Source organism: Musca vetustissima, unplaced genomic scaffold (genome assembly GCF_032173495.1).
Source record: "Musca vetustissima isolate MV318-11 ecotype Yass unplaced genomic scaffold, APGP_CSIRO_Mvet_v1 utg9944, whole genome shotgun sequence".
Taxonomy (NCBI): Eukaryota; Metazoa; Arthropoda; class Insecta; order Diptera; family Muscidae; genus Musca; species Musca vetustissima.
In genome coordinates, this window is record NW_026883372.1 from 364,125 (window position 1) to 436,213 (window position 72,089).

A 72,089-nucleotide genomic window follows, 5' to 3' on the forward strand; every position below is an offset into this window, starting at 1 on the left:
TGATCCATTTTTTAGGGTACCCCGTAATTTGGGGATTTTGGCACATTTTCAACCGAAATAGTTTTAATTGGGTACTTGGAATTCCCATTTGGTTCGAAATCTCTCTACTAAAAACTATCAATATCGGCACACTTTTTGGGTGGCCTCCATATAATGGTGCGCCTAAATATCAGGATCTTTTTTGGGCACATTATTCAGTCGAATGGTCTGTAATTTGGTAAGTCGGGTTTTAATTAGGCACCAAATCTTCTCACCAAATATTATCAATATTGGTCCAATTTTTCGGCTAACCGCCCATAAAACGGTACCTCAAAATTTTCGATATCTTGGTGTTTTGGACACTGTTTGTAACAGAAATCGATGTAATTTGGTATTTTAGATTCCTATTTGTTAAGAAAGCTATCTATACACATTGATGCGGTGAAAATGTGACTCATCGAATTATTGGTTTTAGACCGCATGTTTCATTGGACCAAATTCGGAGTCGATTTACAAATGTACGTCCGCATGTTTGCTTAGCCGGCAGGTGCGCCCGATAACTCTCGATGGGAGTATCCGAAACTTTGCACATTGTAATATTTTTATCAAACATAGTTCAAGTTCGAAGACGGGGAATATTGGTCCACAACTTCTGGTACCTCCCTCAAAAAAATAATCGAAATTGTGGTAAAAATTTATGTTATAATATCATGCGAACGGACTATCCGATTTAGAGCAAACTTTGAACAACCTATTATATTTACGAAGAGTAGATCAAGTTCGAAGATGGGAACCATTGGTCCACTCCTTCTGGGTCCACTCGTGGGTCCACGCCACTACAGAGGGTAAAAATCTCAATATTGGTAAATTCAATATCAGGGAATGTCCGGGTTGAATCAAACTTTGTTCAATATATTATCTTTAACATGCCTAGACCAAGTAGGAACATGAGATCCATTGGTCCACTTCCACTTCCCGACAAAAATGGTCCAATTTTAATATCATGCGAACGGGCTATCCGATTTAAAGCAAACGTGACACAACATTTTACCTTTAGGGTGTATGAAGTCCGCATTTTTAATCTCTGAATATAATAATTATCCTTATATATTCTGCACCCTCATGTTAAACATACTAAATATCCTTCCGGAAAAAACAACAACAATAACAATAAGAAAAACATGGATACGTTAAAGCTAGCAGATAAAACGAAATTCCTTCCCTTAGCTTCATATAGGGAGAGAGAGTGTGTGGCAGACATTTGATTTAGTTTGATGGGGTCATGGTAGGATATTGCATTGGTATGGTCCTTTTTGTGCAAATTTCTTATACCGAGAATAGTAATAAAATACAATAAAATCGAAGAGGAAGTGGTAACGTAAAAAATGCTAACCATAGAAAGAGAGAAATTGAGATGTTCTAATATCTATGGTGAAGATTACCAGACAAGCTTGTATGGAATGAATACTGAAAAAATTCACAGAAAAATACCAATTCAGTAGCATCGAATACTACAACAAAAACGACGAATATCATCATCGTCTTCGTCATCATCCTCTTAATGCAAACCCGAAACAGAATTTATGATGAAAGTTTTTATTGCCAACGGAGAAAATGAAGTGATTTGTTTTGTGAAGTGTGGAGATTCTCTTCACTTCATTTTTCTCGTTGTCCCTTTCTCCAATCTACATATATTTTTAATACCCAGCAAAACGAAATGTCCGAGCAAAGGACAGCAAAGTTGAATTTTATTTAAACGTGTCCCATGCATTTATTTCACAGTTCGTATAGAATTCTATTCGGAAGTCATTGGAATCCCGTTAGTCATACAGAGAAGCTGGCGCTGTTTGAAATGTTTAGCAATTTTAAGATCGAATTAAAAAAAAGAACTGTGTGAGAAGTTTTATAGCGAAATTATAATTATCCCGCCACGTGGCTGTGAGAACTTTGAAATATCACAGGAGAGAATTACGAATGTAATAAACTTTTCCTCATCATAGTGGAATATCTGTCATTTGGTTTGCTGGGTATTGTCACCACACATTATTCGTTTATACGATGATGACTGGATTCGTATGACTCGTGCAATAGCCATTCAACCAACTAACCATGCAACACAGTCCTGTCATTCAGTCTGTATGTTCATTAGGCAACCAGCCACTTCGTCAGCCAGTGAGTTGTTCATAACAAAATATCCGTAAAAGAGAGACACAGAGAGAGTGAAGAATTTAATAAAGTGTGAGCAAAGCATAGAAGCCAAAGTGCTTATTCAACACAAATGCCATTGGCATTCTACATCCGATTTATGTTGGGTTTACTCATAAAGTTGTTAAACAGATTGTCGGTTATGATACCACCACCACACCACCTACCATTATTTGTTGTTGTTCCTTTTCGCTTATTTTTCTTTTAGTTAATTTTTCTAGCGGTTTATTTGCGATTAGTTATATTATGAAGTATTTAAACAATTAGGAAGCTATTTGGAGTTGGGATTCTTTGGGTTTAACATAGGATGACTAGGGATGGATACATACAAATGATTCCCAAAAATATATATGTAATATATATGTAACCCATAAACAAAAATTTACTTTAAAATCTGGAGAAACCATTGAAAAATATTCTTCAAAATCCATGCTTTTAGTTCGAAAGGTCTTTAAAACCATTCTTTATAAAATGTACGCTTATTAATTAATTAGGCTTTATAAAATGTATGCTTATTAATTAGGCGGTCCTTAAAATGTGTTTATTTTTTAAAATCAAAGTGTATAGTTCGTATTATTCTTAAAAAATTATTTTTTCTTTAAAAATTCACGTTTCAGATCATCAAGACTTTTAGAAAAAATTGTCTTGATGATCTGAATTAATAATAATAAAAAAACAGTGAGCGGAGCAGTATAGTCGGACGGGGCCGACCATATGAAACCCTACACAACTTCCACGAAAATATAACTTTCTGTAGTTCTATATTCTGAGCTTGGGCAATATTTCGCGATATTTGCACCGACCGACCACAAGTTAACAAATATAACTAATATTCAGTACAGCCCTCTAATTACTTGCCCAGATTCCCTTCACCATGGGTGGTGTTGTGATGCTCGGCTTTCAATTGTGGCCTAAAGATCGATAAAAAAAAAACAAAAAATTAAGTCTTCGGACCACTTCATCCCAATATTATTATCTGATCATCACCGAAAATTAAAGGCGTTGTCCGTGACCATACCAGGATCCTCATGGAAAATTTCAAAGCGATCAGCGCTATATTTCCGACTTCTAGTGTGGTAATGGGTTACTAAAAAAGATATGAATACGTAAACACCTGTAAATATTTAAGTGTAACTCGCGCATCCGAATACATACGACAACACAATTGTGGTCAATTTAAAGGTCAACCACTCCTCTTGGATATGCTATCAACATCTCGGGTCTTTGTTCTTCAGGAGTAAATCTGTATATACGGTATAGAATACAAATTTTGTAATTTTTCACACAAAAGTCAGAGTCCATTTGACCCGATAAATATTGACCGATCTTTATCAAAACAGGCAGGCTTATTCTTTGGCCGATACCCTTCTCCATGCAAAAAAAAAAAAAAAAATCGTGGTGTTTGGGCATTAATTGCGGCCTCTGAGCGACCAGAAAAGCCGACAAAAATAAAGTTGTTGGTCAATTTCATCTCCTAAATATTAACCGATCTTTTCTAAAAACAATAAGGGTCTTCATTGGCCAGAACCCATCCTGGCCTGTATCGTGTTTACAAATTATAATGGACAGACGGACGGACGGACACACATGTCTAGATCGACTCAGCTAGTCGAGATATGACGATCGGTATACTGAAAGGTGGGTCGAGGACCAATATTTCGCGGCGTTACAAACTTTTGAGGCTGTACAACATAGGTTGGGTATAAAAATATTTAAAAAATCGGCTTTGCTTCTTGAAAAAATAATCCTTAAAAAATCAATGCTTTTGGATCTTAGAATCCGACAAATTGTTATTCAGGTAATTAAAAAAAAAAATATTCTCTAAAAACCCACGCTTATTGACCGGCTGAAATTAAAAAAATCTATAAAAAATCCAATTAAAAAAGTCCATAAAGGTGTTATTAAAATTTTCTGGATTGGTCTTTAAAATCCACTCTTATTTATCGGATGATCTTTGAAAAAAAAACATTCTTAAAAAATCCAAGTTTAAGGCTCGGATGTTCCTTGAAAAAAAATCTTTGGAAATCGACGTTTAAGTTTACGAATACTTTTTAAAAATGCAAAATCTTTAAAAATAAGCGTCTTTTTTAGCTCGAACCGAATCATTTTTGGCTCGAACCGAATCGATCTCTTTGGCTCGGATAGTTCTTAAAACAATTCTTTAAAATCCATTTAAAATATGGATTTAGTTCTATAGCTGGGGTGTCCTTGAAAATGTGTTTTTTAAAAATCCAGATGGTCAATAATATTCCAGGGAGCTGAGCAGCGTAGTCGGACGGTGTAGATCATATGGCTCATTTGCTGCAAGAGAGGCATAACTCAAAAACATGGTTTTTGAGTTAATATTGCACGATTGTTTGCTATAACAGACCTTATGTTGTGTAAAAAAATCATATGATTATCTATTACACACTCTAATTGAGAAGCTCTGGTGTTCCTCTGTCCCATATGAAGTGTAAGTAAATTGAAAACTTAAAACTTCTGCAAAATCGTTTTTATTTTCAGTTATGTTTGTCTTCTAGAGCGATATGATCCCCACATAACTCTAACTTTTTTGGATATATATTTCAAGCCTGGACAATTTTTTTCCTTACAACTTTTTCCAATCACAATCGAAATCTAATTTTGCAATTTTTCACACATTTGAAAATTTCGGTTCATTTGGCCCAATATGTATTGTCCAATTATTAAGTCGGTCTTGTTTATTTGTCAGATCCCTTGCTCATTGTAAAATTTCGTGGTTTTAGGGTCATTATTGTGGCCTTTGGTTCTTTTGATCCCCTAAATAGTACCCGATCATTACAAAAACTATAGGGGACTTCATTACAAAATTTCATGACGATTGGTTGGTTCATAACTGTGGCCTGTACATTCTTTATAAATTGCAATGGGCGGACACACACATATTTGGTCGAGGACCAATATTTCACGGCGTTACAATCCCTTGCAACATAGCTGTGAAGGGTAGAAAAATCTATCTACGCTTATGGCTCGGATGATCATTAAAAAAAAATACCCCACATTGACCCAGTACCATCCAAATGTCAGTATTTTCGGGTCTTTTACACGGTTTGCAGTCAAATGGACTGTAATTCATGTTTTATTCTATTGGATAAAAAATCTCCCTTGATGTTTTTACTCAAGTTTCGGATTATACTCCATTAATCGGTGTCCGTCCGTCTGTCCATTACAATTTGTAAACACCATACAGGCCACAGTTATGGACCAATCTTCACGAAATTTTGCATGTAGGATGGGTTCTGTCCAATGAAGACCCCTATTGTTTTTAGTAAAGATCGGTTAATATTTAGAGGATGAAATGGACCAAATACTTAATTTTTGTCGGTTTTTCTGGTCGCACTAGAGGCCACAGTTATGGCCAAACATGGCGAAATTTTACATGGAGGAGGGGATCGGGCCAAAGAATAAGAATGCCTGTCTTTATAAAGTCAATATTTAGCGGGTCAAATGGACCCTGACTTTTGTGTGAAAAATGACAAAATTTGTATTCTAGAGCGTATATATTTACTCCTTAAGGACATAGACCCGAGAAGTTGACCTTTAAAGAGATACAAAGTTAATGGTTGTACGTACTCGGATGTGGGAGTTACACTTAAATATTTACAGGTGCTTACGTATTCATATATTATTTAGTGACACATTACCCCACTAGCGGGCGAAAATATAGCGCTGATCGATTTGAAATTTTCCATGAGGATTCAGGTATGGTCAAGGACAACACCTATAATTTTCGATGATGATCAGATAATAATATTGGGATGAAGTGGACTTAATTTTTTGTATTTTTTTCGAGTCGATCTATAGGCCATAGTTGAAAGCCGGACATCACAACACAACCTACGGTGAAAGGAATTTGGGCAAGTAATTAGAAGGACTGTACTGAATATTAATAATATACTGTCCGACTATACTGCCCCGCTCACTGTTTTTTTGCTGGAATTGCTATTAAGAAAATCCTCGAAGAAATTACACCGTTCTTCCATAATTTAATTTTTTTCTACAACCTTATACCGGCGGCATTTGATTGTCGCACCTGCATACATATCGTATATACATGTATTATCAACATTTAGTGTGTTTGTATAGCTGAGTTGGTTTTACGCTTGTCATCATGATGACATTTTTATTTGCACCTCATTTTACTCATTTGTCAAATGGTATTGCCGTCGTCGTGTGTATTTTTTAAAAAACCAGTCGACATTTTTTAAGCTCTCTACAACAACAACATGTTCGAGGTGTTTGCGAAACATCGAACTACCCGAACAACAGCAACAACGGCAATTCAATCAAATATTTTAACTAATTAATGCCATTATATCGCACATTAAACACGTTCAATCTGGGCTGATGAATTTTTAATATGTCATTAATTATAATTATTGTCGTCGGTGTTCGGGTTGTTGTTTTATTTCTGTTTTTAATTTCTTCTTCTTCTTTTCCTTAGTTCTTTTGTCTTTAGAATAAAAATTGCATATTTATTAAAATTGATTGTTATAATTGTGTGTTCTTCTTCCTTTTTTTTTTCTATTTCTAGGTACGTATTTTTTTCATTCGTAAAAAATAATTCGAACATATTTATTGGTGAGTAAATCGGACATTTTCGAAAAATATTTTTTTAAAGGTCCGCCATTTTGTTAATTTTGGAGCGAAGTCAATAATCCTAGTTCATACGAGAGCCAGACATGTACTCTTTCTAACACCGTTGGAATTTTCGGAAAATGAAGCAGTTTCAATTTTTTTCAGAGTTTTCTTAGATTTGTCAAAAATCTTTTGTTATTTAAGATATTAGTTAGGCATTTTTATACAAATTTACACCCAGAAAACGAGCTCCGAAAAAAATGTAATTCGCCACTAAATTAGCAATAGTAAACATTTTGAAAGCAATAGATCTACCTTTAAAAACTATTAATAACTTTTAATCTAACATTTTGTATTACTTTGGCATGTTTGACAGATTACTCCGTTCAGTTGTTTGCCATAAAAAAAAAACATTAATGAAGTGTTTTTGTAATGCCACAATCCGCTCAATGTAATAGAAAACATTTAGAGTGTATACACATATATACTTCGTATAACTTTTAAATGCATCAATTTCTGTAAGGCAACAGCTTATTTTGTTAAATCGTTCTCTCTACATCCTTTTCTCTAGAATCCACCCCAAAGAACGAATTCATTCTCAGCCAGGAATAGCTAACTAGAATTTTATTCCCTTTATCCTATTATTCTCGGTACAATTTTTTTATGCAAACAAAAAGGGGAGAATTTTTTTTCGTATACAAAACAAACACAGATGCTGCCAACTGAGATTTCTATTCGGTAATGAATTTTTATGTGCCGGCTAATATTTATATCCCTATTGGCAAACTGACTACATCTCTTTCTCTGTTTGTCCATCAAAGAAGAGAGAATCGATTTAGAGAGGAGTAAATTGTTACTTGTTTTCGGGGAAATTGCCAACATTTAAGTCGAATCTGTTCACATTTTACCCACAGGGATATTATCTCTATGTAAGCATTTTATTTGTATGTCAGACTCTGTGTGTGTGCGTATAATTGGATATTGTCTAATTGTTTGATGAGTTACTTAAATATTTATTTAACTGTCAATTAAATTTGTTTATGGGATTTCATTTCCTGTTTTTTGTTTGCCTTTTGCAATTCCCCTTCTGGTCTCTGTCTGTGATAGTGATGTTTATTAAAATGAAATATCTCAAATGTGTTGTTTTTAATGAATTTCACAACAAGGAGTATGTTTTGACACAACCATTGGGGTATTGAATTCAGAATTGTTGTTGGATACTTTCTTTCTAAAAAAAACAGTGAGCGGAGCAGTATAGTCGGACGGGGTCGACCATATAATACCCTACACAACTTCCACGAAAATCTAACTTTGCGTTATTTGCACCCTCTTGATACCCGACTAAAGGTCAACAAATATTAGCAATATTCAGTAGACGAGGGCTGTACTTATCCAGATTCTCTTTACCGTGGGTTATGTTGTGATATTGTTCAATTGTGGCCTATAGACTGAGTAAAAAAAATACGACCATATAATTGGTATCAATTTAAAGGTCAACCACTCCTCTTGAACACACTAAAAACTTCTCGGGTCTTGGTCTTTCAGGGGCACATATATACGCCATAAAATACAAATTTTGTCATTTTTCAAACAAAAGTCATGCTTCATTTGGCCCTCTAAATATTGACCGATCTTTATCAAAACGGGCATGCTTATTCTTTGGCCCGATCCTCTTCTCCATGCAAAAATTCGCCAAACACCGCCAAAAACCGAGCGACCAGAAAAACCGACAAAAATAAAGTTTTTGGTCCATTTCATGCGCTAAATATTAACCGATCTTTTCCAAAAACAATAGGGGTCTTGATAGGCCAGAACCCATTCTACATGCAAATTGGACCTGAAGTCTTTACAGTTCACCTTAACAAAATATAACATTCGGAGAACACATCAAGACACATTGCGTCAAAATTACTGTACAAATCCTCGTGGTTACATATTTTTCCGTGTTCTTTAGAAACGTATCATTAAACTCAAAAGAATTTTTGTATAGAATTTTCTTTGTACTATAATCCTTTCTTATTTCATTATATGGAAATCGAAAATATATATTTTCGATTTTCTTCAGAAAATTCTGATCAAACTCCAAAGAATTTCAGTGTGTGTTTTTTGTTGTAGTTAAAACGTGTTGCACGTTTTCGAACCGATTTTCTTTAGAAATAAAATTATTTTATTGTACACTCGAATTTCTTTAACAAATAAATATTGACCGATCTTTATCAAAACGGGCATGCTTATTCTTTGGCCCGATCCTCTTCTCCATGCAAAAATTCTCCATGCAAAAATTCGCCAAACACCGCCAAAAACCGAGCGACCAGAAAAACCGACAAATTAAAGTTTTTGGTACATTTCATCCGCTAAATATTAACCGATCTTTTCCAAAAACAATAGGGGTCTTGATTGGCCAGAACCCATTCTACATGCAAATTGGACCTGAAGTCTTTACAGTTCACCTTAACAAAATATAACATTCGGAGAACACATCAAGACACATTGCGTCAAAATTACTGTACAAATCCTCGTGGTTACATATTTTTCCGTGTTCTTTAGAAACGTATCATTAAACTCAAAAGAATTTTTGTATAGAATTTTCTTTGTACTATAATCCTTTCTTATTTCATATATATGGAAATCGAAAATATATATTTTCGATTTTCTTCAGAAAATTCTGATCAAACTCCAAAGAATTTCAGTGTGTGTTTTTTGTTGTAGTTAAAACGTGTTGCACGTTTTCGAACCGATTTTCTTTAGAAATAAAATTATTTTATTGTACACTCGAATTTCTTTAACAAATAAAATAAATTTATTATGCAAATTGTCGTCAACAAAATTAAATTATTACAGTAGATATCGCATATATGAAACTCAAAAAAAGCCGGAGATTTCTTTCTAATATGCGTTTTTTTCTTATATGGAATTATCGGATATAAGAAAGTATAAGCTCGGTGTTTTTGATAATCTTTCTTATATGCGATTTTTTCTTATATGAGGTGTGCTTATATCCGATATCTACTGTTTTAGAGTACGAATTCGAAACGAAATAGGCTCTGATGAGAGAATCTCAAAAATAATACTATTTTTTAGTGTTGCCAACATTTCCGATTTTCTTCCGAAACTTCTGATGAAACTCTGAAAACTTTAGAGCTGACGTTTGGTTTTTGCTAAAACGTAATATACTGTGTTTTGAACGATTATGCCATACTCTACTCATTTTCCGATTTTCTTCAGAAATGTCTGATCAAAATCTGAAGAATTTCGACTTTTGATGAATCTAAAAGTTTTGTTTCTAAGTATTATTCCTTATCGATTCCCTATTTTTCTATCGATCTGCTTTTATACTACTTTACACATTTTGTAAATAATCCACGTCTTTGACTCTAATAGTTCCTTCAAGTTTTTTTTTTCATAAAAACTACGAGTATGGCTCTGATAGTTCTTAAAATGATCCTTAAAATCCAAGTCTATGGCTCTGAAAGCCCCTCAATTTTTTTTCTTAGACACCACGCCTATGGCTCTGATAGTCCTTAAAATGATCCTTAAAATCCAAGTCTATGGCTCTGAAAGCCCTTCAATTTTTCTTCTTCTTAGAAACCACGCCTAGGTATCTGATAGTCCTTAAAATTATCCTTAAAATCTCTTGAAGATATAGCCGATTTATTGTGTCTGCATCAAGTGACAGCTAAAGGGCTTCTCAAACTTTAAACGCGTTTGTCTCTTTTGCGAATGGCGGGCACGATAACTCAAAAACTAATAACCCATTCGATTCCAAATTTTTACACGTTTCTCTGTGAGTGTATAGCTATCGTATGAAATCGTATGATAAAGCCAATAGGTGAAGATCTTCCTTATTTTTTAACTTGGTTTTTGGTCCAAAGAACGACGCCTATGGTTCTGAATAATTTCGATCTGACTTTTTTGTTTTTGTGCAGATCATTCGACTTTGTTCAGAAACGTCTGATAAAAATCTAAAAACTTTCGATTTTTTTTAAAAATATTAATTTTTTAAGTAAATATTCTAAAATTTCAATTTTTTTTCTTAAATAATCCACACCTATGGACTTTTGAGACCGGTAGTCTTTGATTTTTTAATAATCCACACCTATGGCTCTGATAGTCCTTCAGTTTTTTTCTTCAAAAACACGTCTATGGCTTAGATAGTTATTTTATTTTTTCTTAAATATTCCACGCTTATAATAAATCTCGCCTATGGTTCGGTTCTGATAGTCCTTCAATTTGATAATAATTTGTGCTTGTGGCTTTGAGAGATTTTAATTTTTTCCTCAAAACTCTGATAGTTCTAAATTTTTGTTCTTAAGTAATCCGCATATATGGCTCTGATTGTTCTTCCATTTTTTTAAATTATCTGCGACTTTAATTTTTTTTTTCATAAATAATCCGCGTTTATGGTTCTCTAAGTTTTTCAAAATATTTTACTTAAAATATATGGATACGTTTAACCAATATTTTGCACAAATTCGAACAAAATTCTTAAAAAAAATCATGACTGGTCAAACTCAAAAAATAAAGATGTGGCCGATGCCATACCGATCGATTATAATAATTTGATTTTTTCTATATCATACCAACATTTTGTAATAAAATAAATTTTAATTGAATTATTTGAATATATTTTTGCCACACATTTTGGGTTACACATTATTGATGTCGGAAACATAAACAATTCGTTTTTTTTTTGAACAACACCACCATATGTTCCGAACATGCCAACATATCATATGCACATTATTTGTCAGCACTTTTCATTAACATTCTCGAGTCATTAACTTGACCATTAATAATTTATTAATAATCATATTATTTGGGACATTAAAAGTGTCAGAAAATGGAACACAAAATAAACCATAAAACGAGCAGAACAAAAACGAACAGAACCGAAGAATTTTTGTGGGCAAGCACAAATTGTCATCGATTTGACAAAACATGGGTGTTGTTGGCAAATAGCCGAACATTTTTTTTTTTTTGTATCTCTTGACATGGGAATGTGTTTTATCACACATATTTGTTTCTATTAGCATATTTAAGCTGCTTCTGTCAAGTGTCTGTTTGTTTCTGATATTTTAGAGAACAAACTGTTCTTATTAAATATTTTTTTCGTATTAGGAATTCTACTTAGAAATCCAATCGGTCAATAATTTACAAAATCGATCCAAATTTTAATAATCATAAATTAACTGACTATTATATTTAGTCTTGCCATTGCTGAAATAATCTTCTACATTTAATTTCCATTTTAACTCCAAAAATTTGCAACCCGATTCTACCGCCCATTTTTTTTCTCTCATACATTCCAGCAAATAAACATTCCATTGCTGCTGACAGTTAATTAATATTCCGCAACACAGTTATTGGCTGTCAAATATAACACTATTTTATTATTTGTGGTTATTGATATCATAATACTCTATTTGTTGTCGTTGTCGCCCTCCCTCCTCACTGCCAGCCGACTCGTCGACTAACCAAGCAATTATTATGATCACATTACCATTGATGCCAAATCGGTGGTCGGTCGGTCGGTTGATTTGCTGTGGGGTATGGCAAACTTTTAATATTATTATTATAATTGTAATTGCTACGATAGATAATTATACTTCAATAAGCTTACAACTTTTTTTTTCGATATTGGACAATTATTGGGTTAATTGTGTAGTGCACAGTGTTCAACACATTAAATTCTTATACTTTTTTGAAAATATATAATTATCATAGTAAAAATAACTTTCGCATCGAAACACTGTGCCACTTTGTCTATACTCTCGCTCTCGCTTTCTCCTCTCCCCACCGTATTGCCTTTGTCTACCGTGCAAACGTTCAGGGTAATTGAATAATTAAATTTATATTTGTTGTTTTTGTTGGTATTTTGTGTTGAAAGCCTCACATTATTGGCGTTAATACTTATGAATAATAATAACAATAAACGAACGTACCACATGTATATTTATAAATATATGTATAAATATACTGCTGTGTATTAGAGTGTGCAGGGTATAATCTCTAAGTAAAAGTAAACAAGTGAAAAAGCGTTTTATACCCTCCACCATAGATATACTAAAAGGTAGTTGAAATGAAAATGTCGGGAAAATACCAAAAAGTGGACCTATACCGACATTTCTACAACGCGATTATGTAAACCATAATGTGAACCATGTTCCACAAAATAATGATTTCATATAACCTGTGCCTATCTTATTATTCTTCCAAACTTACAGCCTGTTTTTGTAAAATTCCAAACGAACGAATTAGAGTGACTTACGACCAAACCTTTATTTATGTTTATAAAGTTTTTCTGATTCAAAACAAAAATAAATGACATATTTTTCAAAACCAAGGAGTTCGGTCGTAAGTCGCTCGAATTCGTTCGTTTGGAATTTTACAAAAACAGGCTGTTAGTTCTGGTTCGAAAATGTGGGCTATCAGTCCACTCCCTCTGATACCTCCCATACAGGTGCTAGGCCTAAATGCGGGTTATAGTTCATGTATAGTTCATTATCGAACCTTACGTTCTAGCTTTATCTCGATATCCTCCGCAGGTTAAATGATTACGACAGACTCTTAGAACCAAACCCAAAACGCGGAACAAATTAGATAACTATATTAATATAAAAAAGGGGGTTATATGGGGACTACCCCAAAAGGGGGCGAATATAAATAATTTTTGGTAGGGAGATTTGTTACCATATACGACTACAAAATACCAAATTGCAGCGAATTCGGTTGAAAAACGCACTCAAGAACCCCAAAATACCGAATATTGGGTATATGGGGGGCTACCCGAAAAAAATGGACCTATATTCATAATTTTTTGTGGAGATATTTGGTACCTATTAAGAACTCAAATTTCTAAATTACAGCCAATTCGGTGGAAAAATACGACCAAAACCCCCAAAATACTGAAAATTAGGAGGTACCGTTATATGGGGTCTACCAGAAAAAGTGGACCTATATTTATAATTTTTTGTGGAGACATTTAGTACCCAATAAGAACACAATGTACCAAATTTCAGCGAATTCGGTTGAAAAACGCGCTCAACAACCCCAAAATACCGAAAATTTGGGGTTACCCTTATATGGGAGCTATGCCTAAACGTGGACCGATATATCCCATCTTCGAACTTGACCTGCCTGCAGACAAAAGACACCCAAAAGCAAAATTTCAGCACCCTATCTCAATTCCTTCGGAAGATAGCGTGATTACAACAGACGGACGGACATGGCTAGATCGTCTTAGAATTTTACCCTGATCAAGAATATATATACTTTATAGGGTCGGAAATGAATATTTCGATGTGTTACAAACGGAATGACAAAATTAATATACCCTCCATACTATGGTGGAGGGTATAAAAAGAAAATTAAAAACAAAAGAAAAATGAATAACATCTTCGAAAATGTTTGGTTGGGTAGAATATTGCACTCCCCTCAGAGAAAACGAAATACTAAAAAATTGGCTGCATTTTTGACAGACAGAAAATGACACGAAACACTTTTATGGGATCTATGTAGAAACATGGACTTAAATTGCAAAGGCCTCGGATATTTAAACCTTTTAGAAGGCAGATTTCCTAACCAGTGAGAACTCATAGTCTTATATTAGAGCCAACTTGGTTGGAAATCATGTCTGCAGTCTCACGATAGGGAATATTAGAAGGGGGTTCCATTAAAATGGGACTATATCTGACAATTTTTATTATCCGAAGTGAATTCAACATTTTAAGCCAGTTCTGAAAATATCACAATATTGAAAATATCACATTGGGACATAATGTATTATGGAAACTATACCAAAAACATGGACCGATATATTTTTCAATACCAAACATCCTAGGAGTAGTAGCATAGTATGTTCAAATTTTAAAAGCTCTACATTAAATATTGCAAACTATATCGTTGTTTCATCAGAGAGATATATAGAATTCCTCCTTAAAATAATCCACGACTAGCTCTTCCAGATATTAAAAAACTTCAATAATCCAATCTTCAATAATCTGATAACATTATCAGACTAATATAAATTTTCTTAAAAAATTCACGCCTATAACTTTGATCGACGTTAAAAAATGTCTTCAATTATCGAATCCTGTGACTTTCATTGTCCTTCATAAAATGTCATAGCTCATGATAATATTTCTGAAATGATCTGGTTTTTGTGATAGTCCATTGAAAATTGTTCTTAAATAATCCTGCTTTGTGGCTCGGGAAGTCTTACAAAACAAATTATTCATGCGTCTGGATCTGATAGTCCTTTTAAATTTGTTCTTATATAATCTACATCTATGGCTTTGATTGTTCTTCAAGAATTTTTCCTAAATAAATCACGAATATAGTTCGGATAGTCCTTCTGAAATTGTGTTGAAATGACACATGCGTATGGCTCTAATAGTCCTTTATCCTAAATAATTTATGCCTATGGCTCTGATAACCCTCCAATTTGTCCTAATCAGTCTAAACCTATGGCTTCTTTTAAAATTATCTACCCTTTTGCCTCTTCTAAATTAGCTTTTAAATAATCCAATTCTATGGTCGCACAGTCCGTTCGTCTATGATTATGGCAGCTCTACCAAAATTGTTTATAAATTGTTCTGATGCTCCTTACAAACCCACACATATAGACGTGATAGTTATTAAAATATTCCACACCTATAAATACGAATCCTTCAGAAAATCTTTTTAGGTCTTTTTTAACCTTTTGACCCCCAATTTTTTTTCCGTAATCATAGAACAGTTGCAGATTTAATGCAACTATCCTAGATAGGATATGGACAAAACATGATATCGCTACATCCTTGCATTCGGGAGATACAGTACATTCTGGAAAATAAAAGCCCGATATGAAGAAAACCAAATGCAAAATCGGCGAAAAAAATCAATTTAGATTATTCTCTATATTCTGTTTTACAAGAATCAAAAATAATTCTGATGGCAAATTTCATACATTTCGAATATGAAGAGATTTAAATAATTTAGACTGTATACACAAATTAGTACTGTATACAGTTTGCTCTCTTCTTTAGCTTAAAAGCTCATAACTTTACCACAAATTTGAATTTTTATACCCTACACAACTATGTTGTCAGGGTATTATAGCTTTGTGCAGCCCCAAGAGTTTGTAACGCCGCGAAATATTGGTCCTAGACCCACATTCAAGTATACCGATCGTCATATCTCGACTAGCTGAGTCGATCATGTGTGTCCGTCCGTCCGTCCGTCTGTCCATTATAATTTGTAAACACGATTCAGTTCACAGTTATGGACCAATCTTCACGAAATCTTGCATGTATGATGGGTTCGGCCCAATGAAGACCCCTATTGTTTTTGGAAAATATCGGTTAATATTTTGGGGATGAAATGGACCAAATACTTAATTTTTGTCGGTTTTTCTAGTCGGTCCGAACATCGTGAAATTTTACATGTAGAAGGGGATCGGGACAAAGAATAAGCATGCCTGTTTTGATAAAGATCGGTCAATATTTAGCGGGTCAAATAGACCCTGACTTTTGTGTGAAAAATTACAAAATTTTTATTCTGGGCGTATATACTTTCTCCTGAAGGACATATACGCGAGAAGTTGATAGTATATCCAAGAGGAGTTGTTAACCTTCATATTGATACCCATTATATGGCTGTATGTACTCTGATGTGGGAGTTATACGTAATTAGGTAAAGGTGACTATGTGCATTGTATTACTATTACTCTATTAGAGGACGGAAATGTCGCGCTGATCGCTTTGAAATTGTACATGAAGTTCCGATTATGGTCAAGGACGATGCCTATAGTTTTCTGTGAAGTCGAGATTTCATTCAGGGGGTGCAATGAACAGAAAAATTTAATTTTTCAGGTTTTCTAGTTGCTCTAGAGGCAATTATTATATGCACATATTTTACAAGGTGAAGGGGGTCTGACCAAATACTTAGAGTGGCTGTTTAGATGATGATCGGTTAATATTCCTAAGGATCAAATTAACCAAAACCTATGGCGTAAAAATTCACTTCAAGAAAAAAATGTTTGGAAAATAAAAGTGGAGTTGTTGATCGGTAAAAAGGGTGCAAGTATCACGAAATATTGCCCAGGCTCAGAATATAGAGCCGCAGAAAGTTTGCTTTTCGTGGTAGTTGTGTAGGGTATCATATGGTCAGCCCCGTCCGACTATACTGCTCCGCTCACTGGTTTAAATTTTTCTTGTGATATGTGTCGTCCATTATCAGGTCTTCACATAGGATATCCAAAGAATACATATCTACTAGCTGAAAAATAAATATAACGTCTAAAACATTTTGTTGCTTGTGGGCAACATTGGGGCATTTAGGGTTAATAATCACGGCAGATTGTCCTTCAAGTTATGTTCTTTCAAATTTTAAAGTTTATTTTCCTAATAGTTCTTCAAAATATTGCTAATGGTCTTTGAATAAGCAAGGACAACATGCCTGTAAATATTAAAGGAGACGTTGTTTCTAGGCAACGATAGATGGCAGCACCATCATCTAGGATAAGTTGTAACAGTCCCGATAGCGCCATGCAAACAAGCAAGGACCACAACCACCGTAAAATTAAAGGAGACGTTGTTTCTAGGCAACAATAGATGGGGCAGCATCATCACCTAGGAAACTAACACAAGGTCTAATCGAATACGATGGTTATAAATGTCAGAACATCAGGTCTTTTTTGGATCAAAACTGTGGAGATCTACCTTGGATAAAATACCTTATCTTTAGAAACTTGTCCGATTATAAATTTCTCAGTTGTTTCCCACTTTTTCCTTTTCGCCAAACCTAATAATTTAATTACATCCCACCCTAATAAATAACAACCAAGTCCATCATTTGTAAATATGTATGCTTATAAAATATATATACACTTGAGTATATTCATGTTGTGTGTAGTCACTTTGAATTAAGTGCTCGTTCGTTCGTTCATTCGCCCGCCCATAAAACAAATTTGTAAAACAAAACAAAATATTAAAAAAAAATAAGAAAATAAAACGAAAAAGCCGAAACAAAGCTGAAAATCCAACCATAAAATGTGTGAACACCCAACCACACAATATACATTTTTCGTCAGAAATATCGACATGCTAGCTAGCTTGTAGTGCTGTCGATGACTGACTCACTCACTCACTACTAGAGACAGATGTGGGGATACAACAATATGTGAGACGTGCGATTGACATAACTTGCCAACTAAACACATTTTACAGAGAGACCGACAGACGACAGCCATACACACTCACTCACTTGCCTACTATCGCGCATTATTGATGTACAAACATCGAAATATAAACAAGCAGAAAATCGATTTGGCTTTTGTGTGTTCAGATTTTATGTTTCTTTTTTTGTAGGATTTCATTCGTTACGCTTTGTAAAAGATTAACATTTTGTGTGAGTGAGGGAGCTAGCGGGCGGGGCATGGAGGGGGAGAGGTAATGGGGTCTCTTGTTTTGTTGGTCGATAGTCTGCTGTTTATGTTTCTTCATATCCATTACATTTTAATAATCGTAAAAATATTTTTATTAACATAAAATTAACACATGGCAAATAAACTCCCTGCGGTACACTATGCAACAAAAAATATGTTGTGATTATTGTATTAAATTTTTGCACAAGGTGAGACCAAATAACCTAAAGGGCCTGTTAGATTTCTTAAAGACTTTTTTGTTTCCCTTGACTACTACAATCCATATCACTTGATACTCTCTTCATATCATATTACAATTTTTTTATTTAAAATTTATGAATTAAGAATTGAATTCCCAGTTTGTTGATATGTTCAAAAATAAACTCTCATATATACAAGTGGATAATAGGATTATGTAAATTGATACATCATTACAATGTTAGGACTTGTTAACATCAATGCTGAATAGTTTTACAAGAACAAAAACAATTGAAACGAAAATAATTCCAAATCAGTTTATATATTTCTATCCACACACACACACACATCAAATTTCATCCTTTAATGAGTATACAAAAAAAAAGGATCAAATAATTTCTAGGAGTGCATTTTTCTAAAAATTTGTGTATACTTTGTAAAAAATGAATGTATGGTGAGTCATTAAGACCATACTTGAAAAAAGAAACCAGTAAGGAAAGTAGTAAAGTCGGACGGGGCCGACTATATATGACACTCTTCACCACTTAAGTATATTCAACAGATGAATCCTAAAAGACGTAAAGGACCAGAAAAATGAAATTGGATCCATAAACATGTCATTCTGCAACCGATACTCAATTTTTAATTTGGTCAGATATAGAAGCTATATCTAAATCTGAACCGATTTTCACAAAACTTAACACACATCATTCTAGGCCTAATTCATTACGCCGTGCCAAATTTCATGGAAATCTAATGATATATAGGGATTTTGGTGCACCATTTACATTAAATCGGACGAAAATATATCTAAATCTGAACCGATTTTTACGAAACTAAACTCACATCATTCTAGACCTAATTTATTACGCTGTGCCAAATTTCGCGCACATCGAATGATATTAAGGGACATTGGTGCACCATTTACATTAAATATATGGGAGCTATATCTAAATCTGAACCGATTTTCAGGAAATTCAACACACATCATTCTAGAACTAATTCAGTACGCTGTACCAAATTTCGTGCAAATCGAAAGATATATAGGGACTTTGGTACACCATTTACATTAAATCGGACGAAAATATATATGGGAGCTATATCTAAATCTGAACCGATTTTTCCCAATTCCAATAGGGTTCGTCCTTGGGTCAAATAAGTGACCTATGCCAAATTTCATCCAATTCGGATCATAAATGCGATCTGTACTTTGTTTACATTTTAAAATGGACAGACAGACGGACGGACATGCATAAATCGAGTTAAAAAGTGTTTCTATGCATATTCTCAAAAGGAACCATGTGTCTATCTCGTTTCCTTTTGCCTGTTACAAACATATGCACAAAGACATAATACCCTGTACCACAGTGTGGTGCAGGGTATCAAAACAGCCACAGGTCCCTAATCGGTGGCTAAAGCCCTTATAGCTCATCAAAATATATTTTGAAACGATACTACCTCGTAGCGCAATATATTTCATAAAAACATCGCTACACAATCCACGCTTGTAGCGCCGATAGTGCATGAAAAGTATTCTGCAATTCCTTCACAAAAAATATTCTTTGAGCAATCCACGCCTTAGTACTGATAATCTTTCCAAAGTCCCTTCCAAAATATCGTTAAAAATCCATATCTTTGTCCACTCATTTGGATCTAATAATTATTGGCAAAATATTGTTTAAAAATCCAGACCCGTGGCTCTGATAGTCCGACCAAAGTCTATGGCTCTAATAGTCCTTCAAAACTATTCTTATAAATTCACTCCCGCAACTCTAATAGTCCCTGAAATATAGTCTTATAAAATCCACGCTGCAGCTCTGATAAACCATCGCAAAATTTCATTTTGAAAAAAACCGCGCCTATAGCTCTGATAGCACTTTCAAAAATAATATTTTAAAATCCCACATTGTAGCTTCGATAGTCCTTTGACTAATCCATGACTGTAGCTGTGATAGTCATTTGAAAAATCCACGACTGTAGCTCTGATAATCCAGGACTGTAGCTCTGAAAGTCCTTTAGCTCTGAAAGTCCTTTAAAAATAGTTTTTAAAAATCCACGAGTATCAGGATCCACAATCCTGATATTCCTTAAAAATAGTTAAAAAGAAAATCATTTTTATAAAATCTACTCTTATAGCTCTAACATTCCCAAAAAATAGTTTAAAACCCCACGTCAATAGCTCTATTAGTCCTTAAAGTTTTATAAAAATCTCACGCCTGTAGGCCTGATAATCCCTTCAATAATTGTTTTTTAAAATCCAATCTAAACCCGAAACATTATTCAAAAAATCCACGACTCTGATAGTCCTTGAGAAAATTTCACTTAAAAAATCCACGCCTCTGATAGTCCTTGAGAAAATTTCACTTAAAAAATCCACGCCTCTGATAGTCCTTGAGAAAATTTCACTTAAAAAATCCACGCCTCTGATAGCCCTTGAGAAAATTTCACTTAAAAAATCCACGCCTCTGATAGTCCTTGAGAAAATTTCACTTAAAAAATCCACGCCTCTGATAGTCCTTGAGAAAATTTCACTTAAAAAATCCACGCCTCTGATAGTCCTTGAGAAAATTTCACTTAAGGGAACCCCACCCATTCTCGATTTTAATTTTTCAAGATTTTCAAGGGGCTGGTAAATCAATACCAATGCATGTTAAGGTTTGTAACTTTGCACATATATATTTGAAGATTTAAAAAGGAAGAAAAATAATTTACAAACAAATTTTATTGTTGTTTTGTTGTTGTTTTTTGAGATCAACGAAAAGTCCTTATTTTTGATGGCGGGCATGATAACTCCTCACTGGAACATCGGAATCCGAAAATTCCAACGGTGTTAGAAAGAGTACACATCTGGCTCTCGTATGAACTAGGATTATTGACTTCGATCTAAAATTAACAAAATGGCGGACCTTTGAAAAAATATTTTTGGAAAATCTCCGACTTTTGACCACAATCTATGTTAGAAAATAAGGAAGATATTCACCGATTGGCTTTATCCTAGTTCATACGATAGCAGTACACTCACAGAGAAACGTGTAAAAATTTGGAATCGATTGGGTTATTAGTTTTTGAGTTATCATGCCCGCCATTCGCAAAAGAGAAAAACGCGTTTAAAGTTTGAGAAGCCCTTTAGCCGTCACTTGATGCTGACACAATAAATCGGCTATATCTTCAAGAGTTCTTGAGATTTTCACTTGAAATTTTGTAGGGACATTCTTGAATCAGTGTAGATTCGAATTAAATCAAAAAATTTTTTGACCCCGAGAATGGGGGGGTCCCCTTAAAAAATCCACGCCTCTGATAGTCCTTGAAAAATTTACACTTAAAAAATCCACGCCTCTGATAGTCCTTGAGAAAATTTCACTTAAAAAATCCACGCCTCTGATAGTCCTTGAGAAAATTTCACTTAAAAAATCCACGACTCTGATAGTCCTTGAGAAAATTGCACTTAAAAAATCCACGCCTCTGATAGTCCTTGAGAAAATTTCACTTAAAAAATCCACGCCTCTGATAGTCCTTGAGAAAATTTCACTTAAAAAATCCAAGCCTCTGCTAGTCCTTGAGAAAATGTCACTTAAAAATCCACGCCTCTGATAGTTCTTGAGAAAATGTTACTTAAAAAATCCACGCCTCTGATAGTCCTTGAGAAAATTCCACTTAAAAAATCCTCGCCTCTGATAGTCCTTGAGAAAATTTCACGTAAAATATCCACGCGTCTGATAGTCCTTGAGAAAATTTCACTTAAAAAATCCACGCCTCTGATAGTTCTTGAGAAATTTTCACTTAAAAATCCACGCCTCTGATAGTCCTTGAGAAAATTTCACTTAAAAATCCACGCCTCTGATAGTCCTTGAGAAAATTTCACTTAAAAAATCTACGCCTCTGATAGTCCTTGAAAAAATTTCACTTAAAAAATCCACGCCTCTGATAGTCCTTGAGAAATTTTCATTTAAAAAATCCACGCAGCTCATGCAGTTCTCGAAAAATATCACGGCTGCAGCTTTTAAATCCAGGCGTGTGGATTGTTTTTTTTTTTAAATCCTCGCCACAAAAATAGTTTTTTTTTAATCCACGCCTGTAGCTCGCAGCTAGACATTGAAATACTAGTTTTTAAGTCCATCGAATACGCCTTCAACTTTTAAATTCTTAAAAAATCAACATTATTTTGATGAATGCTTCCATAAAGCCACACGTTTAGCTCATATACTAAACTTTCAGAAAATAATCATTACAAAATTCCAACTAAAAACCTGATAGATCTTAAAAAAATCTACCACATTGAAAATTCTTCAAGAAATCTTTAACGAAAACTTCCTGAAGCACTTCAAATTATTATTCCTCAAAAAATTCCCAACCCATAGCACTGTGTATACCGCAGCACAGACAAATTACCTTGAACAAAATATTTACATATTTGTTCGTTTTGTGTTCATGATGAATTCATTCCCTCGCACTAAACGACAAATCAATAAACAACATTTTAATCGTGTAAAACGAATGATTCTGACACTAAATGCTGCCAGTATTTTTTATTAATTAAAATGAAAACCGACAGACACACTGATCGAAATAAACCAGCAAGAGAGATGTAGACGACGAAACCACACGAATTTTTAAATAAAATTAAACTAGCACCCAAAGACTAACATGAGTCAGGGTTGGAAATGTTCAATGTATCAACAAGTTCAAAAATGTTATGAAAGGTAAATTTCTTCTAGATACCTTGAAGCCGGCCTACATTTCCAACTGGCAATTATTAAACATACCGCACAAAAGGACAACTGATGGTGAGTGAAAGCATCCCATCCCTGGCCCACAAATGAAAACGGCAACGAAAACAGACCCCAAAGAGGGTTGATGGTAAATTATGAATAAATTAATATAAATTAATTGTGCAAGCGAAGGAGCAAACGCTCACTTCTAAATTAACAGTAAAATGTGTGTTGTGTGTGTTTGTGGCGATAAAATACGAAAGGCAACAAAACGTGACGACAGCAGCAGAAGCAGCAACGTTGTTGGCAACAGAAGCAACGACAGCGGCAATGGCAACGGCACATGTCAAAAGGAAACATTTCCCCATTCGGTTGCTACTGCATGACATTTTAATGTTCCTTAATTTGTAGACTACTTTTTCTTACACTTTATTTATTCACTCGTACGTTTGGGCTTTGTTTGTTTCTTTGCTTCACGAAATTCTCTGAATAGGAGGAGGCAACATTCAGTTGCTTTTTTTATTTTTATTAAATGATGAATGGGTGCTGTATAGGTATGCAGGAAAGGAAGGGGGGTTTCATCGTTATGAAGTGAAACCTCAGGCTGATTTTTTTTTGTTTTCATTAAAATCAGTTGAAAACTGTGATTCAAAACACCTCAAAGTATTACGAATGAAATAAATTTGTTTTTGTTTTGGAAGTCCTCAAAAAGCGATAAGAAATAGTTTAGGTATATAATTGCTACCAAACAATTTGTTGGCTTGACTAAATGGTCAAAAAAAAAAAGTTTTCTATGAAACGCAGATCTTAAAATACGGACCGGCTAGGACCACACAATGCCGCATATTCCTTTATAAAAATAAAGCACGAGGCCAATGCTCTAATATACTTTGAAAACATAAATTTTTAAAAATTGTACCTATAACTTTATATTTTGAAACATATTCACGCCAAAGCTCTAATAATCCGGAAACATTTTATATAGCTTCGATACATCTTAAAACACATTCACAAAAATAACCATGCATTTATATCTGATAGGCTTTCAAATAAAATAAATATCTTAAAAATTCCACGCCTATACCTCATGTAGTTCTTAAAAGGTATTCTTAAAAAAATCCATGTCTATTGTTCTGATAATCCTTAAAAAAGTACACAAAAATCAAGACTTAAGCTCCATCAAAATCTAATCCATAAATATCCACGTCTATTATTTTAGTAGTCCTTGACAAAGTATTATTATAATTCCACCCCTATAGCTCCGATAGTCCGCGAAAAAAGTGTCTTAAGACATTCCCGTTTTTGGCTTCAAAATATTCTTAAACAATTTTCACTAACAGCACTGATAGTCCTTGAAAAAACATTCTTCAGAAAACAAACACATATAGCTCTAACAGTCCTTAAAACCTTAAGCTTTGATATTGTAAAAAAACACATATATAACCACATTTGGATGGTCCTCCAAAAATATTCTTAAAAATTCGGCGTCCAGAATTTTGATGATCCTTTAAAAATATTATCAAAAAGCTTTGAAAGTCATCTTAAAATCCACGCATATAAGTCTGAAGGTCTTTGAAAAAATATGCTTAAAATTCCACTCTTGTAACTCTGTTATTCCTTGAAACATATTCACAAATAATCAACGACTATAACTAAAATAGTCCTTGAAAATATATTCTCAAAAAATCCTCGCATATTTCTTTGATAGTCCTTTAAAATATTTTTACTTTAAATTACACGACTGTTATTCTGACAGTTCTTCCCTAAAAAACCCACACATGTAGCTCTTGCAGTCCTTGGAAACCCCGTTCTTAAAACCCAAGCTTGTAGCGCTCACAGTCTTTGGAGAAAAGTTATTTAAAAGCCCACACCGAAAGCTTCTTGAAGAAATGTTCTTTAAAAATCCAAATATGTTCCATGCCCTAATATTTCCTTCAAATATGTTCTTTAAAAATCCACTTCTGTAGCTCTGAAAGTCCTTGAAAAAATATAATTATAATATAATCCACGTATGTAGCTCTGACAGTCCTTGAAGAAAAAATGTTCTTTATAAACCCACCAATTTCAGACAGCCCTTGAAAAAAGTGTTCTTTATAAATGACAGTAGCTCTGACAGTCCTTCAAAAAATGTTCTTTAAAAATTCACGCCTCTAGCTTGGAAAGTCTATGAAAATAATCTTTAATACCCACGACTTATGCTCGGAAAGTCCTTTAAAATTGTTTTTTTTTTAACCCACGACTTATGCTCGGAAAGTCCTTTAAAATAGTTTTTTTTTAACCCACGCCCAATGCTCGGACAGTCCTTAAAAATTGTTCTTTAAAAATCCACGCCTGTAGCTCTGACAGTCTTTGAAAGAAAATGTTCTTCAAAAATACATAACTGTTGATCTGAAGGTCCTTAAATTTTTTTTTTCTATTAATCCGCGACTGTGCCTCTGATAGACCTTAAAAACATTTTCTTTAAAAATCCAGCCTTGCATCTCCGATGATCCTTGAAAATATGTTCCTTAAAAAAACACACATGTAGCGCTTGCAGTCCTTGAAAACCCCGTTCTTAAAACCCAAGCTTGTAGCTCTCATAGTCTTTGGAGAAAAGTTCTTTAAAAGCCCACGCTGAAAGCTTCTTGAAGAAATATTCTTTAAAAATCCAGACCCTTAAAAAAATGTTCCATGCCTTAATGTTTCCTTCAAATATGTTCTTTAAAAATCCACTTCTGTAGCTCTGAAAGTCCTTGAAAAAATATAATTAAAAATCCACGTATGTAGTTCTGACAGTCCTTGAAGAAAAAAATATTCTTTATAAACCCACCAATTTCAGACAGCCCTTGAAAAAAGTGTTCTTTATAAACGACAGTAGCTCTGACAGCCCTTCAAAAAAATGTTCTTTAAAAATCCACGCCTCTAGCTTGGAAAGTCTATGAAAAAAATCCTTAAACCCCACGACTAATGCTCGGAAAGTCCTTTAAAATTGTTTTTTTTTTTAACCCACGCCCAATGCTCGGACAGTCCTTAAAAATTGTTCTTTAAAAATCCACGCCTGTAGATCTGAAGGTCCTTAAAAAATGTTTTTTTTCTATTAATCCGCGACTGTGCCTCTGATAGACCTTAAAAACATTTTCTTTAAAAATCCAGCATTTCATCTCTGATGGTCCTTGAAAATATGTTCTTTAAAAATGCACGCATGTAGCTCTGGCAGTCCTTGAAAACCCCGTTATTAAAACCCAAGCTTGTAGCTCTCATAGTCTTTGGAGAAAAGTTCTTTAAAAGCCCACGCCGAAAGCTTCTTGAAGAATAGTTCTTTAAAAATCCAGACCCTTAAAAACATGTTCCATGCCCTAATGTTTCCTTCAAATATGTTCTTTAAAAATCCACTTCTGTAGCTCTGAAAGTCCTTGAAAAAATATAATTAAAAACCCACGTATGTAGCTCTGACAGTCCTTGAAGAAAAAATGTTCTTTATAAATCCACCAATTTCGGCCAGACCTTGAAAAAAGTGTTCTTTATAACCGACAGTAGCTTTGACAGTCCTTGAAAAAAATGTTCTTCAAAAATCCACGCATCTAGCTTGGAAAGTCTATAAAAATAATCTTTAAAACCCACGACTAATGCTCGGAAATTCCTTTAAAATTGTTTTTTTTAATCCACGCCCAATTCTCGGACAGTCCTTAAAAATTGTTCTTTAAAAATCCACGCCTGTAGCTTGGAAAGTCTATGAAAATAATCTTTAAAACCCACGATTAATGCTCGGAAAGTCCTTTAAAATTGTTGTTTTTTAACCCACGCCCAATGCTCGGACAGTCCTTACAAATTGTTCTTTAAAAATCCACGCCTGTAGCCCTGACAGTCTTTGAAAGAAAATGTTCTTCAAAAATACTCAACTGTAGATCTGAAGGTCCTTAAACAATGTTTTTTTTTCTATTAATCCGCGACTGTGCCTCTGATAGACTTAAAAATATTTTCTTTAAAAATCCAGCCTTGCATCTCCGATGGCCCTTGAAAATATGTTCTTTAAAAATGCACGCTTGTAGCTCTGGCAGTCCTTGAAAAGGTGTTATTGAAAAATCCAGGCATATACCTTTAATAGTCCTCGAAAATCAGGTTTCAAAAATTCCAAGTCTGTTGCACTGACTGTTGAAATTTGGTTAAATACACATGGCTGTAGTTCTGACAGTCCTTAAAAAATGTTCTTTGAAAATGCACGCCTATAGATTTAATAGTCCAGTTAAAAAAATCCTTCCCACAGAGCCTATAGTATTTCTCTTAGAATCCAAGGCTATAACTTTGAAAAAATATTTAAAAATATACACCTCTCCTATATATCAACTTCTAAAGCTCTATAATTTTAGATACTCTTTTAAAAAATATTCCCAAAAATATGGTCTATAGCTTCGACAGTCATTGAACAAAAATATTTTTAATAATCCACAGCTATATGTAGGTTAGGAAATTATTTTACTTATCCAGTACTCAAATTATAAGGGTCGATATAGAAATATTAAGTACTTCAGTACACCTTGCACTTAAGAACTTGAATTTGTTTTCTAGTTCTCAAGTATCACTTAAAAATCCACTTTTCATATAAACTTATCACTAGAGGATTAGTCATCGTGTCAGATGTAATTGTGAGTCATATATGGTTTAGTTAGACTTTCAGATGATTTGCTAAGATTAAAAACAAAATACTCTTTAATGAGCTGTTGTTTAGTTTCTTATGCAATCTTTTCCAAAATACTTATTTTTAGGAACCATTTATAATACTCAGATTCTATTTTTAGACTACTAAAACGATTTAATTAACAATCTGTGTTTATTTATGGTTTTTATAATCGACAACACAGCCGAACACATATTTTTTTTTGTAAATTGTTGTTTTATCATTTATTTGCCCAGCAATAATAATCAGTCAGCCGGTCATTTAGTTCGCCCAACCAGAGCCATTCAATACTTTGAATATTTGCCGCTCTATTTGCAATGCCCCGGAAAGTCATATTTCTTATCAGCAAAATTTGCGGCTAAAATGGGCAACAAAGTTTTTTCTTTGTCAGTGTGTGTGTGTGTAGTGGCCTCATTTATAACACCCAACAAGCACAAACGATTTCGTAGGCAATTGATGTGATAACCTTTATTATCCCGAACCTCATTCACATTATTAATAATTATTTTAAACAGTCAATCGTTGAGGTTTTGTGCGTGTGTGTGGCTTCTTTTTTTATTATTTTTACAGATTTAATCTCATCTGTGAAGTAGTTTTTCTAACACGGATTGACTAACAAATTAAAACACAATCATTTTATGTTTGTAATCTTATCACTAATTTATCGATTAAAAAATAAATATCTACCGTTTAATGTTTTCAATGTTTAACGGGGTTTCCAATGGAATTATTATTTCTTTTTTAATAAACAGTAAAGCCTGCTTCATTGTGACTTCTAGAACAAAAGCTATGTTTATTTTAATATTTTCCAATCGGAGAGATGTTTTGAAGAACTTTCCGAACCTATCAGAAATCATACATGGAAACAGGTTATTCCTAGTCAACATTCTAAATTTTGTCCAAACATGTTTTAGAAGGTTTGTGAGAATCCTATATGGGAATTTGTTTGTTGAAATATTTTTTAAAGGACTACTCGGACTGTTTTAATATTTTTAAGGACGATCAGAGCCATTGGCGTGGCTTTTTAAATAGTTCTCAAGGAATACAGTTGTGGTATTTTTAAAATATTTTTCAAAGGCTATCAAGGCAATAATGAGTTTTTAAAAATTATTTTTCAAGGACTATCAGAGCTACAGATGTGGATTTTTTTAAAGATTATTATTCAAGGACTATCAGAGATATAGGAGTGCTATGCTTGAACCAAGGGCTATGCTTGAACTTTTAAATTATATTTTTCCAGGACTAGGCTTGGATGTTTAAAATATATTTTTCAAGGCTAGGCTTGGATTTTAAATATATATTTCAAGTATAAGCCTGCGTTTCCTTAACAATATATACTTTCAAGAACTAGGCGTGGATTTTTTAAATATTTTTTTTGAGGCGAATTTTTTTATATATATTTTTTTTTGAGGCGGATTTTTAATATTTTTTTGAGGCGGATTTTTTAATTATTTTTTTTTTTCAAGAACGAGGCGCGGATTTTTCAAATATTTTTTTTCAAGTCCTAGGAGTTTTTTTAATATTTTACGAGACGCATATTTTTTAATTTTTTTTTTAATACTTTTAATTTTTTTTTGAAGATTAGACGTGGATTTTTTACAAGTCTAGGCGTGGTGGACTAGACGTGGATTTAAAAAAATCCAAAGACCAAATGTGGATTAAAAAACCAAGGACTAGACGTTAATCTAAAAAAATCCAAGGACTAGAAGTGGATTTAAAATAAATAGGCGTGAATTTTAAAAGTTTTTTAAGTTTTAGACGTGGCTTTTTTTAATTAGGCATAAATTTTTAAAGTTTTTTTTTAAGGAAGAGACGTGGATTTTTATACCCTACACAACTATGTTGTTAGGGTATTATAGCTTTGTGCAGCCCCAAGAGTTTGTAACGTCGCGAAATATTGGTCCTAGACCCACCTTTAAGTATACCGATCGTCATATCTCGACTAGCTGAGTCGATCTAGTTAATATTTAGGGGATGAAATGGACCAAATACTTAATTTTTGTCGGTTTTTCTGGTCGCTCCAGAGGCAGCAATTTTGGTCCAAACATCGTGAGAAGGGGGTCGGGTCAAAAAATAAGCATGCCTGTTTTGATAAAGATCGGTCAATATTTAGCGGGTCAAATGGACCCTGACTTTTTTGTGAAAAATGACAAAATTTATATATTTTCCCCTGAAGGAGATAGATCCGATAAGTTGATAGTATATCCAAGAGGAGTGGTTGACCTTTAAATTGATACGAATTTTATTGCCGTATTTACAGGCGCTTATTAATATTAGTAATATTTGTTGCCTCTAGTCGGTCAAGAGGGTGCAAATATCGCGAAATATTGCCCAGGCTCAGAATATAGAACCGCAGAAAGTTAGATTTTCGTGGAAGTTTTGTAGAGTATCATATGGTCGGCCCCGTCCGACTATACTGCTCCGCTCACTGGTTTAAAATATAGGCTTAGATTTTAATTTTTTTTTTTCAAGGTCTAAACGTGGATTTTGTTTTAAACAGGCGTTGCTTTTATAAAGTTTTTTTTTAAGGAACAAACATGGATTTTTTTAAAAACGGCGTGGATTTAAAAAAAAGAGAAACTAGAAGTGTACCTTTTTAAAAAATGTGTGTTCTTTAAGGCTAGACGTGGTTTTGAAAAAAAAGTTTTTTTGTACACTAGAAATGTACCTGTTAAAAAAATTGTTTTCTTCAAGTCTAGACGATTTTTAAATATTTTTCGAATTTCAGTCATTAATTTTTTTTTTTTAATATTTGTCGGACTTCGGACGTGGATATTTTTATATTTCTTGAGTAATTTCTAACAATATTGGTTGGTACACATACAAATAATGAATAAATAAAAAATCTATTAACCGATTAAGTAGAGGTAACCTCTAGGAATATTTCCTTTATTCGCTATTAGTAACAATTTGTCAAACGAAATACATTACTCTATGCAAATTGAAATCAATATATCCAATAAAAATAAACCTCCAGAGACAATCATAAATTTGTACAATATGATGTACAAAACACACACAAACACAAAATTTACATGAGCAACAGCAGCAACAACGACAACAAACCAACCAACCAATCAACCATCCATCCACCCTCCAACATCATAACAAAGCCGATTTATAGATTCTTGTCATTTTATTTTAAAAATCATTTATTCATTCCATCAGTCGCAAAATTTCTCTTTCGCCAGTGTTTCGTAGAAATGGAAAAGCTATCAGCAATTTCCGAACATCGTACCTTTGCCATCCTCCGCACACATAGACACAACCACCCCATCTACCTTTGCTATTGTTCAGACTCTGGGTTGATGGTGGCGATAACATTTCACTGTGTGCTTAAATGCGAAAGGGAGGGGGAACCAGGTTTTGCAGGCAATTCTATTTGTTATTCATTAGCCGACGGCAGCCTTTTGGTGTATGACAACAAAAGTTCTGAGGCCGCAATGTGTTGATGTTATGTTAAATGAAATGATTTTGTCAAGCCAAAAATTTGAAAAAAACGTCGACTTAGGGTTAGGCATTTAAGTGTAACCAATTTTAACAATAACACGATTAAATATGGTAAAAGAAGAAAAAATAAATAGAAGACGACACAAATAGGATTACAAATAAAATCTATTACAGACATATGTAATTAGTTTAATATTTATTTGAAATTATTTAAAACATAAATTTATATTTGGATAAATATTAGGAAGTTGTGTTTAAATTTCGCACACTTTGAATTGCACAGTTTATTTTCTAGACGTGTGTTTTTTTTAAACAGATTTTTTCTTCTGAGTCTAAAATTTTTACAACTTAAATATTTTATTAAGAATTTAGAATTTTTCAATTCTACATTGTATTATCGTAAAGCAATCAGAGTATATAAAAAATTCGCCTCTTGTTTTTGATGCAGTATCAGATCTTAAATATTTTATATTTTTGCGATTTACAATAGGCATTTCCCTATATTTCTTTCTTTTATACCTTCTTTTTTGTTTGATTACTCTCAATATAAAAAGTGTTTTTATTTTCTAGTCATACAACAACACAACATAACATTCATTTCCCGATTAACAATATTAATAATAAATAAATTGTTTGTTTGTTGTCTCATTGCAGAATTATTCATTGATTGCATTGATTTTTATTTCATTACAACGGGGGCAATAAAAAGGCTTAACACTGGACCGTAAAAGTGTTTTTGAAGGGTAATGGCGGCCTCCACTCAAGGAGAAATTCGAGTGGGTCCCGGCCACCAGGTAAACGATGTCTATGTACGTACCTAAAACAAATTCCATAAATCAATAATAATCACGGTAACAAAATCTCTAAACTATTTTTTGCAATTTGTATTTGTTTTGTTTGTTAATTTTGTTTTGTGTGTGCGTGCGTTCGTGCGTACGTACGAGTGTGTGTTTGTGATTAATCCTTCACAAAAACTAACATGTCATTAATTTAGTGATCTTGTTTTTTATGTTTTTCCCTTTCCGACTTTTGTATGTAACCTAAACAAATCTAAAATTTATCTTAACATAAAAATGTCCTTCAATGTAGATGACACATAAGGAGGTATTCTACATATAGAAGACCGAACTCCATTAGTATGTATTCTTGTTTTTTAAAATAGATCTTGAATTGGGATGAAACCTCTAGAAGAACTTCAGTCCACAAAAGACCCCTAGAAGGTCATTACTCTATTAGAGAAGCATTTATGTCAAATTCATCTACAGTATTTTTCGGTTAATTGCACATCAAAATTTGCACAAATTTTTGTTCAATTAACCGAGGAACCAATTATCCGAACCCGCTTAATTGAATAGTTTATTCAATTATTACTGTTATTGAACAAACTTTTCAATTAATACAATTGGAACTACTAATGATTAAAAAAAAAAATCCAATGTCAAATACAAATTACGCTTTCTCGCAGTTTTTCCTTACCAATGAACATATGTTTTGAATTAGTAGAGAGGACACCTAGTCTTTTTCACAAATTATGTCAAATATGTATGTAAAAAAATGGTAGATTATTATACCCTCCACCATAGTATGGAGGGTATATTAATTTTGTCATTCCGTTTGTAACTCACCGAAATATTCATTTCCGACCCTATATAAACGCTACTGATTCTTGATCAGGGTCGCTCCAGAGGCCGCAATTATCCGTCTGTTGTAATCACGCTGAAATCTTCCGAAGGAGAAGGTGGAAATTTTGCATAGGGTTGTCTTTTGTCTGCAGGCTGGTCAAGTTCGAAGATGGAATATATCGGTCCACATTTAGGCTTTATAAAAAATTTTCGGTATTTTGGGATTCTTGAGCGCGTTTTTCAACGGCCCACTTTTTCTAGTAGCCCCCATTTACCTCCTAATTTTCAGTATTTTGGTCGTATTTTTCCACCGAATTGGCTGTAATTTAGTATATTGAGTTCTAAATAGGTTCCAAATCACTTCACAAAAAACTATGAATATAGGTCCAACAGCCATATATATGTCCCCCAATTTTTCGGTATTTTGGGGTTCTTGAGCGCGTTTTTCAACCAAGTTCGCTGAAATTTGGTACATTGGGTTCTTATTGGGTACCAAATATCTCCACTAAAAATTATAAATATAAGTCAATTTTTTCGGTATTTTGGGGTTCTTGAGCGCGTTTTTCAATCAAGATCGCTGAAATTTGGTATATTCGCTATGGGAAATAAAAATTTAAATATAAGTCCATTTTTTCGATTATGGTACCCCCAAAGGACGACGCGTTTTTAGAATTCGCTGAAATTTGGTATATTGGGTTCTTATTGGGTACCAAATATCTCCACTAAAAACTATAAATAAAAGTCCATTTTTTTCTGGTAGCTCCCATATAAAGGTACCCCCAAATTTATTTATTCGCGTTTTTCAACCGAAATCACTGAAATTTGGTATTTTGTAGTCGTACCAAAATTATAAATAGTCAACCCCTTTTTTTATATTAATATAATTATCTGATTTTTTCGCGTTTTGGGTTTGATGATAATCTGGTGTAATCATTTTGCAAAGGATACCGGGTAAAAAACTAGAACGTACGGTTCGATAATGAACTATATGTGAACTATAGCCCGCATTTTTTACCCCTGTGTGGGAGGTAAAAATTCACTTCCCCAAATTCGAAAAAACTATGTTTGGAAAATATAAGATGGGATGAAATCAAATTTTTCTGAAACGGATTGGGAATAGAACCAATATTTCGATGAGGCACATTTTCACCGTGTGAAAGTGTATACACACTAATTAGCCATAAGGCTGAGGGTATAATTTTCTATTAAAAATTATTGTTTACATAATCGGACTGTAGAAAGTGTGTCCATTTTTTGGTATGTTCCCTATATTTTCATTTCAAGTACCTGTCAGTATATCTATGGTGGAGGGTATCCAAAGTTCGGCCCGGCCGAATTTAACGTTTTTTCACTTGTTTTTCAATTATTATTAATCAATTAACCGGTAAAAAGTAAACGGAAATTTATTTTTGATGACATGCATTTTGAACCAATTAAGCGGGAAAATCAATTAACGGGGTTTAATTATCCGAGAAAATGAACATGTATATTCCTATGAAATATTTTTTGCCCCATCATGTGGTTCAATTAAGCGTGGAAACCAATTAACCGAAAAATAGTTAGTTACATGAAAATTCCACTTGTATGGATACAATGTCTTTCAGGACCTCTACAAAAATTTTCATTCTACAGAAGAGCGTTATTTATAAGGAGTAAAAAGATCGCTATGTTCAACCGGGCCGAATTTGTATACCCTCCATCATGTGGTGGACGTTCACAATATCTAAACTCAATAGGTACCAAAACTTATTATAGAAACTATAACCAATTCATTCGAAAAAGTGCCCAAAACCCAGTAAAATATCTTACAATTGATAATTTGTAGATAGGAATCGCAATCGGGTTCCAAAATACTGAATTACAGCCAATTTAGTTGAAAAACGTGCCTCCTTCTACATCTGCCTCATACTGACGAATCTTTGTTCTATAAAGACCTAGAGACCAGCAACGTACACAGGATTTCATTTCGGGGGGGGCCCGGTAGTACAAAATGAAAAAATTCGCTGTTGCAAACATAAATTTACTGTGAAAAAAATTAAAGACCTAGAGGTATTAGAGACCTATAGATTGAATGTTTTATGTAGGCTTTTATATAAATAAAACACCTTCAGAAAGCCTTTTTGCAGGATACGACCTATAAAATTGATTAATACCACCTTTGGTTAGCAGACTCCAAAAAAAGGAGTGCACTTAGATGCTGCTGAAGTTAGAAGATGTCAGATGAATACGTGTAAAATAATATAATTTAAGTTTAGGAAGCCTTCCATATATGGTTTTCTTGTTTAAATTAAATTTTAAGATTCTGCAGACGTTTATTGTACGTTTTATAAATTGAAGACTCCAATCTACCATATTAAATTCCTCCATTTTTACAAATATTAGTTTTAATAATCTGAGCTGCAAAGCTAATGAGGTTATACTCATAATTTGTTTTAGAACCTTTGGACCAAATTCTTTTCAACAATTTCGAGTCGATTTGTCTGTCTAGCTGAGCGAGAAGAGCGATAATTTTCAAAGGATTTACCCGTTTGAATTTTCTCATCAAAATATTTCTTTCAAACTAAAATTAAGGTTGAAGAAAGGTTATATCGGCCAATCCTCCTTCTGGTATCTCCCCTAAGAATTGCAATGGTTTACTCAAATCTAAAATTTGTAGCAAACCTTTACCCTGTTTGAAAATTGGACTCTTTAACTACTGCTAGTAACTCCTCCCTCCTTGAAACGAGTGAATTGTCTGTTTTTTGATCCAAAAATCAACAGAAAATCTAATGGCGACAAACCGCATCAAAATATCAATAAATCAACAGAAAATCAAACTAAACCGCATGATATTTGTGGCCAGTTGATATCGGCACGACGAGAAATTTAGAGGCCAGGAAATGTCCATTACAATAAAACCATCGTCGCTCGAGTTGTGTGCCATGTGGCACCGTATTGTTAAAACCACGTGTTCTACAAAGCGTATTTTTATAGCAGGCCAAAAAGTCTATCATATTACCATAACTCTTTGAATTGACGGTGACAGTCGTCCCACCGTCGTTTCGAAGTTGTAAGGTTCAACCAAACCTTTGGGGCCAAAATATCGCACCAAATAGTGATTTTTTTTCGGGATTTTATGGCCTCTCTTCAATTACCAGAGGATTCTTAAACCACCAAACCTTAGTTGGACATAGGCCATAACCTTTTCTTAAAGCACGATATGGCTGTGGCAGAATCACCATTTTGTGTAGTAGATTTTAATAAATTTTCTTCGTCGTGAGTTAGTTAAGTGACTTTTCGACTTAAGGGGACCCCCCCATTCTCGGGGTCAAAAATTTGGTTGATATAATTCGAATCTACACTAATTAAAGAATGTCCCTACAAAATTTCAAATGAAAATCTCAAGAAGTCTTGAAGATATAGCCGATTTATTGTGTCAGCATCAAGTGACGGCTGAAGGGCTTCTCAAACTTTAAACGCGTTTTTCTCTAAACATTTTTTTGTGAATGGCGGGCACGATAACTCAAAAACTAATAACCCAATCGACTTCAAATTTTTACACGTTTCTTTGTGAGTGTGTAGCTGTCGTATGAACTAGGATAAAGCCAATCGGTGAAGATCTTCCTTATTTTTTAACTTGGTTTTTGGTCAAAATTCGGCGATTTTTCAAAAATATTTTTTCAAAGGTCCGCCATTTTGTTAATTTTAGAGCGAAGTCAATAATCCTAGTTCATACGAGAGCCATACATGTACTCTTTCTAACACCGTTGGAATTTTCGGATTCCGATGTTCCAGTGAGGAGTTATCATGCCCGCCATCAAAAATAAGGACTTTTCTTTAATTACAAAAAACAACAACAAAAATTGTTTGTAAATTATTTTTCTTCCTTTTTAAATCTTCAGTTATATATGTGCAAAGTTACAAACCTTAACAAGCATTGGTATTGATTTACCAGCCCATTGAAAATCTTGAAAAATTAATATCGAGAATGGGTGGGGTTCCCTTAAAAGCAAAAAATCTTTTAACAACTTAGTTTGACCGATACTTTTGAAACCACGAAATTTATAATCATTTACCTGGTGTCAGATCTAGAGAATACGGTTGAAGAGTTACAAATTCGATATTTTTACCCACGATCTCAATAACTTGTTGAATTTCTCACTGAAGCAGAACTTATTTTTTTAAATACAAAATTTTTATGAGATTCTGCCTCTCAAACAGAATATAAAATATATTGATCGTTCTTTCTATATCATGGTAGTAACCAAAAAATGATCCATGATCCATACAGCACCCCACATTCTTGTAAGCTTACTGTTGTGTTCTTTACGCTTTGTAACAGGTTAATCGTATACAGTTCACTCGGTTAACAATCGATTGGCTATCAAATCGAAGAGTTTTCTATTGAGCAGTTATTTAAGTATTAATTTATATTTGATTCCTTGACAAGTTTTTGAAAACATCTAATTTGAATTTTTTTTTTGTATTGGTGGTTCTGGTAGATTCAAACAAAATCACTACACTAAGTGATAAGCTGTATGAAAACTATTTTTTTAAATTTCGAACACTTTTTATTATTATTTTCACAACTTCCGTTGATCCATATTCTCTCCCACTGACTTTCTTTTCCCCCCACAAAAATTATATTGCAGGATAATTTTAATATTTCATTATTATTGTTATTTTTTGCATTGAATTATTGCTTCGCAATGTTAATTTATTTATAATGGCATTTAATTAATTGTTGGTAAATATTAATGACAGATGATTAAATAGAAATGCAATTCTTTATTCAAAATAAAAAAAAGCAACAGCGACAACACCATCAAACGTCAAGTGGCATTTTTAATGCCTTTCGCAGAGAGAAATGCATTTTTTATTTATTCAAAATTATAGCAACAACAACATTTAATAATAAAAAAACATCAAGTGGCATTTTTAATACCTTCTAAAGAGTAATTTTGTTTTTTTCTGTCGTATTTATTAATTGTATGAAAATTGATTACATTTCCAAATGAATCCAATTACAATTTTAAATGTGAGTAATTAAGTGCTTAACTGCCATTCAGACATTCACACACATGCCAATTCATTAAATTAAGATATTAATGATAGTGGCAAATGTGTATAACAATATATTCCTTAGATAGTTATAATTATATTTGAGTTCTTCATTTTAATGCATTCAATTGCAAATAGTTTTTTGTATATTAGCAATTTTTAAGATTGGGTCTTTGTTCAAAAGTATTTGAAATATAGAATTTTTGAAATTTCTATGGGTGTCCCAAAAATCGAGAGAACCAATATCACACTTTGTTTGTGGTAACGGTATCCGAAAATATTCCCTTTGCTCGCTTGAAGGTCTAATAATATGAAAGAGCTTCGGCTTCTTGTATTCCTCCACAATTTCAATGTATTTGAATAAACTGTACCATTTGGTATTGTTCCCTACGACGGACTAACTTTTCTTTGTTGTATTGTTTTCAGAAGTACGCCAACCGTTCTCAATGGAGCTGGAGTCTAGTTTTTTCACTGTCGGATATGTTTTGAGGTGTTCTCCTTCATTTTTGAATTAATCTCAAAGGGGTTATTGGCCAAAAAAATCTCAGAACTTCCACTACTTTATTCTAAAGAAGTAAAAAAGTGTCGGTCGGTGTTGCCGACAAATATATATCCTCAGGTTTTATTCTAGGGGAGGTTCCAGATGAACTTTCACTACTTTATTCTAAAGGAGTAAAAAAGTGTCGGTCGGTGTTGCCCACAAATATATATCCTCAGGTTTTATTCTAGGGGAGGTTCCAGATGAGGTTGCCCTATAGACCCAGCCTTAGAATTTAATGTAGGTTTAGAAAACAATTATGACTTGCAATGTTTGGTTCAAATCAGATATTTCATTAGCTTGATATTGGATCAATACTAACTTTCTAAATGTTCGTCCACATCAAACAGCCAGACAGACAGAATGCGGGACAAAGAATCATGAGATCTTAGACCAATATTTCGACGAGGCACATTTTTGCCTTATAAAAGTAAAAATGTGTCAGTTGGCCAGTATGACCAGCATTTCTTCGTCCGCCACTTAGGTTTTCTTTACGAGAAATATTTTGTATTTAGTCTTTAAATTAAATTAAAACACTGGAGACAATCCCATCAGTATTTAATTTTGACATTTATGGGCATTTTTACCACCGTTTTTTCTCCTTCATGTTATTTTTGTCCCCCCCATGAAATATTTTTTTTTTTTGAAGAGAATGCCTTCTCCTAGAAAAAAAAGATATGAGCGATTTGGATTTTAATTTCTCTAGTCTCTATTAGATTGTTGCGACATAAATCATAGACTAATGAAGATATAGACGACGAAATACTCAAAAAATGCGCGGTCAAGTGACTCAAAACAAAAAACTCAAAAAATTTTAAAGACGTTTTTTGGGGAAAATTGCCTATTTTTCTTCAATGTTTTTATCTGAGGATATAGTTTTTGCTTAAAACTAACTATGTATAGTGGCATTCCAAATCAAAAGGTTCAAACATTTAAATAAATCACGATTTAAAATTGAGTAGCGCATTCAGCAGACTCAATTCAGAGAGGACTGGTGAGAGTATTTCGTCGTCTATATTTTCATTAGTCTATGCATAAATCTAAAGTGTCCAACTACTTATAATTCTACAAATAGGAACTAATTCGTCTTGTATGTTGTGACGATTTCCTTTTCTATGAGACAAAACAAAAGATTTCTAAAAAATGTCAACACTCTATCACCCATTACATTCACTCCAAAACATCCTTTAGTTTTGCTTTTGATTTTCTTCTTAAAACTATTCTCCTACATTTATCATCTGTCCATCATTTGCATTTCCACAACATTTACTAAAAAAACTCTTAACACATTAACATACACAAACTTCTACTCTATTTGTAACTAATAATCCTATTATAATTATTGTTTTTATTTTATTTTAATTTCCAATCCCAACAATTTTTATTTCAACTAATAAAAAAACTTTGTTGTTAATATCTCTCCACTAATTATCATTTGTTTTTCCTTTATCACACATTTATGTCATTCTGCAACAACAATATGCACACACATCCACAACATCTGTTTCTACCACTACCAACAACCAATCAACCAAACAACTCATCCTATCTACTACAACATCAAAATCAATCAACAACAACAACAATACAAAATAAATCTAAAATTTTGTCTGCTATACTACGATTTTCTCCTACTCTCCTCCTACCTCCATATGCACTGCTTCACCAAACAAAACCACTTCCGAAAATTAATAATCAATGAAAAAAAAACAAAAAATACCATCACTACAACAACACACAACAACAAAAGGCAAAACTGCCCGATTATAATCCAATTTCAAGCTTCCCCGTTGATAAGGAAAACGACGAAAGAGAATTAGAAATACCAAGATGGAGTCCCGGTGCTATGGCAGATGGAGATCTTTTAATGTTCTTGCGTGCAGCTCGTTCAATGGCTGCATTTCAAGGTAAATATCCACCGGAAGAAATACTAAAAAGTAATGACACCCCCAAACTTAAACCACTGGATCTGAGATGCTAATCGATTTTTTTCTTTTCTCTGTTTTTTCTATTGCAGGAATGTGTGATGGTGGTCTCGAAGAAGGTATTGTAGCAGCAACACGTGATGATACAACAATTAATGCACATGATGTTGTAAGTAGAATTCTTTTTTGTTTTTAATTATGATTATGTAAAAAGGACTTTTGGGAAAGAACATAATCCGCACGAATATATCCAAATTGAGGATGCAATAAATACACAAAAACTGTATTCAATAAAACAATTTCAAAGATAGAATTAGTTGTCACAAGTGGTTGGATCATAAATTGGATCTAGTTTACCCAAATTATTATGATGTGAAAAGGACTTTTGGGGAAGGACAGGATATGTCGTAATCGAATTTAGAATGCAATAAATACACAAAAGATGTATTCAATAAAAAAATTTCAAGTATAGAATTTGTTGTCACAAGTCAGTCCACGTTTCTGTAAAAAGTTTTACCACTTTTTGAATACTGAAAAGTACATTTTTTATAGATTTGCCATATAACTTTTTAATTGTTTTAATCTATTATGCTAAAGTTCAGTATCTTGAATTCCTCGTGACAATTCTCACAGACAATTAGAAAGTTTTTATACATAGTCGGCTTATTAAATTCCGTTTTAGCTCATTGCATTTCGGCTAACCTTTTCCAGATAAAACGTCTCATGGACAATTCTTCTGGAAGACATTCTACTACAGAAGATCTTCTTCAATCCCTCTTTAGATATAACGTCGTCTACAGACCTTCGATTGACAGAATACTCTTTTACAGGTCGTCAATAAATGAGTTAGATTAGGGACTTATTTCGTAACGCGATTATACAGACATACATGTGTTCTACAGATGTTCGATACGGAATATTAAATACACACATATTGGTCCTTGACAAAAATATGATACCGTACACAACTATCACTGAAATCGAACTTTCTGTGAATCTATATACCAAGCATGGACAATATTTCTCGATATTTGCACCCTCTTGGCCGATTAGTGGTATCATGTTTTAATATTTCGTTATTTTACACACAAAAGTCTTAGTTAATTTAACCCGCTCAATATTGACCGATCAGTCGTTCCCATTAGTTGCCCAGATCCACTTCCCCGTGTATAATTTCTAATGTTCGGCTTATAATTGTGTTTCAAAAGTCTGAATGCATTTGACTCCCAATACATTCCCATTTGACTCCAAGTGAACAGGATCATACACATTCCTTCTCCGGGTAAAATTCCGTGATATTCTTGTCAGATAAATACCCTCAGCCTATGGTTTGTGGAGGTCTTCGGAATTACACACAGATTTTATTATTAGTTTTAGATAAGATATATGTTTTACCAGAGAGGTTTCGGATTTTATGTTGATCAAATCGGTTATTCTATTACCTTCAAATAAAATGTATAAGTTTATCAAATATGGGTTCTATCTTCGGACTTGATCTAGGCTTGGTAAAGATAATAGGTTGTGCAAAGTTTCCATTCCATTCGATGGATATTGGACTTGACTTGGTTCCCATCTCTGGACTTGATCTAGGCTTGTTTTATTCAAACCGCATAGTTCCCCAACATCGAACTTAAACTATGTTTGGAAGAAATATTACGATGTGCAAAGCTGCAATTTCGACTAAATTGATTGCTTCCTTCGAGAGTTATCGGGGGCACCAGCCGGCCAGACGTATGGACGGACATTTGAAAATCGACTCAAAATTGTCTTAAACGAATTTGGTTAAGAAACATGGGGTCTTAAATGAATATTTCGGTGCGGCACATTTTCGCCGTTTTATAGTTTATATATCCCCATATAAAACATAAATAAAAATAAAAACGTATAATTACAAAAAAACAATACGAGTCTATCTTGGTTAGGACCGAACCTACATGCAAATTTAATTAAAATAATAATCCCATATTGTTTAGTAGTCCTGGAAAATGTTATTAAAAACACGATTAATTTGTATAGTAGTCCTTGAAATGTTATTTTCAACAAATACACACTTATTGGTCCAAAAGTTTTGAAAAAAATATTATATATATTTATTAACATCATATACATAACTATTCTTATAAGCTATGTAAAGTAATCCGTTGAAACAATGGGGTCTTCTTAATGCCATGCCATAAAACCCTGACTGTGATTAAAAATATATTTTCGTTTAGTGGCTATCACATCGTAAATCGATAAATTAGCTTGAATTTTTGCAATTATACATTTGGAAATTTTTAAATCACATAATAATTGTTTTAAAATTTGTTTTGATTAAATAAACTGATTGTAGATTTGTTTTTTTTTTCGGTACACTTAAATAATAGACATGGACAGTAATGAGCTGGGGGGTTTTTTTTAAATTTAATATTTGATGTGAACATTTATTTTTATATCAAATGTTGTCGTTAAAGTGACTTGACAATATCAGGAAATTTCCGATCAACAAATTTATTACATAACATACGAGCGCACACAATGGTGGAAGCTGAGAATTATTACGTCTATTCATATTATATAGAATTGGATGATGGAAAAATAGTTCCCATTACCAAAGTTAATTATAATGTACTCAATATATACATTTTCCATATATCCTTCAATTAAATGGCATATTTTCTTTGTACGTTTCAGTTACACGATAATGGTTATGATCCCGGTAAAGCATTACAAGCACTTGTAAAAGCCCCCTTAACTAAGAGCATCGAAAAGAAATGGTGCGAAGACGAAATTAAGAAATTCATTAAAGGTCTGAGACAATTTGGAAAGAATTTTTTTAGAATCCAAAAGGATTTATTGCCACACAAGGAGACACCCGAGTTAGTTGAATTCTACTATTTGTGGAAGAAGACACCCAGCGCCAATAGTAATCGCCCGCATCGTAGACGACGCCAGAGTGCTTTGCGTCGCAATCGTGTTACACGGGCCAGCAATACGCCTCCGAAAAAGGAGGACACACCCGAACCGCAATCTGCTGCAACTGCCTCGACAACGACGACAACGACGGCGACGACGACGGCGTCGACGGCGGCCGCAGACAAAGGTCGCGCTTCGCCAGTTGTCACCAAGGAAGAGACAAGTTCTCTGACCGAGGACGACGTAAGCGAGTGCGACAGCGATTCAAGTTTGACCCATAAAAGGGATGAATCACCGTCCAGAATGAGGACGAGAAACAAACAACAGACGACAGTGGGCGGTGCGGCCAAGTGCGACCAAACACAGGTCACCCAACCACAGCCAACCGCAAATGGTAAACGGCCCAAACGTGGATCGGAAACTCCAGACAATGTTGCGGCCGCGGCAGCAGCAGCTGGTGCGGGATTGGCGGCGGAAAGCCCCAAAACACCCACGAAACCTCCAGCATCGGAGAGTAGTAGTGCAGCCAATAAAAGAAAGACCGGCCGACAAGAGACACCAAATAAGAAGAAACGTAACGATACCGAGGGTTCTGTTACCGGCAGTTCGACCATTGACAATCAGGATGAGTCAACCGATAACAGCGCACCCATTCCGCCCGTCGCAATATCAATATCCAAGGATAAGCGCAAACGTGCCGAGAGCCCGGTGGAAAGCACAAATTCAGACAGTCGTTCCGATTCCGCCATGGATGATGGCGAGTCCACGAACACTGATACCAACGAACAGCAATCAAACAAAGACAGTAAAGAGAGCAGCACTTCCAGCAAGGAAGAGAGCAGTAGTGGCAATAGCGAACTTGATTCCGCCAAGAGCGACAAGAATGTGATTCAGAAAACGGAGACCAAACCGATTCCCGAAACCGACATTAAAGATAAAATCAAAAATGTCGATGAGGAAACGAATATTCAGGCACCATCATCGATGCCCAATGCCACAATGGTTTCCGTTCCCGAAAACAGTCTCAAAGACATAAAACCACCCAAAGAAGATCCCTTAGCTATATCACCATCGAAAACGCCCATAGCGGCAGCAAGCCCTGCGATTACCGCAAATACTCCCCCAGCACCTCCAGCTCTTCCTCCGCTTAAGGTACCAACTGTAGAGGCACTAAATGCTTCCGTCGATCGTAAAATCGAAGCTGGCAAATTGGAAATGATGGACACTGATATGCCCAAAGACATGTTAAAGAAACTGGCCAACATGAAGCAGGAAATTGGAACGCCTCCACAGAATACCCAGCCGCCACAACCTCCACCGACGCAGCCGATAATGCCTGAAGTAATGTACTTCAAGAAAGAGCCAAAGGATGCCGTCATGGATGCCGTTTGCAACCAGAACAGCAATGAGCCTCAAGATCTCAAAGTTAAGATAGAGGTAAAGAGTGAAGACGTTAAACCTCCGGTTATGGGCCTGCCACCACCATCTGGACATCAAGGTGGTCCTCAAACACCAATGTCTCTTACAACAAAGAGAGCAGGGGAAGGAGCGGAAGGGGGCCCACCACAGTTACCACCACCGGGCCATTTGCAGCATTCCCTTGCTGGAGGACCTCCACCAGGGTATATTGTTGAGGGTGGGCATCTTAAGTTTGCACCGCCACCTACACAAACTAATCAACCGCCTCCCCAGCTGCCACCATCATCCATGGCTAACGACAATAACAATGGACCTCCACCACCAAGCAACAGTAGTGGTCCTCCGCCGCCAACATCCGGCCCGTTGCATCCGCCGCAACCGAAATATCCCGGAGAAATGGAACACAAATTCCCAGACGGTATAAAATACGAACCTGGAAAGTTTGTGCCACAGGATTTGAAATACCCTCCTCCACATTCGATGGAATCTCTGAAGTACAGTCAGGAAATGCATGCTGCTGCCGCATCTGGTAAATTTGATATGAAATTCATGATCGATCCCCACACGGGTAAATTCCCGGGCGATCTGTCTTCTCCGCATGGACCTCCGACATCCGGTAAACCGTACAGTGGTGGTGGCGAAGCTCCATCAAAGATTCAAGATCTAAAAGGTGGTTATCCACCACCCAGCCTAGGACCACCTCCAGTTAGCAGTGCCGCTACCCCAACCAGTGATAATCCTCCCCAACACAAATTCATGAGCGGTCCTCAGGAACCGCCAGCACCTCCACCATCACATGGTCAGCCACCAGGGGCTACACCTCCACCCGGCATTGCAATGCCCAAGCCTCATTACGAGCATCAAGTGCAACATCCAATGGCTCGGCCGCCATTCGAAACAGCTGCTGGTCTTATGATGAAATATGGCGACCCAATGGTTGGCAAATATGGTCCACAGGATTTGAAATATCCACCTCTACAAGGCCCTCCAACGGATATGAGTACTGGTGGAGGTTTGAAACCATCTCCATATGGAGAGAATTTAATAAAACCAGTGCCGTATGGTAGCGGAGGACCTCATGAAGTTGGACTAAAATATCCTCCATCGGAAAGTCCCATTGATGCTTCAGCTCGCTCCACTCCCGGTCAAGATAGTCAAAGCAGCAATAGTAGTTCCCTGCCTTCAACACAGCAACAATTCCAGTCACCTCATCCCTCACCCCATATGCCGTCGCCAGCAGGTGGCGGTCTGCCGCCTGGCATGCATCCACAAAATTTGATTTCACCGCATGGTGGTCCTTTGACAATGCCACCGTCATCACACCAGAGTCAAGTGCCACCAGGTTCTGGCCCTCCACAAGGATCCACACCTGGTGGTGGCTCTGGATCCCAGTCTCAAGGCATTCTACATCATCCCACACCTACGTCGGCGAGTGGAAGCAGTGGGCCTCAAGGCTTACACCATCCCAGTCATATGCCATCTTCTTCAGCTCCTCCTACATCAGCGAGTGGTTCTGGACCTCCGCACAGTATTTCTTCTATGGCACCTTCAGGCATGCACCCTCAACATTTGCCTCCGGGTCATTTACAACAATTGCATAGACCACACGCCGAGTTGCCACCAGGAGCGGGCGGACCTATGCATCCGCATGCGCCCATCCCGTTATCCTTACAAAATCACGACCCACGTAATGGTCCACCTCTTTCTCTATCCGGCCATGGTTTAGGTCCGCACGGCCAACAGTCGCAGTCGTCTCAACTTTCCTCGGGAACTGTACGAACGCCATCACCAGCTCAACCTCAACCACAACGTCTAGGCATGCATGACGACAGGTCAGGAGGTGCTGGTCCCCAGTCGTCGCAATTACGCGATCCACCGACATCGCAGCCTTCGTCAGCAGTTGGGCCACCACCACAACAATCACCGCATACACATCGCACATCCCCATTACCGGGATTGGCCGGCAGCGTTCCTCCCGGGCTCATTGGACATCCCATGCCCATTCACCCTCATTTGGCTCACTTGCCACCTGGTCACCCGGCGCATGCTGCTCATGCCGCACACATGCTTCCACATTCTCTAGCCGGTTTGGGACCTGGAGCAGGTCCCCTGGCATTGTTGGCTGGACCACCATCACTCAATAGTTTGCCTGAATCAGGCCTTAGTCGAAGAACGCCACCAGCGTCCCACATGCAATCTGCACCACAACCACCAGTTTCTTCAGCCAGTGGGTCAATGCCCACACATGGCTCCAATCCTCCTCCTGTTTCTGCAGCTACCTCTTTGTCGACCACCAGCACAGTTCCATCATCAGCATTTAGTCGAGCCAGTCCCAGTGTGTCCAGTAACTCGGCTGCTGGCGGTCCGGGTGGATCACTTGGCGGACCACCACATCCGGGTGGTGGTAACAGTAATTCGGGAACTCCCAGTGGACTAAATACATCAGCCGGTGGGGCCCATCGTTCATCATCGCCAGCGTCGAGTGTGGGCAGTCTTAGCCGACAAAGTCCCTTGCATCCGGTACCACAGTCTCCGCTCAGCCATCATCCCTCTTCATCTGCTCTTTCGGCAGCAGCTGCGGCGGTTGCTGAACGTGATAGACACGCGCTGCTGCGCCAACAATCTCCGCACATGACACCGCCACCGGTCTCGAGTGCTTCCGGTCTAATGGCCAGTCCCCTAAGTAAAATGTATGGACCGCAGTCTGGTCAGCGTGGTCTAGGAGCATCGCCTCCGCCCCATTTGCGACCGGGTGCATCTCCGCCTGTGATACGTCATCCTCAAATGCCACTGCCGTTGCCGCTATTACCTACTGGGGCTGGAATGCCACCGATTGGCGTTCATCCGGGACAATCACCATATCCACACCCGCTTTTACACCCATCCATGTTTTATTCGCCGCATCATCATAGTCCGTTTAATTCGCCCTATGGTTATGGTCCGTATGGACCCGGTTTCCCCGCGTACATCAAATCACCGGGTCCTGGTGGATCGTTGGAACAGGCAGTGATGGCTGCCGCTCATCATCAAGGTTTGCAAGGGCCACCACCGACGCGACCAGATGATCCAGCCTTGGCGGCTGCTGTTGAAAAACAAAAACAACAACAAATGCAGCAGCAAGCTCAGCAACAGCAGCATCTGCAACATCAACAACAGCAGCAACATCTTCAGCATCAACAACAACAGCAGCAACAACAACAACAGCAGCAGCAACAACAACAGCAGCAACAACAACAGCAGCAGCAACAACAGCAGCAGCAACAACAACAACAGCAGCAACATCAACAACAAAATAAACCGCCAACACCAAAGACACCACAGGGTAACAACAACGGTAATGGTGGACCAAACGGACCACCAGGTCCACACACAACGCCTACCGGTTTACCACCAGCTGGCTATCCGGGATCTCATATTCCTGGCTATCCACCACCGCCGCATGTATCGCCGTTCCAAGAGGTGGGTAAACCACCACACATGATGCAGCCCACATCACATATGGATGCTTTGCGAGCTCATGCCCATTCGGCTAGTTCTGGCTTGGTAGGACCTCCACAACCCCATCATCATCCCACAGAGCCATGTGAGTAGTTTTTCCCATTTAGTTTTCGAATTGAATTGAATATCATACTCACAATTATTTTCAATTGCAGTACCCATTGAAATTGAGCCTGATCCAGAACCAGAAATACCTAGTCCAACACACAATATACCACGTGGTCCTAGTCCTGAGGCTAAGCCTGATGATACCGAATGTCATCGATCACAGTCAGCTATGTAAGAAACCAATCATATTTTGATTTCGAGTATTCCATTCTGAGCTTTGTAATTTCTTTCCCTTTCCACAGTTTTGTACGACACATCGATCGTGGTGATTATAATTCATGTACCAGAACTGATTTGATATTTAAACCGGTGGCCGATTCTAAATTGGCTCGTAAACGTGAAGATCGTGACCGTAAATTAGCCGAAAAGGAACGCGAAAGACGACAGGTATGTTGTGTGATATATGTTTTTATATATATTTTTTTATAACTAAAATGTGTATGTTTTGTTTCGTAAAATTCCATAGCAACAACAAATGCAGCAGCAACAACAACAGCAACAAGCTGTTGCTGCTCAACAGGCGGCCCAACAAGCTAAACTTAAAGCGGAACTTAAACCCCCATATAGTGATACACCAGCCCTGCGACAATTATCCGAATATGCTAGACCACATGTTGGTTTCAGGTATGTTGTAATAGAATGCTGTAGCGTCTATTATTTAAAGATTTGAAAGGATTACAAATGATCAAATTATTTATAAGGTTGTAATTCAAGTGAAATAATTATTAAATCTTTATGTTTTTTGTTGGGCTTTTTTGGTCAGATAAATTTTATTAAAATAAAAAAAATATTGTTGGCAACAAAAACAAAATATCTAAAATGGAAAATTTTCAAAAAAATTTTAAACTAATATTTGCATTTATCATAGTATGTGTTATTTTTTGAAAGTTTATTTATGTATGTGTGACACACACAATGCAGGAAGAAAATCAAAATAGTTTTGATTTTGAAAATGAACCCCTATCAAATAATTTTGTGTCCAAAGCAATAAAATTGTGACGGAATAAAAAAACAACTGAATTTACGACTCAAAATTCAATTTTTGGGATAAAAATCGATTTTTTGGAAGAGTCAATCTCACATATAAATTTTTGTGTGTAATATGGCCGTAATTGTTATTAAGTTTTTTTTTATTTCTTGAGAAATCGCACAAATCTGCGCTTTTAACTCTGATTTTTATATAGAAATTATTCAATTTAAATTATCCTTGGAAATATGTATTTTTAACAACTGCCAGCAGAATATTGACAGTTTTTGAAAGTAGAAAGAGAAATTAAAAAAATATTTATTTATAATGTTTTTGATTTGAAAAACTTTTGTTTTTGTTTTATTTGTGTTCGACAATATCAGGGATAAAGTTTTTTTATAATAAAGGAAAATTCTTAAATTAAACGTCAAAGTCAAAACACGAAACATCATCAAAACATTAACAAATCAACTATAAATATCAACAGCAAAAATGTTTAAATATTGAATAAACACACTTGAATTACAATCTTAAAAATGATTTAAACACACTACTAGTTTCCAAACGAATAAACAAACGCATCAAAATTCACCATATTTGAAAGTATTTTGATTTGATTTCTGTCTGGCAAAACTATTGTAATTTTAGTTTAAATTAATTTAATTTTTTTGAACTATTAGAATATTTATTTCGACTACTCCAACGTTGAACATAAAAACAGCCATTGTAATGAGTTTAACGATTTTTTTAATATTTCAATTATTTCAGTCCTGTTGAACAGATGGTACCCTATCATCATCCAATGGGACCCATGTACAGTAGAGAAAGGTACATACAACATACACATATATTCTTCAATATTGTTAATTTCAATCATTTCATATTTTACAATAAGAAATATTCATGTCATTGCTTTTTTATTCTTTTGCTTATTTGGTTTGGTTTTATTATGCCGATTCATTAACCATCCATATGAATTGTTAATATTAAATAATGCGGAATGCAATATTATTTTTACGGTTTTGTTTAAGAAAAAAAAAAACATAACCTAATATTTCATATAACACATTTTATGCTTATGTTTTCGCTTGCTTTTTTAATTTTTTTCATTTTGTGCATGTTTGTATTTATTTTTTTCATTTACCATATTGCATTAGCGAATTTTTCATTGTCATTTAATTTGTCGCCCAATTTTTGTTCTTGTTAATAATCCAATTCGTGTGCGTTTTCTTAATATTTTAGGGAGCTGGAAGAGCTTAAAAACGCACAAGCTGCTGCAGCTGCTGGTCAATCACGTTTAGATCCCCATTGGATGGAATACTATAGACGGTAAGATATAGTAGACAATTGTAAAGAAATTACTTTTAAACCATCATGCCTGTATATAAATTGGTGCAAAAGCTCCCATAATCTTTAAAATCAGTGCTGCTACCTCTATTAAGGCTTCAAAAATTAGTTTAAAACACCATGGATTTTATTAATTCGTTATCTTCTCTCTTTCAGTGGCATACATCCCTCACAGTTTCCCCTCTATCCCAATCCGGCAGCAATATCACAAATCGAAAGAGAACGTTTGGGAATACCACCACATCATGTCGGTCTCGATCCCAGCGAACATATGGTAAGTACAAAATAAGAGAACACAAATTACAATATTATCTTTACTGACATTTCATTCATTTGTTTTGTTTTTGTATAATAAGTCACAGTATTTATTGTTGTAAATATATATAAATTTAGATAAAAAACAATATGTTTCATATCAATCATTCAATCACTCAATCGTATTTGGAATTATAATAATAAACGAATTCAGTTTGTGTGTGTGTTTTTTTTTAATCTTTGCGAATTAACCAACACCACTACCAAAAAAGAAACGTTGTTCCGTCAACTTATTACCACAATTTTCAATAGTTTTATATTTTTTGAAAATTGAAACGGAAGTTAATCAACAACAAAAAAACTAAAGTTTGTGTCATTTTTCACCATTAACATTTCGAGTTTCATTATTGTTAACAATTGCTTTTGGTCCAATAAAAATAAAATAAATAACCACATTTCTTACAAACGAAATTCCCATTATATTCACATAACCCAAAGTATTTAACAGCCGCATTTGTTTCATTGTTTTTTGGCAACTCAATTATTAACCCCTTATGCACATTATGTTCGAGTTTTAACAAGAACTAAGTTTTTTTTTACGAAAAGAAACAACAACAGCTTTCTCTTAACCAAATTAATACCGAAATTGCGAATTAAGCTCCTCATCCAAAACCAACCTGCCTTCTTCAGCTGTGTGTGTGTTTATTGTCATTGTTCTCTTCTCATGATGTAAGAAATTGAAATGATTTTCAAAACATTTGTTGAACTATTTTTTTTGTGAAACACTATGACACTAAAACTGGAAATTCGCCACGTACCCTCTCTTTTTTTGTTTTATTTTGAAACTATGAATTTTCAGATACGATTGACGAGAGAATATCATGCACATGCGCATTCTCATACTCATTTACATTTGCCTTTGCCCCCACAGCCGCAACCACCCGAGGCCGGATTTCAACTACCACGTGAGTTTGTGTAAAAATTTATAAGAAACAAAAAAAAATTATATCTATGAGAATATTAACAAAAATAACAACAATTTTTTAATGATTTTAATAGGTAGACATCAATAGTTAAATATAAATGTTACTTTTGAGAACTAAGGCTTTAAGCAAGTTTTGGTGTTCTTAAAGGACTCTAGGAGTACTTAAACCATTTTTTATACAAAATGTAATGGATTTCTTTCTGAAAAATTACGCTAAAAAACTTGTCAAGAAAGAATTTTTCAAGTTTTTTATATCCCAAGAGGCCATTGCACCCTCCCAAAAGTTTTAAAATACCTTGGAAAATGTTAAAATATTCTCATCAAATGTTTAATAATTTCATTATTGTTTAAAAATAATCCTTCACATTAAAATATTAAATAACTATCTACAATTAAAGTTCAGATAGTCCTTCAAAATAAATTAAATACATGTTCAGGATTGTCCTGATTGTCTTTCAACTAATTTTTGTAAAATATACACATTAATTGGTCCTAGTCCTCCAAACATATATATATATATTTTTTATTAAATTATAAATTTAGATTTTCAAAAAATCTATAGGTTTTTCAAAAAATCTATACATTTTCAAAAAATCTATAGATTTTCAAAAAATATTTTTAAACAATTCAGACTTGTAGTTTATGTAGTCCTTTAAAAATGTAAAAATCTGGATTATTCACACTTTGAAAGTGATTTAAAAAATGAATGCAGGTAATGATAACACTTAAGAAACCAACGCTTTTATCTGCGATGGTCTTCTTTCAAAAAATTATTTGAGAAATCCACGTTAAATACTCTGATAGTCATCCAAAAAGTATATAACATTTCAGGATATATATATATATATATATATATATATATATATATAAAAACATATACCTCCTAATAGTCCTTCAAAAACATATTTTAAAAATCTATGCTAAAAGAACTGATAGACTAGATAAAATAAATCCTCACTAATTCCGTAGTATTTTTCTTTCAAAAAATGTTTTAAAACATTCACGTTTAATAAAAGTCATCCAAAAAGTATTTAAAAATTCCATGAAAATTAATTAATAGCCCTCTAAAAATAATATTTTAAATATCTATGCATATAGAACTAGAACATATGGACTGTTAGCTTCAAATAATCCGTTGAAAAATTTACTCATTTATGTCTAAAGACCCACTTAAATATTTTACAAAAACATTAACTCTATTATTTTTTTCGATAGACCATCCCCTTTTTCACAAAATTTCCAGATCTTTTTTATCTTTACAATTTTGTTAATATTCTCAATAGTATAATAATATAATGTATATTTTTCATTGAAATAAACAAATTTGTTTTTCTCTTATCTTTTGTTTTTTTTTTACACTCATTGTCTTGTCCTGTTTGCGTACAACAATCATTCTACATTTGTCTCTCAATCGAAATCATCATGCATATTTTTTGTAAAAATGTCTATGTACAAATGTGAATGTCTCTGTGTGTGTGTGTAAACATCCAACATGACTGGAAATGGCTATCAACAATTATTACCACGATGATGACGACGACACCTTCCAACAGCGAATGTTGGTCAATTTCCACGTCCAAATATGCTTATGCCTAGGGAGCCGCACTCAGATGTCCTGCTGCGTATGTCTTATGCTGATCAACTTCAGGTTTTCCATTACCCTCGATAAAACTTTTTTACTCATTAATTACATATATACAGTATTTACAGGCCGCTGAATTCCAGCGTCAGTCATTACATGATCAATATTTCCGGTAAGTAAACAAACATAGAGGTGAACAACAAAATGAAAGGAAAGAAAAAAGAAGAAGAAACAAACGAAAAGAAAACGACGACAAATCCATTATGAAAAAAGTCATTTTCTGTTTTAATTTTAATAATTTTCCAAAACTTGCTTTTGTCGTTGAAAATTTCCCAACATTTTCTTTTGTTCTTTTTTTATTGAGATTTCCCAATTTTTGTTTTTCCAATTAAAAAAAAATGAAAATAAACTCAATTTCTTTATTTCAACAGACAAAGGCCCCGGTAAATGGACACTAAAGCAACGCCATTGCATTCACAATAAAGTAGTCAAAGTCGTCGTCGTTTGTTCGTTCGTTCGTTCTCAACAATGTAAAAATATAATCCAGTCAGTCAATCATCAATCAAATCAGCCAATGCCATACATCTACCGCCGCCATTGATCATACATCAGTCATTGCTTACGTTTGTTTGTTATTACACTGTATGTTTCTATATTGAATTTTTTTTATTTTATATAATCTTATTCATAATATTTGTATGTGACTTAAAAAAGTATAGAATTTGTACGTTATATGTTTTTGATGAGGATTTTTTTTTTCTAAATTAAGCCAACTCATTATTATGCAAGTCCAAAGGAAAAGAAATAACCTCATCATCATCATCATTAACCACTTGCACTCATCATCGTTTACTAACTACCTCACAATGATATATCAAATTTGTTTTCAATTGCACCCCATTCAAAAACTACTTTAATCGATCATCTATTGTCACCTATAACAAAAAGAAAATTAATAATAATTACTACTATTCACAGCATCATCGCATAAAACTATTATTTTTTGAAATATGAGTATTCAATACGATGAAATCAAAAGAAAGTGGTTATGTGAATATTTATTATCAAATGTTTAAAAGAAGAGAGCAATAAAATATTTATAAATGTTTCATATGTATATTCATTGTAAAGGTTACAATGCTATAATTAAAAAAAAGATAAAAAATTTTATGAGGCACGTTTATTTTTATAAATGTTATAATTATACAGAAGAAGATACCACAGTCTTGTGGGAAAAATTTGACATACACACATTATCAGTAAACTATAACAAAAATGCAAAACAAATGGGAAAATTTTGACAGAGCATTTAGTATTTGACTGGCCGTCGTGTGATTCCTAGAGAATTGTTCTGAAGCCCTTAACAAATTTAAGTGAAAAGATAAAAAATAATGAGGAATTTAATCATGGTTTTTAAAGCCGTTAAGACTTTTGGCTTAGCCGGTCTGCGATCTGTGTCATTTGGACCATCGTGCATGCAGCATGGTATTCAAAACCACTCTAGTTTGTGTCGGTAGCTGCTACTATCGGCAGCGGATGTTCTTTGAGGATTGTAATCACCTTGTATAATTGTTAAGGTTTAACACTTCCGAAGATTCTATGTTGGAAGTTGATTGAAGTTTTAAATATGAATTTTTAAAATATAAGCACGACCGGTCTTGTTTTGATCATATTCCCTTTTGTTGTCACATTGTGTGGGTGACCTATCTGAAGATTCTTGGAAATATGTCACACAACCATTTTTTTATATTAAAAAATACCATCGTCATCAAAAATCACTTTAAAAAATTTTAACATATCTTTACTTTGTGTTAATTTTAAAATAAATATATATATGTTTTGCAGAAATCAATTGCGTTGAACCACTATCTGTTAAGCAATATGATGTATTATGGTGGTTACATACCCTATGGAGGATATCATCACCATTAGCAACAGCATCATCATCAGATTGGCGTTGGTAAATGAAATTAATTGAGCGAACAAACACAACAATAGCCGCAAAGCAACAACAATACATACATATATGTGCATCAATGCCCCCATTTCAAATATGCTAATTTCGAGTATTTTTGTTCAAATTTTTGTGTTATTTTATCTTAGTTTTATTTAAAAAAGAACATATTTAAGTAAATGTAAAATATTTTTGATAGACAATACTCGGTTATACCGAGTGCCCCTAACTAAACAATATAAACAAAAAATAAAAGAAGAAGAAGAACAATTATATATTAGTAAACAAAAGAAGAAAAAAGAAGGTATGACTAAGAAAAAGAAGATACTATTACTTGGCTGGCACTTGTCTAAATTTTTTATTATTAACTTTTTTTTTATATAGAAGAGCAAAAACACAAAACATACACACAAAAAATATATATACACACATAAACCTAAGGAATATACCATGACTCATACATAATACACAATAACAAGAAACAACAAAAAAGGCCGTATTCTAATTCTCTCCAAAAAGAGCTAATGTATTAAAGAACAACATATGTATTAATTAATTAACAACAACAAGAAAAACAAAAGAAAAAAGCAAAACAACAAAAAGGTAACCATTATACATACATAATTACTTAAAACAATACAATCTAGGATAATAGTAGTAGTAGTTCCACACACAATAACAACAAAATGCTAATAAACACACACAATAGCATAAGTAAATAAATGTTCATTTTTTAAAATTAATAATTAAGAAATAAAACAAAAAGAAAAAACAATTAAATTAAACTTCTTGTATTAAGTTTTTAGTTTAAGCACATTTGTGACATAGGCATTTGTCGTCGTTCGAGCAAAAGCATAAACAAAAATTCATAATTAGTATAAAGTTTTTTTTTTCATAAAGTAAAAATAAGCGCTTCATATAATTTTAATTAATCAACTGTTGTATAAAGAAATATAAACAAAAAATATATTTTATCACTTAATTAAAAAAACGAAAAAACCCTATTTAGTCATACAAATGTAATTATAAACAGCAACAATTTCACTAGATGTAATTTTAATTTTTTTCCTCCTCAACCATCTCCTCCCACCTTATTTAAGTTTTAATAACATTTAATTGATTTAGATACCACCCACACCCATTTAAAAAAGAATTTCTTCAAATATATATATGTATACACATAACTAAAAAATTAAAACACAAAGTAGTTTTTATAAATAATGCAATAATATGTTAGTTTCTCTTCTTTAATTTAGTAACAATAGCATAGTTTCTTTTTTTTAGATCTCTAAATTAAAGAACATTTTGTGTCGTGAAAACGATAGATTTTTCATTTCGTAGATGTATGTGTACATCGAAAATAGAGACCAATTCTAAGGGACTCCATTCTGTTTTACTAATGTCAATTATCAGCCCGATCATGAATATCCTCATGAAACTCAATCATTTGGGAATTTTTTTTCGAGATCCGCATCCTCCGACCATTTTTTTTACAAACACTTAACAAATGTAAAAAAGGTCACTTCGTCTTTGGACGGCTCACAAGAAGGCCATAACTAAAAAGTTTAATACGCCAACGAAATCATATTTCACAAAATTGCGATTTGTGAAGCTTTCGCTTAACTTTTTTTAATAATCTTCGCATTAGAAATTTAAGAGCGCCTGAATTGTAACCATAAATTCATTTAGTATAAAACGTTAATTTTTTAAATTTTCTTCATTTTTTTTTTGTGGAAAAAGATCGGTTTATTGCTAAATTTCTTCAATTTGGTAAAAGATTTTTTTTTTTTTGAAAAACAAAACGTAAGTTTGATACCTTATTTTCTTTGAGTTTATTTCTTACGGATTTTATATTTAAAATTGGGCTGTATATTTGTTAATACGCCTTAAAAATCATTGAGAATCATTATAGTTACCAATATTATTCCTGTAACATAAAATTTCAAACTTTATGACCAATTGAAGAGCTATGCATCATACCGTTGTCATATGTTGACCGTAAGGGCGAAGAGTATTTAATGTTGATTTTTAGTTTCACTTTCAAATTGAGCTCAATGGTCGAAGTTCTAATGATATGATTTGCATGCTACACCAAATATACTTCCTCAAAATTATAAGGTCTCATTAGATAGAATTCGCTGACGGAAATTCTATTTCATGGTCTGTCAGAATATCCGATACATAATCTCTCGTCGTCGTCGGTAACGCTGTGTCATCAATTTGCTTGCTGAATCTTCAAGAGAATGTCCTAATGTTTGTCAGTTTTCCGATTGCATATAAGGTAAACTTTTAATTACAATTTCTAAACTAAATGTTAAGAAGGTTTCTCTATTCCTTACGACTGCCCAGTGAGTCACATAGAAGCTTTTTTAGAGTTTTAAATTTTCCGGGGGATATTAAAATTTGTCGACTTTAATATAAGTATAATTACTGGATTTCGCAACCAAAAATAAAGCATGTAAAGTCGCCCAGTTATCATTCGGCCATGCAGTTGCAGATTACAAAATAAAGGTATTTTTTGATAAACTTGTTAATGCATACAGAATTAGGCAAAATACAGTTTTGTATTAATCTTCATGTCTTAAGAAAATTAGTAAGATCTCCAAAACTTATTCTGTTTGTCCCGGCGAACTTTTGGAGAAACTTTGTTTCCGCTTCTACAAACAACTACTACCATTTTCTGAAGGACGATTTGCAAGTTTCCCAATTGGTGAGCGACCGATAAGTACCACAACAAGTTCGGTCGATTTAGACTGATCAGGATCGCAATGTGTTTATAGCTATATTGTGTTTTGCTTTACAGTTCTGATTAGTAGGTTTGAGGTCTTGATATTATATAAGCCCTTAGTTCAATGTTGCAATGCAATGTATGATATAAACATTTTACAAATACCGAAGTGGTGTACTGCATATAGTGGACTCTGTCAAATTATGGATCCTTCCCTTATTGGATATCGATGTTGTTAAATCCTTTTAATTGAAAATAACTTACTTTTTTCACATTTTGAAAACTAGTTTCTTTTGTTGTCACGACACAAAAATACAATTAATTGGAATTTAGCTTCAATTCAATTGCCGTAAAATAAAAATTCCATCAGTTAAAAATGTTCGCACTGTCGCAGTGTATTTAACAAAATCACAACTTGTATATTTATATATAAATAGTTATTTATAAAGTTTTTTTTTTGCAAATAACAAATTGTATAGAGCTTTTTATATGTAAGGAAATAAAAAAAAGAAAACAAATCCCAGTATATGTAAATTTTTAATGTAGATTATAGCCATACATATATATGCAAATATTTTTTTATGAAAAAAAAAAACAAAAACAGAACAAAAAATACAGTTAAGAATAAGTAAAGACCTGTGGATTTTATTTAATAACAGAAAATTAAACTAAACAAACTACATGCAAAAAAAAAATATATATATATATATATATATACAAAAATTCATTTACAAATAAAACCATATACTCAACTCTGTGACAGAAGTCCACGCGAAAACAAAAACGGTTAGAAAACATATAAACTGAAAATGTATAAATTTAATGTAAACAAAATAAAATATAACTATATCAAAAGAATTTCATTTATATAGAAGTGTATTTATTATTGAAACAAACAAAACAAAAATTGTAACAATTCAAATGTATTCAATTATTATAATTAGTATTTAATTACCTATACATCATATGCGTACATACATACATAAACAAATTGTAGTATGGTACTAAAACTTAATACCTAAGAATAAAAACAAAATACATGCATATACACACACAAACCCATATTATTATAATTATATTTCAATAAATTATAATTATAATTTTCATGAAAAATATCTACAAATATATTTTGTTTTTTTATCTACTTTATTCAGACACAAATTGATTTTTTTAGATGACATCTATTACACACGTACACATAATATAATTCATAAATTAAATACTATATACCTTTAATATATTATTATATACTATATCTTATATAAGTATGTATGTTTGTAAAACTCAAGTTACAAACCAGAAGAATTTGCAAAAGTAAACTTAATAAGTTAATTGATAATAGAGATACAAGAAAAAACAACAACAAAAATATAAAAAAATATATATACAAAAAAATAAATATTTGACTTTTCTGACATTATATTTAATAATATAAATAAGAAAATGGAATATTCATAGCAATAAAAACAACTCAAATTATTAAAAAAAAAATACGTAACAGTCTTTTCTTTGAACTATTAAAAAAAAAAAACATATTCTAAGGGACATTAGTATAATAATTATGTATTTTTTAATATATTTTAAAAGGTTGCAAAAATATTGCAAATATATTCCAAAGGTGTGAATTATGTAAAATAATATTTTTATAATAGTTATTCTGCTAATTCCCATAGATCTTTTTAAAAAAATTGAAGAAATGTCGTGCTAATGTATTTTTGATTTGCTTTAAAACTCTTATCGTAATAGATTTGAATTTTTTAATATATTTTTAAGTACTATCATGGTAATAGAGTTGATTTTTTTAATTCATTTAAAGGACTAGTCGTTGGTTAAAGAAATATTCGCCCATGTGACATGTTCCGAGAGTTTTTGAATTCCCATACTTTTTTAAATTCCCCTGATGTGCAAAATGGTGTGCTCAATTTCGAGCGAAAGTGCGGCTCGAAAGCATAGCTGTGTTCAATATGTTACGAAATGTGTTCAATAAAAAAACATATGTTTCAATGGAATTTGCAATTTGTTTAACAACAAAATTAAGAAAAATATGCCTGCTGGCCCTGGTTTCTACCAGAAAAAGTCTAATGATACTGGAACGTGATAAAATAAGCATTTATGGATATTTTGAGAGAAGTTGGTACTTTCATACACAAGGGTACCATTCTCGAAAGCCTGCGGTTAGCAACTACCTTAAGATTTCTGGCTGTTGGTGGGTTGCAGAGGGAAGTGGCAAATGATTTAAATATAAGTGTTGATCGCACAACAATGTGTAAAATATTGTGGAGGGTAATGAAAGTCCTGGAAGACAAAGTGTGTGCAAGCTTTGGACAGCTGCAGACCAGGATCCAGCCATGATGCTTTTTTAATGTTACGCGCTGTTTTTGATAAAAGGAGCCCTTTTTATTTTCTTTAATTTTACTATAAATACTAATGTAAATACTGTATTTTTTAAATAAACATTGTAAAAACACATTAAATATTACTTCAGCGTTCTTTTTTAACGTGTACGTACTCAGAAAAACACGTACGATCTGATTTCGTTTTCAATCCACAAGGCTATATGTGCTCGAATTATATTCCCAATATTTTTTTGGGAATTCGGAATGGAGCACACCAAATTTGGGAAAATGTTTCACATTCGAGCAAACTCGAAATGCAGCACATGGGCGATTCTATAAGTTTCATTCCCATCAGTCTACTTTCTATGAGAGGCCCTATATAACGGTACTCCCCATTTTTCGGTACTTTAGGGAGTTTGGGTACATTTTTAAATCAAATTGGCTATAATTTAGTATTTTAAATTTCTTTTGGATTGTAAATCTTTCTATGGAAAATAATAATTGTTGGTCCACTTTTTAAGATAACCCCCATATAACGGTACTTCCTAATAAAAAAAAACATTGGCGGAGTTTGGACAGGGTTTTTAACCGAATTAGCTGTAAGTTGGTTCTTTGAGTAGCAAATCTTCCTGCCAAAATTGATCGGTATCGGTCTACTTTTATGGATAGTCCCCATATAAATGTCCTCCCATTATTCGGAATCTTGAAACTTTCTAAATCTTATATGTTACGAACGAAATATCCAAATTTCATCCCAACTTTGCTCGTCGTAATATTTTTACCTCGCCTAGATCGAATCCAAAGATGCAGCCCATCGGTCCACTCTTTCTGATACCTTCCTTACAACGGGTGAAAATTTTGAAAATTTGTTGATCCAATAACAATGGTGTGGAATGTCCGATTTAATGCCAAATAATATTTCTTCCAAACATAATTCAAGGTCAAAGATGGGACCCACCTCCTTCTGGTACACACCACACAAAATGGTTAACATTTTGCAGAAAATTAATTGCACAACCTTATATTTTAACCATGTCTGTATAATGTTGGAAGATGGCAATTATCGGTCCACTCCCTCTAGTACCTCCGCCACAAAGGATCCAAATTTTGAAAATTTGTACATCTCATGTGCAAATTGTTATATTTTTTTCAAATCTATATTAAATTTATAGAACAACCTCTTCTGTTACTTTCGAAAGATGTTGAACTCTCTGACAAACCTGTGTATATTTCCGAAGACCTCCGCATACCATAGGCTGAGAGTATATATTTGTCGGCAATACCGACTGATTTTTATTTTTTTAAACATGTATATTTAAAATGACTAAACATTGATTTTTTTTTGAAGGACTATATGTTTAACAAAAGTAAGTGATGTTATACGTTCTTATTGTTTTTAACGACAAAAATTAAATGAAATACATTTATATTCAAATCTCAATTGGAGATTTTTAAAAGACACATACAAAATAACAGCAGAGGAATTGAACCGCACACCAGTATGACATTACCATCCCAGGCATCGACAAGGGGAATACTACCAGTTCCACCTATATCACGTACAAGGTAAATTTGACTTCGATGAAGATTGTTAGCCAGTTTATGATGATCGTATTGTAATTTGGAGTCATTAGGCAGGGCGTTGAAATATTGCATCTAAGGAAATAATAAAAAAAAAACGTATAAAATATTGATGTATACCTATGTAAGTCAGTACACACGGATTTACCTCGGTGTTTGTTATATATATTGGTGAAAGAAATTCTATCCATATTACACGTCCACTGCATACAGTTGCCGATATTGTTTCCGTGTAAACATAGTATCTGAAGAGTGCTGGAGGCATTAGGAGACTTAATTGTAAAGGTTCAATTGATGTAGTTGTTTTTGAAATTTGAACATATTGTAAGTTCTTTAAAAATGCGGCATGTATCGAATTTTTCCACTTCTTCTTCTTTATCTGTAGAAAATGAAGAAAAAATAAAAGAAAGAAAAATAAAAAAAATCATATTTTGAGATCGTATTTAGGAAAAATGCATAGCATCAATTTGCTCACGTCAACTTTTGTGGAATATTAGCATTAAAACAGAATCTATATGTCTTCTATAGATATATCGTATAAAAGTATTCTATAGATATAATATTTTCTTACTATACGTCTTCTATAGATAGAAGTCATTACACATACTTCTTAAAAAAAAAAAAAAAAAAAAAAACTGTTACATATAGGAGAACGTTTGCGAATAGAAGAAGAAATTCTGCGAGACTATTATATATAAAATTCACTCTGAGGGTATATAAAACAAATTTGAACATTTTAATCTATTAAATGGACTATATCGAACGACTACTTTCCTCAAAAAATCACAAATCCTTTACTTCCCAAATTCATAATAAATTACAACGGCTGCATTATAAGCACATACACGGGATATATATTTAATAAAATTTAACAAAACTAATAAACACACAGAAATACCGGAATAAACAATTTAAAATTTGTATACTAGCGTTGTAAATTAGATAAAGTGCATTGAAATACAAAATGTCATCAGATAAATGGAACTGAAAATCTGCGCAACATTATTATCCCAGGCATCGACAAGGGGAATACTATTGTCCATTAAAATTTCAGACACAATATAAATTGATCGGTTACGAAGAATATTAGCATCACTGTGTTGAACAGAATACAATTTCGACCCATCTTCGTTCTTCACTTCGTTGATATCATTAATCTACAAACAATTAGAAATGGAATTTAAAATGGAGTTGGACAATGGAAATATCGACATAAGAAATTTCATACATATGACCCGGCCGCAATTGGCTGCTTTTGATCCAGTTCCGATGTAGTAATAATATATATTAGCTCCTAAAGGCAACAAATGGATTAAAGCGAATGGTTCTATCACGGTCATTGTATTGGGTTCCTTTACATTTTCGGTGTAGTTAATAAGATCGGCGTGTATAGGATCTGATATTGCAATATCCTATAAAAATAAAAGAAATGATTTAAAATATGAATTAAAATGATATTTATTTGTGAAAAATGCAAAATGGAAACAAATATCCAAAGTCGAATGGACCGAAAGTATTAAAAAACCAGTGAGCGGAGCAGTATAGTCGGACGGGGCCGACCATACGATACCCTACACAACTTCCATGAAAATCTAACTTTCGGTGGTTCTATATTCTGAGATTGGCCAATATTTCGCGATATTTGCACACTTTTGACAGGCTAGAGGTCAGCAAATGTTACTAATAATCAGTACAGCCCCTCTAATTATTTGTCCAGATTTCCTTCACCGTGGGTTGTGTTGTGATGTTCGGCTTTCGACACGAAAAGTACAAATAATTAAGTCTACTTCAACCGAAAAATTGTTACCTGATCATCACCTAACATTTTAGGCGTTGTCCTTGACCATGACTGGAACCTCATGGATCATTTCAAAGCGATCAGAGCTATATTTCCGCCCTCCAGTGTGGTAATAGCTTACTAAATAATATATGAATACGTAAGCACCTGTAAATATTTAAGTGTAACTCCCGCATCCGTGTACCTACGACTATATCATTGGTATCAATTTAAAGGTCAACCACTCCTCTTGGATATACTATCAACTTCTCGGGTCTATGTCCTTCAGTGGTAAATATATACGCTATAGAATACAAATTTTGTCATTTTTCACACAAAAGTTAGGGTCGATTTGACCCGCTAAATATTGACCGATCATTATCAAAGCAGGCATGCTTATTCTTTGTCCCGATCCCCTTCTCCATGCAAATTCGCGGTGTTTGGGCCATAATTGCGGCCTCTGGAGCGACAGAAAATCAGACAAAAATAAAGTTTTTGGTCCATTTTATCCCCAAATATTAACCGATCTTTTCCAAAAACAATAGGGGTCTTCATTGGCCAGAACCCATTCTACATATAAAATGTCGTGAAGATTGGTTCATAACTGTGGCCTGTATCGTCTTTACAAATTATAATGGACAGACGGACACACATGTCTAGATCGACTCAGCTAGTCGATATATGACGATCGGTATACTTAAAGGTGGGTCTATGACCAATATTTCGCGGCGTTGCAAACTTTTGGGGCTGCACAAAGCTATAATACCCTGACAACATAGTTGTGTAGGGTATAATAAATATTTTCAACAATTCTATATGAAGTCTACACCAGTTGTTATTTTTTTTTAATTTTTGTACAATATTATTTCAAGGAAAACTCCATGCTATAAACGTGGTTTTTAACCTCCATTTTCCAAATCACAGCTTTTTTCAAGAACCATCGGAGCTTTAAGTGTGGATTTTTTATATCGTTGATTACACATTCGAAAGCGGATTTTTAAAATATATTTTTTCAGCTGTAGGCATGGATTTTTCAAACAATATTTTTCAAGGACCATCTCAGATATAATAGTGGTTTTGAACTATATTTTTCAAAGCTCATCTAGCTTGTAAGCATCGAGATTTAAACTATATATTTTTTATCCTTAGCCTTTTGGCCATACAACTAGCAAAAATGTGTTTCCTCGAAATATTGGTCTTAGGCTCGATGTTTCTTTGGGCCAAATCCATTGCATTCATTTTGGAATCGATTTGGGTCCATCTAACTTATAAACATCGATATTTAAACTATATATTTATTTATCCTTAGCCTTTTGGCCGTATATTTGGCAAAAATGTGCTTCGTCGAAATATTGGTCTTAGACTCCACGTTTCTTTCAGTTTGGAATCCATTTACAAATGTCCATCCTGTGCACGACAACTCTCGAAGAGAGTAACCGATTTCATCCAAACTTTGCATATCGTAATGTTTTCGTTTAAACATAAAACAAGTTCAAAGATGGGGTATATCGGTCCACAGCTTCTGGTACCTCCCCTACAAAATGGTCAACATTTTGCTGAGCATTCATTTTATAATATCATGCGAATGGATTATCCGATTTGATTGCATCTTTGCAAAACCGTTTATCATTAACACGGCTAGATCAAGACCGAAGATTGGACCTATTGGTCCACTACTTCTGGAACCTCTCCCACAAAGGGTCAAGATTTTCAATATTTATAAATCCAATATTAGGCTAATGAAATGTCCGATTTGATCCAAATTGTGTACATCGTAACATTTCTTTAAAATTTAAGGGAACCCCCCTCCCCCCATTCTCGATTTTAATTTTTCAAGATTTTCAATGGGCTGGTATATCAATACCAATGCTTGTTAAGGTTTGTAACTTTGCACATATATATTTAAAGATTTAAAAGAGAAGAAAAATAATTTACAAATAATTTTTAAAAATAAATCGGCGATTTTTTACCACAATCTAAGTTAAAAAATAAGGAAGATCTTCACCGATTGGCTTTATCCTAGTTCATACGATAGCTATACACTCACAAAGAAACGTCTAAAAATTTGGAATCGATTGGGTTATTAGTTTTTGAGTTATCGTGCCCGCCATTCGCAAAAGAGAAAAACGCGTTTAAAGTTTGAGAAGCCCTCTAGCCATCACTTGATACTGACACAATAAATCGAGTTCTTGAGATTTTCACTTGAAATTTTGTAGGGACATTCTTGAATTAGTGTAGTTTCGAATTAAATCAAAAAAATGTTTGACCCCGAGAATGGGGGGTCCCCTTAAATTAAGTTCAAGGATGGAGAAAATCGGACAACTACTTCTAGTACCTCCCGCACAAAATCAGTCCACACCTTCCAGTAAAGGGTTAACATTTTGAAAAATTTATCAGTCGTATATGAAGCAAACTGTAATATGTTTACCTATCCTAGATCAAATCCAAATATGACACCCATCTACTTCTTCGGAACGTCCCCCACAAAGTGTTAACATTTTGAAAATTATGAAAATATCAAACGAATATAGTGTTCGATTTGAGTTTGGAACTTTAAAAATCGTAATACTTTTAACAAATCTAGATAATGCCTGCAGATGAGATCCGTCATTCCACTCCTTCAGGTAACTCCCATACAAAGTGTCAAAATCTTAAAAAATGGAGTGTCTAAATTACGGACACTCGAGTTGGAATACTACAACATATCGACATTAAAACGGGACTTTTTATTTTTGTTAATCACCAGGAATCTGATATACAAGAGAAAAATTGATTAAATTTAATACAGAAAAAGGTTGGGTGGTACCCTTCCCTGGGAACTATTCAAAATCGTTAAATGCCATTAATAATGCCATTTGAAAAGTCAAATTAGAGCGAATTCGGCTGAAAAATTCCGAATATCGAATTGCTTCCAAATTAGTTGATACATGTGCTCAAGACAACCAAAATACCGAATTGCGATGGGATATGAGGGCTTTGCTAAAAGGTGGGCCAATAGTAATAATTTTTAGTATGAAGATTTACTACCACACCACTATCCAAAATACTAAATTACAGCCAATTAGGTTGAAACATGTACCCAAAAACCTTAAAATACCGAATATTGAAGGGTATCGTTACATGTGTGATCATTTGGAGGAGGATGTGTAACCAAATGAGAACCCAAAATACCAAATTACAGTCAACCTGGTTGAAAAACATGCCTAAAATACGGAAAATTTGGGGGTACGGTTATATAGGGTCTATACGAAGTGGTCAAAATCTGTCATATCGAGTTCCCAATGGATAGAAGATCTCAGAAAAAAAGATTAAGACACTTATTAGATTATTTTAAAATATAGTTTTTCAGTTTTTTCCTAACGTAAATCGTTTTATTGAAATATATTTTCTGCTATTGTACACATCTAACTTCATTTTCAACTGAACCCATCTCTAGGAAAAACCCCGACATTTGCATAGATTAAAAGAACACATTTATTTCAGTTAAATACACAGACACTTATATTAATTATCCGAGGGATTTTAGAAATCCCGGTCTCCATTACACCTAAGTGGTTCACATTTCAATTGGCAAGTGTTAATATTAAACTACAAAACAGCAACAGACGAATGGAACTGTAAATCAGTGCGACATTACCATCCCAAGCATCGACAAGGACAATATTGTTGACATTGGGTCTATGGCCAGCCAAATATACTTGACGACGACGATGGACAACTTTAATCGTCTGATGTGGATAACGGTAATATAAACGGGAACCATTGAAATTTTGCGGCATTTTAAAATATTGAATCTGCGAAATATTTCAAATACGAATACAGATATTTGAATAAATACATGTGTGTATATTGTGTGTGTGTCGATTTACCACTGCCGAAGATACATCTATTGGCATAAGATATTCCATCCATATGACACGCCCCCTACAAATTGAATCAGTTTGAAAGGTTTCGGTGTAGAAATTGTAGGTGTCAAGGCTGACATTAGATATTAGCCGATTTATTGTTAGAGGTTCTATAATGGTTGTTGTACTTGGTTCCTTAATATGTTGTAAGTATTTCGCCAATATATATTCTAAATTTATTTTCCTTTCAGTAATCTACGAAAAATAAAGATGGGAAAAGAAGAAACAAGAACAAATTAATACGAAGTTTATTTTATTTTTCGAATCTACACTAATACACAAGAATGTCCCTACAAAATTTCAAGTGAAAATCTCAACAACTCTTGAAGATATAGGCGATTTATTGTGTCAGCATCAATTGGCGGCAAGAGTGATTCTCTAACTTAAACACATTTTTCTCGAAGCAGTGTTTTACGAATGGCTGTCACGATAACTCAAAAACTAATAATCCAATCGGTTCCAAATTTTGACACGTTTCTCTGGGGTGTATAGCTCTCGTATGAACTAGGATAAAACCAATCGGTGAAGAATTTTCGTATTTATACCCTACACAACTATGTTGTCAGGGTATTATAGCGTTGTGCAGCCCCAAGAGTTTGTAACGCCGCGAAATATTGGTCCCAGACCCACCTTCGTCATATCTCGACTAGTTGAGTCTATATAGACATGTGTGTCCGTCTTATCATTATTATTTCTAAACACGATACTGGCCACATTTATGGACCAATCTTCACGAAATTTTGCACGTAGGATGGGTTCTGGCCAATGAAGACCCCTATTGTTTTTGGTAAAGATCGGTTAATATTTGGGGGATGAAATGAACCAAAAACTTTATTTTTGTCTTAATTACTGGTCGCTCTAGAGGCCGAAATGATGGCCCAAACATTACGATTTTTTACATGCAGAAGGGGATCGGACCAAAAAATCAGCATGTCTATTTTGATAAAGATCGGTCAATATTTAGCGGGTCAAATTGACCCTGACTTTTGTGTGAAAAAGTACAAAAATTGTATTCTGTAGCATATAGCTTTACTCCTGAAGGACATAGACCCAAGAAGTTGATAGTATATCCAAGAGGAATGGCTGGCCTTTACAATGAATGATACTAATTACATTGTCGTATCTACTCGGATGTGGGAGTTACACTTAAATATATACAGGTGCGCTTACGTATACATATCTTATTTAGTAACCCATTACCACAATAGAGGGCGAAAATATAGCGCTGATCGCTTTAAAATTTTCCATGAGGATCCACGTATGGTCAAGGACAACGCCTATAATTTTCGGTGTTGATAATAATATTTGGATGAAGTGGACTTAATTTTTTGTCACAAATCTATAGGCCACAATTGAAAGCCGAACATCACAACACAACCCACGGTGAATGGAATCTGGACATGTAATTAATATTTGTTAAAATATCGTGAAATATTGTCCATGCTCTGAATATAGAACCATAGAAAGTTTCAGTGAGGAGTTATCATGCCCGCCATCAAAAATAAGGACTTTTCTTTAATCACCAAAAACAACAACAACAAGAACAACTAACATTTTCAAATTATTTTTCTTCTCTTTTAAATCTTCAATTATATATGTGTTAAGTTACAAACCTTAACATGCGTTGGTATTCATTTGCCAGCCCAATGAAAATCTGGAAATTTTTAAATCGAGAATGGGGGTGGTCCCCTTAATATAAACTTACGGTAACATTTTTCTTCTTACAGCCTTAAAGCTAATAACATTGCGACATAAAATGAATCTCGCGGTCTGGTTATAGAAAATCCCGAATGGAAACAAAAAATCACCACGCCATAGCTGAATAATGTGACGAATTTGTCCTTCCGAGTTCTCAATATGCTGGCCAAGGGCTTTCGTTCTCCTAAGTAATGTTTCGCCTAACTATCGAAACAATATAGGTATTAACAATCTTACGCATAATGTTTTTACTGCAATGTTAAGTATAAAATTTGATTATTGAAATGTTGTTCGTATATGATAATAACATATTTTTTGTGTACATATTTTAGGTACTACTTTCATAAGGGATTAGGCCTGAATATAGTTATCTTACCTGCTAAAATATCGATTAACACAAATTGTACCTAAGTCATATCACAAGTAAAATTTTAAAAAATGTGTGTTTCACTCCTTAATCCGACATGTTCTTGGAAAACTTGTGCGGATTAAACAAATATTATTTTATGTGGATTAAACAACCGGATGCATTTGTTATGCATCTATATAGAAACAGTACCTTTACTCACCCACCCGCATTTTAGAAAATATCAAACAAATTATAAGAAGAAAATACCTGCTGCTAATGGCAGCAATTATACGGGGATTATACCTTGAAATGTACATTTAAAGACTGGTTTACATCCTTAATTAGTATACTGAACAGCCAAAGTGATTTAAGTCTATTTGATTTATTTTAAAAACATTGTTAAGTGAAATTAATTATACCCTACACAACTACGTTGTCAGGGTATTATAGCTTTGTGCAGCCCCAAGTGTTTGTAACGCCGCGAAATATTGGTCCTAGACCCACCTTTAAATATAGCGATCGTCATATCTCGACTAGCTGATTCGATCTAGACATGTGTGTCCGTCCGTCCGTCTGTCCATTATAATTTGTAAACACGATACGATTGCAAAATGACAAGAATAACATAGACCCAAGAAGTTGAAAATATGTCCAAGAGGAGTGGTTGGCCTTCAAATTGATACCAATTACATTGTCGTATGTACTCAGATGTGGGAGTTACACATTACACGTATTCAAATATTATTTAGTAACCCATTACCACCCTAGAGGGCGAAAATATAGCGCTGATCGCTTTGAAATTTTCTATGAGGATCCAGGTTGGTCAAGGACAACGCCTGTAGTTTTCGGTGATGATCAGATAATAATATTGGGATAAAGGGGACCGAAAACTTAATTTTTTGGGTTTTTTGAGTCGATCTATAGGCCACAATTGAAATCCGAACATAACAACACAACCAACGGTGAAGGTCAAGAGAGTGCAAATATTGCCCAAGATCAGAAAATAGAACCAAACAAAGTATGATTTTCGTGGAAGTTGTGTAGGGTATCGGCCCCGTCCGACTATACTGATCTGCTCACTGGTTTTGTTTATGGCTTTGTGTCCTTAAAATGAAATGCTATATAGCGTAATATATTTCCCAACCTTTTCTAAAAAAACTAAATGGACTTAAACCACTTTCAAAACAAATTAAAAATGTCTCGCTAGAACCACGTTGAAATTATTTTTTGGAAAAAAATTTTGTTAAATCATATATAATATAAACGGAAAGGTTGTAACTTCCACATAACCTACGGCTATGCTTTTTTATCTGACACATTTACATATAATTCCCCTTTGGGTTCTGCTATGGTAGCTACTCCTTTCCTATAATTGCTACAAATCTTAAAGCTCTGTGAATAAAATATAAAATTGGTGTGCAAAGATGATGAGAATCTCTACAAGTTTAGAGAAATGGACACGCTGGATATTCCATCGGCAAACTAGATGCTGCTAATTCCATTCCATCGTCAAAGCAAAGGGGGCATAGAGAAATTAAATTGCCTACAATCAAATTGTGAGATGGAAAAGCTCAAACAGTCGCAGAAGTTGGGGAACAGCTTTATGTAGAATTCCCCTTTGGGCTCTGCTTGGTAGCTACTATTTTTCATTCAAATTTTTATTTTTATGAAGTTAATTTTTTAGAACAAATTACCTTGTCTAGTTTTATGCGCCAGAATGGAGTGAACGGAGTTTGCTGCCCTGGGGATAGACGTCGTTAGACTCAGTCCGTTGCCAAGAGAAGAACAGCCTACGGACAAAATCATTTATCTGAGGAAAGGACAATCTCGACCCTGCCTTCCGAGACATACTCAAATTCCGAGTCAAACACAAATTTCGAGTCTGAAAACGAGCGTAAGACAAACAGTACTGTCTTAGAATGCATGAGCAGTGGAAGATTATGGAAGAGGAAGTGAGAGAGGAGTGAGCTTAGCTCTAAAGCAATAAAATATCGAATGGATGTGCAGCGGATGAGAACCTCTACAAACTGCAAATTAAGAGGAAAGACCACCTGGTATGAATATCATTCCACCGTCCAGGCAGAAATTAAATTGTCGACAATCCAATTTAAAGATGGAAAACTGAAACAATCACTTTAAGTCTCCAGAAATTTTGGGGATATATTTTGAAGATCGTGCCCATACAAAAAGCGTGCGTATTCACATATATTCGACTGCAGCAAATGTTCGAAGAGTTAAGTTTCCCCTCACCCACGCGTATTTTTCGTATTTTCATGGATGTTGTGTTCCATTAGTCGACCAAATCACCACACATCGAGTATTAATACCCTACACAACTATGTTGTCAGGGTATTATAGTTTTGTGCAGCCCAAGAGTTTGTA

General features: G+C 34.1%; 1 protein-coding gene across 1 annotated transcript; it reads left to right on the plus strand.

Moving 5' to 3' along the window:
- The first annotated feature begins 31,840 nt into the window (after window positions 1–31,840).
- On the plus strand, window positions 31,841–55,319 carry LOC133330238 (arginine-glutamic acid dipeptide repeats protein). The gene is made up of 16 exons (XM_061538702.1): window positions 31,841–32,007; window positions 40,149–40,305; window positions 40,416–40,492; window positions 42,997–44,239; window positions 44,279–44,716; window positions 44,756–48,220; window positions 48,291–48,414; window positions 48,486–48,630; window positions 48,710–48,867; window positions 49,979–50,038; window positions 50,453–50,539; window positions 50,714–50,831; window positions 51,672–51,777; window positions 53,351–53,445; window positions 53,499–53,551; window positions 55,225–55,319. The coding sequence occupies exons 1-16, from the start codon at window positions 31,945–31,947 to the stop codon at window positions 55,238–55,240; spliced, it is 6,405 nt and encodes a 2,134-aa protein (XP_061394686.1). The 5' UTR covers window positions 31,841–31,944; the 3' UTR covers window positions 55,241–55,319.
- Window positions 55,320–72,089: the final 16,770 nt, after the last annotated feature.

What these genes read in the sequence shown, in the direction of transcription:
- LOC133330238 (XM_061538702.1), top strand. Translation starts at nt 31,945, where the DNA reads ATGGCGGCCTCCACTCAAGGAGAAATTCGAGTGGGTCCCGGCCACCAG. An exon ending in ACCAGGTAAACGATGTCTAT is followed by an intron (nt 32,008 to 40,148) that starts GTACGTACCTAA and finishes CAACAACAAAAG; the next exon opens with GCAAAACTGCCCGATTATAA. An exon ending in CAATTAATGCACATGATGTT is followed by an intron (nt 40,493 to 42,996) that starts GTAAGTAGAATT and finishes TGTACGTTTCAG; the next exon opens with TTACACGATAATGGTTATGA.